The sequence below is a fragment of the Papio anubis genome, chromosome 1 (assembly GCF_008728515.1).
Source record: "Papio anubis isolate 15944 chromosome 1, Panubis1.0, whole genome shotgun sequence".
NCBI lineage: Eukaryota > Metazoa > Chordata > Mammalia > Primates > Cercopithecidae > Papio > Papio anubis.
Genome location: NC_044976.1, coordinates 128,550,375 through 128,622,463, shown reverse-complemented (window position 1 = coordinate 128,622,463; position 72,089 = coordinate 128,550,375). Strand labels below are relative to the sequence as shown.

The window sequence follows — 72,089 nt, the reverse complement described above, 5'->3', positions numbered from 1 at the left end:
AATTTTTATATTTTTAGTAGAGACGGGGTTTCCCCATGTTGGCCAGGCTGATCTTCAACTCCTGACTTCAGGTGATCCACCTGCCTCATCCTCCCAAAATGCTGGGATTACAGGCATGAGCCACTGCGCCTGGCCAATTTTGGTAATTTTGTTTCCTGGGAAGGACAATACATTTACATGGCTTTGCAATATGACTAAAGAGCCTTGAATTTAGAGTCAGGAATCTGGCTTATGGTCCAGTGTCTTGATCACTACCTGTATCACTACCTGGGCAAACTAGGACAAGTTGGTTACCCTGTCTCTAAGTCTCCTTTTCTCTAATACTCCATGTTTCAATCACTAGCCTACCCAATTTTACCTCTTGGAAATGCTTTCTGCTGCAAGAAATAGAATACTCAGCTAACATTAGCTTTTGACAAAAGAGTATTTATTGTTTATGTACAACCATTTTGGACACAGGCAGTCTATGTCATCTCAACAGCATCATCAAGGACCCAGGCTCCATCGTCATCTTTAGCATCTTAATCCTCATGACTGCCACCTGAGGTCACAAGATAGCTACTGCAACTCCAGTGTCACACAACTATTTAAGGCAGAAAGAAGGAAGGAGTCGGCATCAAATGCTCCTGTTACTTATGTCAGGAAAGCAAAAGATTTTCCAGAAAATCCCTAGCTGATATCTCCTTTGCTTTCATTGTCTAGAATTCTGTCATATGAGAACTTCCAGCTGCCAGAGAAGCTTTCTAATCTCTAAGTGGGAGGCAGCAAGGGAGATCCCACAGTTCTTTCATGTGCCACCCTGATGAGCATATATTCCCTAGTGTTGCTTTCCTGAGAGCGAGGATGAGCCAGTGAGTAGCTTTTGATAAAGAGGGAGGAAAAAGCCCTGAAAAAATTTAGGCCTTCCCCTCGGAGGTTAGACAGGGGTGGATATAATATGAATACGCTGGACACCATGAGTCTCAGGGCCCTGAGGTTTGGAGTACTGAACAGAGGAGTGTGAAGGTCTGGAAGGTTGCATTGTGTTTTGCCTAGCTTTATTATCCACAAAACTTAAGAGTGTATCTAAGGCAGACTCCCCACCTGGTCAGCTAGCTGAAGCATCAGGGGTTCTAATGTGTGTTTATCTCTATGGAGCCCCAGAAAGCCTGATAGTGATATCCTCTTCTTTCCTCCTTCTCCTGAGGGGCTCTGGAACCTCTAGGTGCCCAGACCTGTGCAATGTATAGATGTTGCTGAGTCCTGTAAATGACCTGATCGTACCTCCTCCCAGGAGCTTCACTACTTCCTGACCCTATTGAAGTGGCCATATAGATTCATCCCATTCCTGAACAACTGTGCCTGTGGAATCTTGATAAAGTAGGACATTTTTTTTCATAATAAGCATAGCTATCGTTTACTGACTTATAGCAAAACAGTTCAGAGATGACAAGCCCCGAGTTACACAGTGACAGAGCCAAGATTCCACCTAGGTCAGTCTGATTCCACTGGCCTTACCTTTCTCTTTTCCTTTTGTTTTATTTTCTTTCCTTTTTTTCTTTTCTTTTCTTTTCATTTCTTTTCTTTTCTATTCCCTTCTCTTCTCTTCTCTTCTCTTTTCTCCTCTCCTCTCCTCTCCCCTCCCCTCCTCTTTTCTTTCTTTCTCTCTTTCTTTCTTTCTTTCTCTTTTTCTTTCTCTTTCTTTATCTCTTCCTTTCCCCTTCCTTCTTTCCTTCCTTCCTTCCTTCCTTCCTTCCTTCCTTCCTTTCTTTCTCAGGGTCTCACTTAGTGCCTGGGCTGGAATGGAGTGGTGCAATCTCTGCTCATTATAGTCTCAACTGCCCAGGCTGAAGCGATCCTTCCACTGCAGCCTACCAAGCAGCTGGGACCACAGGCACACACCACCACACCAGGCTCATGTTGTTTATTTTTGGAGAGACAAGGTCTCACTATGCTGCCCAAACTGGTATTGAACCACTGGGTTCAAGCAATTCTGACTTGACTTCCCAAAGTGCTGGGATTATAGGTGTGAGCCATCGCACCCTGTCAACTTTATCTTTCTTGTTGCAGCAGTCTGACTTCTGAGTGGTTTTCCTAGACTTTGTGCAATATCCAGCATACAATATATGCATGGGATTGCTAATTTCCTCCACTGGTTTATTTCCATTTCCTGTTTCCTGAAGAACTCAACTTTTTGTACAAAAAGACTAATATCCCCAATACCTTTCAGAATAGTGGTTAGCACCTAGTAATGCACATTTGTGGAATGACTGTTACATAAAGAAGTTTCTGATTTCCCAGGCCTTCTAGATACTTGGATTAATAGAAAAAAATGGGCCTGTCTACTTGTGGGTCTGTCATTCTTAGAGATTACTAACTTAATTATCTATTTTTATAGTGAGAGGCTGAGACAAGGGGAGATGAAAGGTTATGTCCAAAGCTTATACAGCTGATTCAGGAAGGACCTCTACTCTAGCCCCTCAAGCAGGTACAGTCAGAACAAACACCTCTTTCCTACATGAAGCTAGGGAGGTGACAAGTAAACCTAAATGTTTTCAGGTCGGACCGTAACATCCACAGGTGGATCCCAGTTTCCTGTTGGGGGACTTTGCCTCACTTAGTGAAACTAAAGAAATCTAGCTTTCTTTTGGAATAAAACATCAGGTTGAATCACAGTTTTACGGGTAACTAGCTTGATGCTGTCAGCTAAGTTGTTTACCCTGATTAGGTCTCCGTGTTCTTTGTTGTAAAGTGGAAAAATGAAAGTGTTTATTTACCTTGTGCGATTGCTGTGAGGAGTAAACGAAGAGCTCCATGTGAAGTGTTTTAGCACAAACGCATACCCAGAGTGAGCATTCAGCACATTGTATGTAGTTGCAGTCATTACTGTCATAATTAGACTGCGGTGTGCTGAAGAATATTTGACTTTGTCACTTTCCCACGTTGTTTTACTTCTTGCTGTGGGAGGGTCTCTGCAGCTGTAGAAGGTCGCTGACGTCTGAGGTTTGGTTTTGCCCATCTCCTCTGTCTCTTCTGACACATTCTTCTGCCTGTTTCCATCCTTCCAACCCTCCCAGAACCTTCCACTTGGCCCAGATGAGCAGTTTGCTGGGTCGCAGGGCTGGCCTGCCGGAATGCCCTGTCATTCTGCTGTTGAAATGGGTGACCCTTCATTACTCCTGGGCAGAGGCTGGCCTGTCAGTCAGCTGGTAATTAACAGAGCCTGGAGATGAGTTGCCAGAGAAAGGGCTCTGGCCACTGCCTCCCCCACAATGCTTTTCTGGTGTGCTATGGCTGGGAAAGCCAATGGTTAAATATCCAGGAATTTGGCAAATCAGCTGTTAAGCTGGCTGCTGAATATCCAGGAATTTTGTGAGCCAGTTGTTAAACTGTTGGTAGCTTGAAATCAATCGTGGTGGGAGTCTTTATGCCATGGAATCATCAGCAGACACAACAAATCAGGACACTGTCTCACCCTGCAGCGCATTGACCTGCACATCATTGAGCAAATTGTCTTCTCCTAAAACTCACTAACTGAGGGAAAGACTACAGGATTCTGGGCTTGACGTGTGGTTAAAACCCACATTTTAAGAAAATTAATTCTTTTAGTTATAAAAGTAATGCAAGCTTGTTATGAAACGTTGAAATAATACAGGACAAAAAACCTGAAAAGTAAAAGTCTCTGTCCATTTATCTCTCCTCCTTGCAGAGATATCCACTCATTTTTGTTTGTTTCTCTCTTGAACTCTTTTGTAGAGATAGAAAAATAGCTATTTTATATGTCTACTGGTTTATTGGATGGGGCTGAACTTGAAAGAAGAAACCACTTTATTTTTTCTCTTGCCTCTACTCCTGCTATCCATCATGCTACATAGAATCCGTCTGACTTGCCCCTGAGGGCTGGCTTGAGCAGACTCAATAGCTTTCTGGCCATTTCTAGGCATTGGAAAAATAGTGCAGTCCAGTTCAATTTAAAACTCGAATCTCACATCCATTTCAAAGCTCCTCTTATCCCCCAATCTTAGGCCTGAATTGTGGCCCAGAGACCTGGGTGGGGGTCACTCATTCTCCTTCTATCTCCTCCCACTTAGGGCAGAGAAAGATACATAAAGCTCTTTTTATTTAGGGGCTGCCCTCTGTAGCTCTGTCTTTGCTTGGTGCTTGACCTACACACCCTCTAGCAAGGCAGCCAAGTTCTTCTAATTGCTGTTTCCTGCTGGCTGACCTCTTGTAACCCTTTCTCAAGTCCAGCCCCTACAGGTACAATCTATAGCCATTTACTGGTGGTGTCCCGTCTCCAAGCAGGCAGGCTTCTTGGGTAGAATCTCATCAAAACGGCTTTAGTGTCGCTACTTCCCACAACATCCACTTGGCTCTCAGGAAATTCAGGCATCTTTGCCCTACCAAATGGTAGGAATACAGCTTACCCATCGGCCAGCCCCTCTCTTCTCACCTTCTGTCATGTGTGGCTCCAGCCAAAGGTAAGTAGGCAGCTGTCACTTGCCCAGAACTCTCCCCTAGTTGTGCAGTGGTGCACCCAGGTGAGCTGTGAGTTGCTGCAGCTGAGGAGGAAGTAACCAGCCTCTATTCCTGTAGGCACCTCCTGTCTCAGCCAGTGATTCTTTTGAGACTTTCCTCTGTTGTGGTTTAAGATGGAGAGAAGCCCCCTCCTTCCCCTTCCCCTCACACGACTCTACTCACACGAGTAACCTAAACGTCCCTTTAAATGTATAGCCTCCCCTATAAGGTGGGGGTTGGAACTGGGTAAGGGCTGCAGGACAGGTTTTGTCCTCTTTTCATAAATTCAACAAGTTGTGTTTTGTACTTTTCTTTAGAATGTAGGAGGGTTTACTACCTAATCTTTACAGCTTTGGCATTCAAACTGAAATTTAAAGACCGTCTACATACATAATTGTATTAAGCAAATAAGATTATTATATGCATATTGTTCTACCATTTGCTTTTCTTTCTAAGCAAAACACTGTATTTCAGGCATATTTCTTTGTCATTGTATATAGATCTACCTCTACCTCTTTTTAAAAAAGTATCTTATTTTTCCTCACATACTATTTTTTTGTTATCTTGTATTCATGACCATTTCTTCTTCTTCCTCTTCTTCTTCTTCTTTTTTTTTTTGAGACAGAGTCTTACTCTGTCTCCCAGCCTGGAGTGCAATGGCATGATCTTGGCTCACTGCAACCTCCGCCTCCCACTGATTCTCCTGCCTCAACTTCCTGAGTAGCTGGGATTACAGGTATGTGCCACAGCGCCCTCTAATTTTTGTATTTTTAGTAGAGATGGGGTTTCACTATGTTGGCCAGCCTGGTCTCAAACTCCTGATCTCAGGTGATTGGTCCGCCTTGGCCTCCCAGAGTGCTGGGATTACAGGCGTGAGCCGCTGTCCCCGGCCCATGATCATTTCTTAAACTAGAGATTTTAGAACTGCCTAGAACAGCAAGCAATGCTTCCTCTTTATGATTTTGCATTTCCTTATTTTCACTGGGTGTCTTCAGAAAGGTTGGGGAACTTGAGTGTGCCTGTGTCCCTTGGCAGTGGGGTAGATCTTTTTACTCAAGCAGCACAAACTTTTCGAAATGGCTCAGTATTTCCACTATACATATATCACCATGTGCATGTATGATGATCTACTGAATTAACCCCCATTAATGGACATTTAACTGTTTCCAATTCATCCCAATTATAGATAACATTATACTGAACATCTATCTTATATTCTTGTGCACTAACTCATTGGTTTTTAAGTAAGCAAAACATTATAAGATGTGATCCTTTCCCCTAAGACACGTTTCCAGAAACCCCTTTTGTAATCAGAATGCAGAGAGAAAGGCTAGGATTAGGACAAATAGGTTCCCAGAAGGGACCTTTGAAGGATGGCGACTTTGTTAACCTTCCTTTCTACCAGGAATTCCTCTAGAGTTGGCACCTCATGGGCTCTGAGTGTGGCCATGGTCTATTGATCAGAGGCCTGAACAAGACCCAGTGTGGGGCATTCAGCAGGTACTCAATAAATGTTTGTTTAACCTGAAGCACATTAGCCATCCTTATATAATGGCAGGCAGCCCAGGAACAGTTGTGCACATAATTACAACTCAGTCAGATTGACTGGGTTGTAACTTGTAAATTGGGCTTGCTTTCTACATCTTCCTGTTCACTGAGTTAGGCCTTCACAGATCACTATGCCTGACAGTCGTATGACCTCATGAAGGACTGGTTTTCTGGGGGTTTTTCTTGAGACAGAGGCTCCCTCTGTCATCCAGGCTGGAGTGCAGTGGTGTGATCATGGCTCACTGCAGCCTCAACCTCCTGGGCTCAAGCAATCCTCCCACTTCAGCCTCCAGAGTAGCTGAGATTACAGGCATGTACTACCATGGCTGACTAATTTTTTTTTATTTTTTGTAGAGTCAGGGTCTTGCTATGTTGCCCAGACTGGTCTCAAACTTCTGGACTCCAGCGATCCTCCCATCTTGGCCTCTCAAAGTACTAGGATTACAAGTGTGAATCACTGCATGCAACCCCATGAAGTACTCTTGGCCCAGACTATAAATCTTTAGGGTACAAGGGTGGAGGCAGCCATACAAAATATGACCAGAATACTACTTTTTGAGGCTATACCTGCACGGAGTCACATTTAAAGAAATGGTAGGCTAGTAGAAAAATCTAACTGAAAGCATTTCAAACGTTTAATCAGAAGAGACTTGTTATTACAGTGCAGTCCACCTTAGATACTCATCTTAGTTTCAGTCTCTCTTCTTTGCCAGGCAGAAGGTCCAGAACAAATTCTTCCCTCTCCTCTAATTTTCACCAACTCTCCTTTCCCCTATCCACTGAGTTCTCCTATGTATGTCTCTCCCTTTTAGACATCTTCCTAGAGTGGGGCTCTCCCTTGCTGATCACACACACATACATACACACACACACACACACGCGCGCACGCGCGCCCCTCCACACCTATGGCTTTTTTTTTTTTTTGGCTATACTCTGTTCCCTGGGAGGTATAGGTCACCCTCCCTGTCCACACAAACTATTGCCATTCCTCTCACAACCTTCAGCGCCTTTGGCAATTTCAGGGAATAAAATTTCCTATCACTTTACACACGGAGTCTAATTAGTAAAGGCTCCATTCCCCGGGCTGCCACATGTTGCATTGCAGATCTTTCTCAGCGTCTCTGGCAGAGAGTCTCAATGGACTCTTTCTCCAAATCTGGCTGTAAAAGAATCAGAAACACACCCAAGGCAATGATTTTGAGCATTCCAAAGTCTGGCATTGGTGCCGTCATTTCTGAATTCTTGGGACTATCTCCCTCCCAGGAGAGGGAGGACCAACGGTATTCAAGTCTCTGGTTTTAGGTTTTGTGTTGTTGCACTGAATTTCTACTTCTGGTCAGTGTCGTCTCCGCATCTCTGCCTAGATAACTCAACTCATACTCAGTTCAGGTGCCATCTACCCAGGAAGTTAATCTTGAATATCCAGGTAGAACAATGACTGGTCTCTGGGATCTTGAAAGTACCGTGTTTACCTCCATCATAACACTTTTTTTTTTGGAGACACAGTTTCACTCTGTCACCCAGGCAGGAGTGCAGTGGTGCAATCTCAGCTCACCGCAACCTCCACCTTCCAGGTTCAAGCGATTCTCCTGCCTCAGCCTCCCGAGTAGCAGGGACTACAGGCATACACCACCATGCCTGGCTGTTTTTTTTTCAGTAGAGATGGGATTTTGCCATGTGGGCCAGGCTGGTCTCAAACTCCTGACCTCAGGTGATCTGCCTGCCTCGGCCTCCCAAAGTGCTGATTACAGGTGTGAGTCACTGCACCCGGCCCTAAAATAAAATTTTTCCCCTACTAGAAAAATAATAAATGCTAATTACAGAAATATTGGAAATACTGAAAAGCGGGGAAAACAGCACTCTTGTCTCAGCAGTTGAAAATAAGCAAAATTAATATTTCAGTGTATTTCTTACCAGTCTATTTACTGTACAAATTTTAATTTAATTTAATTGTGCTCATGTGGTAAACATAAAATTGTACATGTTGATATATATGAATACACTAACTAGTCAAGCATATTAGAGAAAACACCTATAAATACAGAACAAAATACAAAAAAAGAAAAAGTAGCATTTTATAATTCCACACCAAGAAACAACCTAGTTACATTTTAGTATATTTTCATAAAACCCCAAAAATTACCTGTTTGCATAATCTCACACTATGTGTCTTGAATTTTAATCACAGTTAACAAAGGAACACTTGTAAAATTTAGTTGGCAGATTTTACGTAAAGGTTTTAGTGACATGCATTTTCCACCTGGTGGTTTATTAGTCTTGTTTAATTAAAAAATGATTCAGGCTATACTGATTGGCTTTGAAGATACAGAAAGTCATTAATAATATTCTTTAGCAATGAAAATAGTAATTATGCTCTTTTGTGCACTTCTGCCTTGAGAAATGGAAGAAAGCGGGGGGCAGGGGGAACAAAGATTTTTAGTTTAATAACTATCTTGGCTTGGCATCCCAACCATACAAATTGTTTGGCCATGCTAATCAAAGTTGGAACAGACCCAGTTAGTGTTTTACGTAGTCTTTTATCAAATTGGCAAGAGATTATCTGTAAACTGCTTTTTTTTTTTTTTTCCGGTGGGAGGGGGAAGCACAATCAAAATAGAATCTGTAGGAAAGCAGAAGACAATCTTGGGAACTATACAGGGCCGGACTTTGACCTCAGGCTGGCAAAGCTACTTGATAGCACATTGTTCCATTGTTTCTCTTGGTTTTGAGTCTAATTTTAGTAAGGGAAGATCCGTCAGTCTTTCATTTCATGACATCTCCGTTCTCTACTTTTAAACTTTACTTTCTCTCTTTGTTGACTGGAGAATATGTTCAAGTGATTTGTTTCAAGATTAGCCCATGCATGACAGGTATATGTTCTGAACCCTTTCATTTCTGATGTTTGCTTTTTTCTTTCTTTCCCACATAAAGGGAGTAATTTGGTTGGGCACACATTCTCGGGGGGAAACTCTTTCCCCGCAGTACTCTAGATCCTTTCCATTGAAAACTAAGTGCAGAGAAATCTGAAGTCAGCCTTCAAGAGAGATCTTTTGGTGAAAAGATTGATGATTTGGGTGGTGGGTGGGCATCACTGTCACTTCTCAGAAGGCAGGTTCCACACAGTAGAAGTGGATGTCCAGGTCTCTGGTATAGATTTAGCATTTTGTAACTGGGTGAGGGGAGTGTGATGTGGAGGTAGGAAAATGACTTTTTCTATTCACTTTCAGATAAGCCACCTGATCTGTTTTTTCCAACATACCCAAGGTGTCCCTCTCTTCTGTTTTTTTTTTTTTTTTCTTTTTTCGGTTCAGTTCTAATGACCTTAAAGTTCATGGAAATTCCTTTTGCCTCTGACAATGGTTGATTTTTAAAAGTCCTCATTTTTAGTGTCATTATTAGGTTTGCCTTTTCCTGGAACTTTATAGATATTTCATGTGAAGCTTTAAGAGACAAGGCTAGGAGTGGTTAGCCAGATATTATTTTAATTCATAAGTTTAGCTATGACATTCAGTAGGTTTAATCAACCTACCATAAAGCTATCATTTGGTTTCAGAGGGAAGGCTGCTCAGAGCTGCAAAGAGAAATGAGTTTTGAGCCATGTAAAGGTCGGAGCAAGAACATGTGTTGGCTGTTAGATCCAGGGTTGCTAGACTCTGTTCTATCTCACTTTTTTTTCTATTGTATTCCATCTCACTGGATGGTCTGTTAGGAAGAAACATAAATAGCACCTCAGCTGACAGGGTGATGTCTCTCTGTTATTATCCTTAAGTAGAAGATGGTTCTATGTGGCTTACAGGTTCAGCACACAAACCATGTCAGTAATGATGTGAGTGCAACAGCGTTAAAGCCACAATAGAAAGAGGGCTTGTGTCAGTTCAGGTCCTCTGGGAAGCAGATACTAAAGACGGAATTGTAAGGTCAAGAGATTTTGAAAGATGGGAGATAGGGAACAAAAGGAGTCAGGGAAAGTCTTCCGATAGTGATACAGGTCTGATGCCTGTAAAATGAGATGGGGAGGCAAGACGGTTGGGAAAGAAGAGACTTTGACCCTGATGCAGCTCTGAGGAAGTCTCATTCAGCCCAGTGGGAAGCTCCAGGGAGGTTGCCAGTAGAGGAGTCTATGTTAGGAGAATGGCCATGTGGAGCAGAAAGTACCCCTGCTGTCCTGCTGTGCTCAGTGGCTGAGGCTGCCTGGGGAGATTTTAGCTTTGGTTCAAACATTGCAGCAGATCCTGAAGGTGGTGCAGCTGGAGGCTGATAGCTAAGTGCACTCCTGGAGCAGGGTCTTCCTTGAAGGGAGATCTGACTAGTGCACCTTTATGGCTGCCACAAAGCCCCTTCCACACTCTCCAGGAGGCACCAAGAATGTTACCCATCCTAAGCAGATGATGCACAAGGCAGCTTAGCTCCTGTGGCTGGATGAAAACAGAGCAGGTCCATTCATATGAGATCCCCAGCAACTGCTCTTTGGCAAAGCTGAATGGGCAACCCTGAGCAGATTGTCTCCAGGGGTTATGACCTTCAGTTTCAGGTGATTTTGAATGTGTACTTGAATGCGCCCCCAGAACAGCACGGAACCTAGCCTAAGAGTCAACTTAATTTGAGCAAACATTTCATCTCTCATGTATACATGGCACAAGTATACATATGTAACATCAATAGCTACAATGAGGCAGATCTTGTACTAGTTATAGGTAATATAGGAGAGAACAAGAGGAAACTTCTGCCCTCGGTTTGCCTGTAGTCTAGTGATGGAGAAATAATATTAAAAACTGAGAATGGTGATAAGCACAACTAGCCTTTGTGAACAATATTAGGGATCAGACAGGAAAGGGAAGTTAAAAGAGGAGAGAGGGCTCCTCCTACAAACTTCTTCCGTTCCCTCTTTGGAAATAAAGTATGAAAAACATGAGTCTTGGGTCTTGAAAGGTCCCAGAGACAAGTGGACTGGGATCTAGTCTCTGGTCCGTCTCACTGACTTCCATTAGAGTTCAGCATGGGGCATCATGATGAGCAGAGGGAGCAGAACAGACAGGCATCTGGGTCTCTCTCTACTCCACCCTGGTTGGGGATGGAGAAGAATGGGGTGAAATTAGTAGAGAGATTTACAGAACACAGCAGGTCTTTCTTTCTTTGTCTTTCTTTCTTTGCTTCTGCTTTCTTTGAACTATTCTCTCTTTTGCTTCTTTCTTTCTTCTGTCATGGATGATCTTGGTGGGACTTGTCTAGGTAAGGTAACTTGGTCTCTCTTTCGTTCTTGTCTTTGACTAGTTGTGCTGTATCTTTACTAGGGTTCTTTCTGAGACTCCTTCCTTCTTTCTTTCTTTCTCTTTCTTCCTTCCTTCCTTCCTCCCTCCCTTCCTTCCCTCCCTCCCTCCCTCCCTTCCTTCCTTCCTTCCTTCCTTCCTTCCTTCCTTCCTTCCTTCCTTCCTTCCTTCCTTCCTTCCTTCCTTCCTTCCCCCTCCCCTCCCCTCCCCCTCTCCACCCCATGCCTCTCCTCCATTCCCCAGCCCTCCCCTCCCCTTTCTTTTTTTGACTGAGTTTCACTCTTGTTGCCCAGGCTGGAGTGCCATGGTGCAATCTCGGCTTACTGCAACCTCCGCCTCCCAGGTTCAAGTGATTCTCCTGCCTCAGCTTTCCAAGTAACTGGGATTACACTGGGATTACAGGCATGCACCACCACGTCCAGCTAATTTTTTTATTTAGTAGAGATGGGGTTTCACCATGTTGGTCAGGCTGGTCTTGAATGCCTGACCTCAGGTAATCCAACTGCCTCTGCCTCCCAAAGTGCTGGAATTACAGGTGTGAGCCACTGCACCCAGCTGCTGTATTTTTCAATCATTTTCTCCTTTCACCATTAATTCCTTTTTTATAGCATTTTAAAAATTATTAGGCCTGGTGCGGTGGCTCACACCTGTAATCCCAGCACTTTGGGAGTCCGAGGAGGGTGGATCACGAGGTCAGGAGTTCAAGATCAGCCTGGCCAAGATGGTGAAACTCCGTCTCTACTTAAAATAAAAATAATTTTAAAAATTAGCTTGGCCATCAGAGAAATGCAAATCAAAACCACAATGAGATAGCATCTCACACCAGTTAGAATGGCGATCATTAAAAAGTCAGGAGACAACAGGTGCTGGAGAGGATGTGGAGAAATAAGAACACTTTTACACTGTTGGTGGGATTGTAAACTAGTTCAACCATTATGGAAAACAGTATGGCGATTCCTCAAGGATCTAGAACTAGAAGTACCATATGACCCAGCCATCCCATTACTGGGTATATACCCAAAGGATTATAAATCATGCTGCTATAAAGACACATGCACGTGTATGTTTATTGCGGCACTATTCACAATAGCAAAGACTTGGAATCAACCCAAATGTCCATCAGTGACAGACTGGATTAAGAAAATGTGGCACATACACACCATGGAATACTATGCAGCCATAAAAAAGGATGAGTTTGTGTCCTTTGTAGGGACATGGATGCAGCTGGAAACCATCATTCTTAGCAAACTATCACAAGAACAGAAAACCAAACACCGCATGTTCTCACTCATAGGTGGGAACTGAACAATGAGATCACTTGGACTCGGGAAGGGGAACATCACACACCGGGGCCTATCATGGGGAGGGGGGAGGGGGGAGGGATTGCATTGGGAGTTATACCTGATGTAAATGACGAGTTGATGGGTGCTGATGAGTTGATGGGTGCAGCACAGCAACATGGCACAAGTATACATATGTAACAAACCTGCACGTTATGCACATGTACCCTAGAACTTAAAGTATAATAATAATAAATAAATAAATAAATAAATAATTAGCTTGGTGTGGTAGTGGGCACCTGTAATCACAGCTACTTGGGAGGCTGAGGCAGAGAATTGCTTAAACTCAGGAGGCAGAGGATGCAGTGAGCTGAGATCATGCCACTGCACTCCAGCCTGGGTGACAGAGCAAAACTCCGTCTCAAAAAAAAAAAAAAAAAAAAAATCAACAGACATAAACTCTGATGAGTGACATCAATATCACTTGTCCTTATTCTTGTCCTGAGAACTTCAGCAGGGCCAGAGTTATTAGGAGGCCCCTTGAGTCCTCACTCGCATGGTGCCTTCCTCACATTTTCCTTCCTCCTTGGGTCCAGTTCTGGAATTTTAGCCCCAAAGGAACCATTATCATTATTGCACACTGGCTGCAGCTCCACTGGGGTGGATGAGAACTGGGAGCCATCTCAGGCTGAGAGGATGCCTTGACAACAACAAAAACAAGATTTTCACTGAGACAGTAAGTGAGACTGGAATAGAAGCTGGGAAGAAAAGGAGGTGGGAAAGAGGATCTCAGAAACTCAGTAGTCAGGAAAACAAAGGCCTTTCATGGATTCCTTAATGAGATGACACAATTTACATGGGACATTTGAACATGGATCTTACAGTGGGGAGGAAGAGGGCGGGAGTAATCTCAGCTTGGAAACTAGACAGGCAACTGGACACAGGGCTAAAGGGTTCTCATCACTCAGTGACCACAAATCTCCATCTCGTTTGACCTTAAAAGTAATCTGGATGCAGCAATAGGCGGTGAAGCCCTCTCAGCCAGAGGGCTCAGGCTGGGACTGGCTGAATTCTTACAGCTCACACTGCAACACTGATGGTCTCTCTCCATTTACTCCAGGGATCCAGACAGCAGGAATGTGTCTGTGTCAGCAGAGGGCACTCCTTACTAACAGGCTGGGCTTGCTCTGAAAGACTGGGCCAATGAAGGAAGGCTCAGGCTCAATCAGGAAGAATCAAATTAGCCCTTCTTCACAGCCAGAGGGGTCCCGGCTGCCTTACTCAGAGCTGGGACAACAGCCACCTGTGTGGTGCTACTGGCAGGACTGCCTGATGCTGGAAGAGCAGCAGACATGGGATCTTGTCTGTTGATGTGTCATTCATCCTCTGAATATTTATTGAGTGCTGAGTGTGTTAGCATTCCTCTAGGGCTGGGGACACAGAAGAGATGAATGAGGAGGCAGTATTTTGTGGTGATTAAGAGAGTGTGACCCAGAATATTCTGCCTGGGCTAGAGTCACAGATTTGCTGCTTCTTGTGTAAACCTGGGCAATTGACTGAAGTTCCCTGATCTGCACTGTCTTCATCTATAAGATGGCAAAGATGATAAAAACACTGTCTCAGGATTATTCTAAGGGTTAAATAAATTAATACAAATAAAGTGCCTTGAACACTTTCTGGCATATGTTAAGTTCTCATTAATGCTGGCTACTATTCTTTTCCCATGAAGGGCATATGAGAGCCAGTCAACAAATATCTGCTGGGATTCTGCTATATTCCAGGACCTCTGTCAGGTGCTGGGGATGGTGTGGTGAAGGCAGATGTGACAGTACCTATACGGAGCTTGTAATCCAGACGACTGATTAGAAAGTATCTTAAATGCTGGAAAGCACTTTGGGATGTTACAGGAGCTAGTGTTGGCTCTGTTCCTACAAAACAAGGTGAGCTTGGGACAGTCAGTTCATCTCTCTGGCCTTCACTTTCTTAGTCTAGAGAAGGAAGGATCCTTGATGGTGGTATTGCAAGCTGGTAGCCGTGGTGATAATAGGACCCTCAGATCCACCTGACAATTCAAAGGGTCCATCACGGGGAGGTTTCACTGATTCACAAACCCCTGAAACATCTTTCTTGTCCCCTCCGCCCATGTATCAGTAGGACTTACGGTCTATCATGATGCTTTTGGGGTTAGTGTTGTCTTTCTACCCACAAAGGTGGTGATCCTTGACCAAGTTAGTCTCTAAGATTCCTTCCAGCTTCCATATTCAGAGCCTATGAAAACTTCTTCCCTTTGGACCTGCTAGCAGATCTAGAATCCGTCTTGTTCCTTCTCTGTCAAAACACAATTGCTACTTGAATGGTGACTTCAGTTGAGCAGCTGTGAGTTGCTAGATCTTATGGTCATATGGGCCCTCCACAATGACAGGTGCTGGGGGAGGACAGTTTCACAATAGAGGACCCTTGGATTCTGGCTGTCAAAGCCCAGCTAAGGGTGAGACTGGCAGTCTGTTTCTGAATAACAAGTGAACAATCAGTTGCACACAGAAAGCCTTGAATGGGCAATGACAGCCTGGCTGCTGTTTTCAGAATTTCTGGTTGATTTGATCCTTGTCTGACTTGAAAACCATACTTCTCTGAATCATCCTCCTGAAGCAGAACAAATCTCTGCAATGACATTTGTGTAAAAAAACAAAGTGAGGTAGGAAAATGGTCTTGTTGAGTCTTGTTACGGAAAAGACACTGGTATCTGCCCTTCTCTTATGAAGGATGTATATGAACTTGTTGGAGAGGTCAATTCTTCCAAAGATTTGTCATACACCTGATAGATCAATTGCTTTGATTAAATACAGGATGTAAAAATTAATTCTCTGGGATTTCTGACTCTTCTTGGTTATGGATAGGGGACTGTGGTGCCCACTGTTCGCTGCCCTGTCCCAAAAGCTGCCCTGTCCCAAAACTGCACTGCTGTTTGAGTCCAATGCCTGACTGCCCAGCCAAGTCAGGGAATCTTCCAAGTGTGTGTTGTGCTAGTGCCTTTCTCCCACGGATGAAATATGGGTTAACATGGGTTATGAAGACTGTGACTGTGGCTCGTGGACTCTGCAGTGCCAGCCTGAGCATGGGAAAAGTATGGAGTGTGGGAAGGCTCTCTTCCATATTCCCAACCCCCTCATCAGTTTGTTTACCCTCAGATGCTCCTTCATACACCCACCAAGAGGATCGTCAGAAAATAAGATTAAGCACCCTCAGTGACTTTCTGACACTAACAAAATAACTCCGAAGCATTCAGTGCCCTTTACAGTCAAGGTCCAATGTTCCAGTGTCTCTTTCAAGCCATTCTAGTGTTTCTATATCAATTTACTCACTAATCTCTAAACACATTGTGATGTCTTATATGCCTGTGGCTTTTTTCCTCCCCTTCCAAAGTGGTAATATCCTGTTCCCGTCTGCCATAGACTGAACTTTTCTTAAGCTGCCCAATTAAAAATGTACCTTTTGGGGAGGCTAGAGAGAGCAGTGGTTATCAATGTGGAGAACAGGCCTGAGTGTGAACCCTAGCCCCATCATCTTGAGTTGGGAGACTTTGAATAGGTTTCCAGTTTCTGACTTTATAAAAGGGAGAGAACATTATCATCCTTAGAGGGTAGTTCTGAGGATTGAATATTAATACGATAATGCTTGTAAAGTTGCTCAGTTCACTGTGGGCACATAGCAAGCCCCAAGAGAGCTATTCTTAGTAATTTTGTAGAACCTTGTCTTAGTCAGTTCAGGCTGCTATAACAAACTCCCATTGAGCGGGTGGCTTATATACAACAAACATTTATATCTCACCATTCCAGAGACTGAGAAGGCCAAGATCAAGGGGCTAGGAGATTCTGTGTGAGAGCCTGCTTTCTGGTTCATAGACAACCATTTTCTTGCTGTGTCCTTACCTAGCGGACAGGAGAAGGGAGCTCTCTGGGATCTCTTTTATAAAGTTACTAATACCATTCATGAGGGCTCCCCACTCATGACCTAAACACTTTCCGAAGGCCCCATTCCCTGGTACTGTCACTCTGGGGGTTAGAATTTCAACATACAAATTCAGGGGAAACACAAGCATTCAATCGATAGCGAACTTCAGTAAAACTTACCATCTATAATGATAGACTGTACCTTCATCACAGCAGTAAATGTATTCTTCAAAGAGGACTCTACATATGTGTCTCATACCAGATTTCTGCAGTTTCCTCAGAGTAAAGGACTATGTCTGATTAATCTTTCTCCCACTATGCCTTATGTCAAGCTTATTATATAACAGAGGTTTAATAACAACTGCTGCAAGGGATTTATGGTTGATAGTTCTGAACATTCCAGCGGAAGTTTAGCACTGTTCCACCAGCACTGAAAATATTGCTTTCCCTTTGGGTGTCCATTCAGGTGCAGTTTGCTTGCAGAATTTTGAGGAGCAAAGATCTGTTTAAGAAAGCCTTTCTTTCTCTGTTTGCACAGGAAGAGGGCAGGTCTATTCAGGGGAGCGCTGAGGTGTCAGAGACCACAGTCGACTCGACTCTCTAATCTGCTGAGAGAGAGCTTCAACCTCTATGCTGGTGAGAACACTTTTCTAGGAGTGACAATGGTAAAGGAAAGTGAGGAGAAATGTGATGAAGGAAAATTACGAGAGCCTACAATAAGGAAGTAATATAGATGCTGTTCTTACTGACTGGCAGTAAAGAAGGGGAAGTGAGAGAATGTTGAAATCTATGACAGAAATAGGACATGAGGAAGGGAACTAGTTCTGTGGAAGAAGATATTTTTGATTTTAGATGGATTGAGTTGAAGTAACCATGGAACAGAAATCTCTAGTAGTGGAAAAGTTTTAAACCTGAAGCTCGGGATGGAGCTCTAATAAGCACCATGCATTGTGACTGTAGTTAACAATTGTATTGCATACTTGAAATTTGATAAAAGAGTAGCTCTTAAGTGTTCTAACCAAAAAAAAGAAGAAAAAAATGATAACTATGTAAGGTGACATAATATGTTAACTACTTTCATTTGATTACTGTTTGATGGTGATTATTTCACAATGTACATGTACATTAAAACATCAAGTTGCCCACCTTACATATATACAATTTTTATTTGTCAGTATACTTCGATAAAGCTCTTTTTAAAAAAACCAACCTGGAGCCCAGAAGAGGAGATACAGATTTTTGAATTATTTTCTTGGAAGCCATAGTTAAAGCTTTGTACTGATGTGATTCTTGGGAGTAGAAAAGTTAGAGGGAAGAATGAAGTCCTGAGAAACACTTAATGCAAAGGGACAAAGAAGCCCAAGGAGGACAGAGCAAATATGGGGTCAGAGTGAGATTGACCCCTGACTGTGGGAGCTGAGGAGAAAAGTCACTAGGAAAGTTGAGGATGCAAACTAAGTCAATCGCTGCAGAGAAGGAAATCATGGGGCCTGTATCAGACTCCTGTAGTCAGACATTAGGTGCTCATGAGTAAGCTTTAAATTGGCCAAAGAAGACATAATAGAAGAGGCCTGTTATGGGCTGAGTTTTATGCTCCCAGAATTCATGTGTTGAAGTCCTAATACCCCACTTTCTCAGAATGCGACTGTATTTGGGGATAAGGTCTTTAAAGAGGTGATTAAGTTAAAATGAAGTCATTGGGGCCGGGTGCGGTGGCTCACGCCTGTAATCCCAGCACTTTGGGAGGCCGAGGCGGGCGGATCACAAGGTCAGGAGATCGAGACCACAGTGAAACCCTGTCTCTACTAAAAATACAAAAAATTAGCCGGGCGCGGTGGCGGGCGCCTGTAGTCCCAGCTACTCAGGAGGCTGAGGCAGGAGAATGGCGTGAACCCAGGAGGCGGAGCTTGCAGTGAGCCGAGATCGCGCCACTGCACTCCAGCCTGGGCGACAGCGTGAGACTCCGTCTCAAAAAAAAAAAAAAAAAAAAAAAAAAAAATGAAGTCATTAAAGTGGGCCCTAATCCAATATGATTGATATCTTGATAAAAAGAGGAGATTAAGACACAGATACCCACAGAGGGAAGACCACGTAAAGACACTGGGAGAAGGTTACCATCAACAAGCCAAAAAGAGAGGCCTCTGAAGAAACTGTCAACCTAAATAACAAATAGAGAGAGATTTCTAAAAGTACTGAATTTAGTTGGGAATAAGCAGAAGGATTGCAATGTGGAACACGTGTGCCATAGTAAACTGGCGTATTTGAGGAGGTTGAGGCAAGGGGAGGCTTTTAAAGGCAAAAGGAGGAGTATATGTACATCACAGGAGCTGACACCAGTTCATTAGTGGAGACAGTGTGTCAGGCAAGTGTTCCTGTGGATCTTGCATGCTGTCCTTGTGACTCATGTAGCAAGCTGCAGTTTAGAAAGTCCTTCCCAAAAACTCTGTGACAGGTATGTGTGCATAAGAGCCCTCCAGAAAGCCTTTGTGCTAGTTCTTGTCACAGACGTGTGTGTGAAGGTCTTCCACTCCTAACCTCTTGACTTTTTGTTTGGGTGACCTAAGTGACTTCATTTTGATATTGACAACTTTCACAAAATCAACCCTGCCAACATCTTGATCTTGAACTTTCAGTCTCCAGAATTGTGAGAAAAAAAAATTATATTGTTTAAGCCAGCCTATCCCTAGTGCTTTGTTATGGTAGCTCTAGCAATTAGATAAAATACCAAACATAATTTACTCATCGTTTTTATTCTGGGATCCAAAGAAAATAGGAATATCAGTAGCAGAGAGGAAGATCATAATGAACATGGCCACCTTTCTTCACGGGGGCAACAATCAATGCAGGGGGCCTGTAAGACTAAGGCAGCAGTTTTCAGTTTGTCTGAATACTGTAATAACCTGAGGGTTAACTTGAAGGAAAAAATATTGATGCTCCAGCATCACCTCAGACTCCTAGAGAATTTGGAAGTAGAACCCCGACATCAGGACTTCAAAAAATTCCTCAGGTGATTCCAATGTGCAGCAAAATTGAGAACCAGCAATCTAAAGAAAAATGTATCCACCAAAGGCCAGAGGAAACAGTCTGTGGAAGTCCATCAGGCAGCAAAGGCCCAGCCACACTGGGAAGTCCACAAGGAACAGAAGCCTATGAGATGCAGACTTCTAAGGGCTCTTTGTGTGGGCTTGAGGACTGCACACAGAAGACCATGGCTTGGTCTTGCATGATACAGGATATGCACCTTTTGTTGTCTCCCAGAATGTGGTGAAGTCCTGAGAAGTTGTCAGGAGGAAAGGATATGATGTATGGATAGAGCAATAAAGATATTACTCAATCCTTGCTACCCTCTAGGAGAACCAAAAATTTGTGGAAAAGAAAGGGAACAAATACTTAGTAAGGGAAGTTTATGTGTTTACATTTAAGTCCATCTCTCATTCAACAAAATAGGAATTAATATGCTCAAGTCATAAAAGAGAAAGCTGAGGGGCTCTGCAAGATTTGTAAATTTTCCTAAAGACGTATATCTGGCAGAGTTGTATGTTGAACCCAAGTCTATCTGACTACTATATTTCATGATATTGCCATCACATCATGCTTTCTCCCCGTGAAAGTTGAGTAGCGGTAGGGTAGGATAGGAGGCATGCTGGACTCTGGACTTCTATTGTGTCAATTTAGCTAAACTGGAAATACATTTCCTAGAATTCCCTGCCCGGCATAGTTCCAAATTACTGTGGGTCACAAGAGACATTTTTGTGCAAGATTTGGAAGGTGGAAGTGATGTTAAAGCCATATTCTTGTTTTTCCTGGAGAGTCTTCAACACCGAAGGCCCTGTTGCAGTTCACTCTTATAGCTTATTTTCTGGCTCACTGTGCTGGCATGGGGTAGCAGCCTGCAGCGACTCAAGCTTCTGCAGGCTCTTCAGCTTCTCTGGCTCGTGGCCTCATTCATGTTTTGCTTAGTGATGAAAGGTGCCACCTTCATTCTCATCATTGATGAGGACATCCTCATTGTCCTCATTGATAAGCAGGACATCCTCATCATTGAGGCTGCCAGCTGGAGATGCTGAGAGACCAGTGCAGGTTCCGGCTCATCCTCATGGGTTGCACTAATTCTTGCAGGTTTCAGGTTATCCTTCCTTTTCCCAAATGCCTGTCATTTGGACTTCAGGCTGCCACACCAGACACAGAAGAAGCAGCCTTCTGTAGACTGTTTAACCATTTCTCACAATTATGTAATGCCAAATCCCTACAATAAATCCCTTATTATTTATATTGCCTAGTAAGTCTGTTTCTTTTATTGAGATCAGACTGACATAGGAAGCATGGTTAGGGAAACTTTTTTTTGTTGTTGTTTGTTTGTTTGTTTTTGAGACAGTCTTGCTTGGTCACCTGGGCTGGGGTGCAGTGGCACAATCAGGCCACTGCAGCTTCGACCTCCCAGGCTTAAGATCCTTATGGAAACTTTGTGAGAGCACGAAGTAGAACCACCATGCTGAGAAATTCTGTTCCTAGATATCCCACACCCAGGTACCTCATCAGAAACACTGTTACATATTCTGGAATCAGAAAGCCATTTTGAGCCACGAGGTTGGAGTGTATATTTCAGTTCAGTGGCTTATGGCCCATGGCAGGTGAACAGCAAATTAGTGACAAAGAGTGCCTTACTGTGCTGGGTCCTGGGGCCATTGTTGGCTTCACAGGAGTAGTTTTCAGAACGCTCTGTAGTCAGAAAGAGGTTGAAGGATGCTTCTCTTCCAGAGGGGGCTGAGCCCAAGGGCACTGCCCTGTGATAAAAGCAGTTCAGGGGCTCACGCCTATAATCCTAGCACTTTGGAAGGCCGAGGCAAGTGGACTGCCTGAGCTCAGGAGTTTGAGACCACCCTGGGCAACATAGTGAAACCCCATCTCTACTAAAATACAAAAAATTAGCCAAGCATGGTGGAAGGTGCCTGTAATCCCAGCTATTCGGGAGGCTGAGGCACGAGAATCGCTTCAGCCGGAGAGGTGGGGGTTGCAGTGAGCCAAGACCTTGCTGCTGCACTCCAGCCTGGGCAACAGGGTGAGACTCTGTCTCCAAAAGTAAAAACAAAATTTAAAAAAACATGGTTCGGGATTGGGAGATCCTCTATAGGCCTCACAGTGAAGCTCTACCATTTCCCCCATGTCAGCCTGGACCTCAGGAGCTCTGAGGGTGGGGGGTAGTCAGACACTGGAAATGACAGAGAAAAAGGGACTGTCAGAGAAGGCCCCTGCTGCTTCCACCGTCCTCCCATCTGTCCATCTACTCAAGGAGGCTAGAACAGGTAAACAGCCCATTCTCATATCTAACATCCCCACATTCCTGCTCTTATGTTCAGAGGAATCATCCCCAGAGCTGTTTTGAAGAATTTTGAGCAACATTCTGTACACCTGTCCTGAATCCTGAGTTCCCATAAATTCCTCATGGTTATCCTTCTAGGACCCTGTAGTACCTTCATCATCACCATCACCAAAAGCAATAGCAACACCATGGAGCTGGCAAGTTATCTCCCAGGCTCTGCCACAAAAAGTGGCTAATTGTGCTCCCTAGGGTTGGCTTCTGGGTCCTCTTGAAACATTCTCATGATGCCTCTGGGGATATTGACCATACTTTGAGATTTGCTGGTTGAGATGAATGAAGGTAAATATCCTTCTCATGTTGATATTTACCTGCCCACTAAACACACAGCCTTGGCTGTTCACAGCTGAAGAGCATCACCCCCACTCACAACACAGGTCATCTGTTTACTCTCTGGGAATTTGTTTGTTTGTTTGTTTGTTTTGTTTTGTTTTGTTTTGAGACGGGGTCTCGCTCTGTCGCCCAGGCTGGAGTGCAGTGGCGCGATTTCGGCTCACTGCAAGCTCCGCCTCCCGGGTTCACGCCATTCTCCTGCCTCAGACTCCCGAGTAGCTGGGACTACAGGCGCCGCCACCAAGCCCGGCTAGTTTTTTGTATTTTTTAGTAGAGACGGGGTTTCACCGTGTTAGCCAGGATGGTCTTGATCTCCTGACCTCGTGATCCGCCCGTCTCGGCCTCCCAAAGTGCTGGGATTACAGGGTTGAGCCACCGCGCCCGGCCTTCTCTGGGAATGTTTAGTGCTCTTTTCCAAACGTTCCCTGTGCCTTCTCTGTATCAGGAGAATGTGGTGTCCTCTGGGACCTCAGACACCAAGGAGACAAAGAAGAGCATTATTCAATCACTCACCCTATTCTAGGGAGGGAAAAGGGCTGGGACTCAGGGTCAATGTAAATATGGGAACCCCTGAGTGAACACAAGATATCACAGGCTGTGTTTCCAGGAAGGCAGATGCTGAGATAGAAATGAACATGTAGGAAATCTATTATGGAGTGATCTCTGTATCACAAACTGTAGAAAGGAAGGAAACAACTTTGTGTAGAAGGAGAAGCTGGGCTTTGATGCAGTCTCCACAAAAGTCTCAGCCAACCCCTAGACAGCCTGAGTCTAGGATTATCTTTCAAAGCAGTCCTGAGTTGAGATTTAGGAACCCTGCCTTTATACCCTAGTGTGGACAGCCACTGGATACAATGCTCTGGAAAGGGAGGATGACTCTGGATGGAGTGGCCAAAGCCTTTGCTAAGAGGCTAATAACAGGATTATCTGCTGGCAGCAATTCTAGCAGCTGGGGGAGTAAGTCCATTCCTGACAGGAGATCTGGGTGGTGCATCACAGAATCCACTACATAAAATGGGAGTCAATTTTGAGCATATTTCTGTGGAGGAGGGCAAAATCCCTGCCTCCTCATGCAGGAACATGTGGCCTCCAGATGCAGATCACTTTGGGAACTCAGAAAGGTTAGGGTGGGCGAATCCTGAGACATCACAGGGCATGTGTCTGAGGGCTCACTGGGTAGCTCTGAGGGAGGATACTGGAGGATATTAACCCTGACTTGAAGGTCACTATTGAAGATCATAAATCAGCTTTTCTTCTAATGTTTACAGACTTATCTCAAGTTTAATAGTTTCCCTGACACTGTCTTCTCTCTGCTCCAGCCCATACTAATCTCTCTCTTTTGCACTGTTCCAGGTTTGTAGACCATGTTTCCCAGTTGTTTATCAGTTCCGTGTCAGAAGAGATCAGTTCACTTACCCTGCTGACTTCCCCTACAACCTTTACAGCTAGCTGATGGGCGCCCCATAATTACCTAGTGTAAATATTTGGTGGTTTTACCAACTGAAAGAACAAGGATACAGAGACGTAGAGGCCTTATACAGCTTGGGATTTATGGAATATCATGATAACCGTCCCAGTTGTTTGCACCATTGGGAAATAGGGGAGACCAGGATGACTGATGGACCTAGCTGCTTTCAAGAGGAACCCTGTTTCTAGGAACAAAAGAGAAAAGCAGAGACAAACATCTGTCCCCTTCCTTTCTGCTTAGTCTTCAAACTGGCAGACAGGTCCCTCTGACACTCACTATTTACTTGAATCTGGGGTTGTTGACTTTCTTCCTATACCCTGTGACCTTCGTATTCAGTACACACAGAACCTTTACTTTTTTCCTGTCTCCAGAGTGTGAAGCTCTTGGGCTTGTATTAGCTTTGCTCTAGAGCTCTGCCATTTCTAAAAAAGCAGAAATGAAGCTGAGTCTCTCATATTTGGAAGAATTTGGTCCCTGAGCTCTCCTCCATGGGATACTAGTATCTGGCTTTTGGGACAGAAGGTTGAATAAGCTCTAGAGAAGATTCAAATACATTTCCCAGGGTAATGAGCTCAAATTTCTGGTAAGAAGTGCATTGTGTTCTCAGCACTAGAACATGGGACATACAGCCCATGGGACATGAAGACCCATGGCCCACATATCTCTTTAGGAGACTAGTCTGGCAGAGTGCTAATCAAAGGGCTTTCTCTCGTCAGCACTTTCTCTTTCTCCATAAACCAATCCACTCCCTCTTCCAGCTCAGGCCCATAAAGAGAGTTAACCTTGCCCTAAGCTTTAAGCCTCATTGTTTAGAAGGTGTTGAGATTCTGAGATGTCCTGCAGTGGTACTTGAGTATGTTACTGGAGTCTGTGATTGACTTGTCAAAGCCTGAGTATTTTTTTTTTTTTTTACTAAAATAAAAACTCTTTCTTTCATCTTAAGGAAGTCAGAGTAGTTCATAACTTTTCCTCACTCAAGCATCCAGGTATCACAGAGCTGCGGTGTCTCCATCAGAGATAGACTGTGTGGTCCTGAGATCAATCTGTTCACTTTTTTCAAGTTCTTCTCATTTGAGTCTATAGGAGAAGAAGCCACACCCTAAACATGCCTGAAGATGTTCTGCTTCCACATTAGCCACAGGAACCATCTGCCTGACCACTTCTCTGTCTGGAGACCCATCTGCCTGACCACTTCTCTGTCTGGAGACCCATCTGCCTGACCACTTTTCATGGGATGCCACAACTCCCATGGACACTTATACTTTTCCTCTCCAAGTTCATTCTTTATTCAGAAGTGAGTTTTATCTTGAGTTTCCTCTTTTACTTGGAGGAACTGGCAAATATGCAGGGTTCTTCAAGGATTAATCTGCATTCTCTAGTAAGACTCACTTGAATTCTATTTGAAAGAGATTCTTTATTCCATCATCCCTCCCTATCCTCACTGTCCCAACATATTCTCTTTTATTCAGGGGAGAGAAATTCTTTGCATGTTGTATTGACCCTGGGCTTCTTTGCCCTCAGATCCATTTTCTACCTTCCCCTTGCACTGCTCTTTGTTATAGGGGATAATAATGGAGTGCTTCTGTGCATGCCAACAGTTTGGTTTACTAAGTCAGATAATACCACTTCATTTAGAATGAATTTAGAATTTAGACAGCTAAGGTCACATGCGACTTTGTGGCCCATGGCCAAGGGTTCAGTCTCTATTAGGACTTAGTAGCAAGTCAGAAGCTAGTTTTCAAAAGGAGACCAGTTATCTACAAAGGTGGACATGGCTGTGCTACAAAACATGTCCTTCACTCTGGGAAATATGCTTTGATATGTCTAAGAACACTGGACAACCAGAAATTTCACCAAAATTGGATTTATTTACCACTCCCTGGTGTGTATATGTCCTACCAAGATGTCTAGAGTTGCTGCTTTGTGCTCAGTTGGTCTAATCCATATGATGCCATTGATATAGTGGATGAGTGTGCAATGTCCTATGAAGAGGAGAAACTCATCAAGGTCTTTGTGATTCTATGACAGAGGGCTGAAAAGCTGATATAGCTCAAAGTTAGGACAATAAAGTGTATCGTAAATGCTTCTGGTGGTCTCAATTAACAGGAATTGAGGTGAAAAAAAAAAAGGCATTTTCCAGGTCAAAAGCTGCATGGTGAGTGCTAGTAGCAAGACGATTTGCTCTGTCAAACAAAAGCACATCTGGAGCAGCCACCACAATTGTTGTTCTTCAAAATATACCTGTCATTTGCACAAACCAAATAAGTGAGTTGAATGGAGGATGTGATAGGAATCAATCCCTGTGTATCTTTCAAATTAATCTATAAATGTAATAAAATCACAATAAAAAGTTCACCTGGATCTTTTTTAGCCATTTAATATACTTACCCTAAAATTTTACAGAATAATACAAATCTATGAAAGGCCAGGTTAACTTTGATAAAAAAGAACAAAGAGTGGTTTTATATTATCAGATACTAAGGTAGATCAGAAGTCCAGGGCAATTAAATCAGTACAATGTATGTGTAAGATCAAATAAATAAATCAATGGAACAGAGTAATCATAAATAGACCTTGGGTGCTCACACACAGACACACATAAACTTAAGGCTGACATCACAAAATAATGCGGAGTGCATGGCCTATTTAGTACATGGTGCTAGATTACTCTAAGGAGAAAACAATTTGGACTTACACCTAATATCAAATGTAAAGTTGGACTCCAAAAGATCCAAAGCATAAAAAGTAAAACTATAAAATTAAGAGAAGAAAATTGAAGATATCATTGCGATTTTGGAGTCAAGGACTAAACAAAACTCTAAAAATAAATGTTAAAAGCAAAAATTGGACGAGTTTTATAGCATATATATATATATATATGTTTGTTATAGCATAAACATATATATATATATTTTTTTTTTTTTTTTTTTTTTTTTTTTTTTTTGAGATGGAGTCTCACTCTGTTACCAGGCTGGAGTGTGGTGGCATGATCTCGGCTCGCTGCAACCTCCGCCTCCTGGGTTCAAGTGATTCTCCCGCCTCAGCCTTCTGAGTAGCTGAGACTACAGGCGTGCGCCACCACACCTGGCTAATTTTTGTATTTTTAGTAGAGACGGGGTTTCATCAGATTGGCCAGGATGGTCTTGAACTCCTGACCTCGTGATCCACCCACCTTGGCCTCCCAAAGTGCTGGGATTACAGGCGTGAGCCACCGCACCAGGCTTATAGCTTAATTTTAAAAAAATCTGCTCAATAAAAGACACTATGGACAAAGTTGACTGATGGTAGAGTAGGAGGTAATGTTTGCAAAGTCTAAAACAAGCAAGAAACTTATATAGAAAAAGCAGTAGCTCCTATATGCCAAATAGGAAAAACCAGAAATTATATTAACAAAATGAGCAAAGGACACAACATGGTTATTTCATAGAGGAGGAAACTCAAGAGGCTAACAAACACATGCAAAGATGCTTATGCTTATTGATAATTAGAAAAATGGAAACAAAACACCAATTAGATCTCTGAGATCTCTCTTTATCCTCATCTGATTGGCAAAGTTAGAATGCTAAACGGTTGAGTGGGATGTGGGGTTAGGGAATGTTCTTGCCCTGTTGGGGTCACTAGTAACTTTGGGGACCACTCAGCATTACTTGTTCCATCAATCACTCTCTTCAGTATATATCCAGAGATATTCTCACACAGGTCTATGATGGGACATTAAAAAGCAAGTGTCAGTGTTGGTAGTAGTAACAAGTTGGAGACAATCTACGTATCTATCACTGGGATTAGATAAGGGTAGCATGGTGGAATAACCTGCAAAAGTTAGGAGCAATGGGCTAGATGTACACATAACAACATGGATGGGTCAAAACATAGTGCCAAGAGAAAAATGCCCAGTAACATATGTAAATTAAAAAGGCTCAAGGAAAATGACACATGTATGTGGAGGAAATACACCAACACATGAAAATGATTGGGAGGCTGGGAAATGGAAATAGTAAGTAAAGACACAAGGAAATAAATAAACCAGAGAAAAAATTCATATGGACCAACAAAGTGAGTGAGCCATGAATTGAGGGATTAACTCTGTGTCTGAGGTTACAAAATGAAGAGTAAGAAAAACAAAACAAACAAAAAACAAAGGAAGCATTAAGAAGAGAACAGATAACACAGAATATAAAGGCAAGCACACTTAATCAAATAAAATAATTTTATATTCAGTACAAAAACAAAACTCAACTCCACATTATGTATAAGGGGCATATCTCAAAGAAAGTGGCTCAGGAAAGTTAAAAGTAAAAGAATGGAAGGCTGGGCATGGTGGCTCACACCTGTAATCCTAGCACTTTGGAAGGTCGAGGTGGGCGAATCATTTGAGGTCAGGAGTTTGAGACCAGCTTGGCCAACGTGGTGAAACCCCATCTCTACTAAAAATACAATAAAATAAAATAAAATAAAAATCAGCCAGATGTGGTGGTGCACACCTGCAATCCTAGCTACGTGGGAGGCTGAAGTGGGAGGATTTCTTGAATCCGGGAGGCAGAGGTTTCAGTAAGCCGAGTTCACATCACTGCACACTCCAGCCGGGGTGACAGAGCAAGACTCTGTCTCTAAAGAAAAAAAAAAAAAAAAGAATGGACAAAGCCATATCAAGGCAAAAAGCACCAAATGAAAGTGGAGGAGGTTAAAATATATGAGAAGTCTCTAAGCCCCATAAATCTTTGGAACTGAATATCTTGGCATCAAAATGCCTGACACACAGACTAGAGGAAACAAAAAAGAAACAAACTCAAGCACAATGATAATAACAAATGACACCTGTAGACCTAGAAGATCCAGTGGATAAAAAATAAGGAAGCATATGATTTGAGTGATATGATTAATAAGTTCCTAATACATACATATTGAACAATAGATCCTAGCAACAGAGAATTCACTTTCTTTTTTTTTTTTTTTTTTGAGACGGAGTCTTGCTCTATCACCCAGGCCGGAGTGCAGTGGCACAATCTGGGCTCACTGCAAGCTCTGCCTCCCAGGTTCACACCATTCTCCTGCCTCAGCCTCCCCAGTAGCTGGGACTACAGGCGCCCGCCAGCACACCCGGCTAATTTTTTGTATTTTTAGTAGAGACGGTTTTCACCGTGTTAACCAGGATGGTCTCGATCTCCTGACCTCATGATTTGCCCACCTCGGCGTCCACCTCGGCCTCCCAAAGTGCTGGGATTATAGGCGTGAGCCACCACACCTGGCTGAATTCACTTTCTTTTAAGTACTCATGGACCACCTACAAAAACTAGCCATATTTTAGGTCACAAAGAAAATGTTTAAAAATTACAAATGCAATGAATTTTTTTAAATCACAAAATTAGGGAAAAGGTTATCACCAGGTAATTAAAAAAAAATCCCTTTTTAAGGATCAAGAAAAATAACTACTGGGTACTAGACTTAATACCTGGGTAACAACATAATCTGTACAACAAACACGCATGACACGCTCTTACCTATATAACAAACCTGCACATATACCCCTGAACTTAAAATAAAAGTTAAGAAAAAAACAAATAAAATAAAAAATAAAAAATACTTCTTTAAATCAACTTTGAGATCAAAGAAGAACATAAAATTGATGTCGCAGACTGAAAATAATAGTAACCAAAACACTACATATCCAAACCTGAAGGATATGACTAAAATATGTTCTCAGGAAAATTAATGAAACAGTTGGAATGAGTACCAAGGAAAAATGGAAATAAATGAACCCAGCATTAATCTTAAGAACTTATAAAAATGCCAACAAAACAATTCAGATGAAGGCACAGACATTAATGAGTAAAATAAAAAAACTCTCACAATGAAGAATATGAATAAACTCAAAAGCTTTTCCATGAAAAGCAAATTGATCAAGAAAGGAGCAGCAATGAATAAATATACATCTGAGCACCCACATTGAATGGATAATTTTCTAGAAAAATATAAATTACTAAATTTTATGTAAGAAGAGACAGTTAAGTAAAAGAGTAGTAGTCATGAAAAAATTGAAACACTGTTAGAGAGCCACACCTCTAAACATATCAGGGCAACTGGTTTCACGCTAACTTTTCTTTTTTTTTTTTTGAGACAGTCTTACTCTGTCGCCCAGGCTGGAGTGCAGTGGCGCAATCTTGGCTTACTGCAACCTCCGCCTCCTGGGTTCAAGCAATTCTCCTGCCTCAGCCTCCCAAGTTGCTGGGATTATAGGCACCTACCACCATGCTCAGCTAATTTTTATATTTGTAGTAGAGACAGGATTTCACCATGTTGGCGAGGCTGGTCTCAAACGCCTGATCTGAAGTGGTCTGCCTACCTCGGCTTCCCAATATGCTGGGATTACAGGTGTGAGCCACCGCTCCTGGCTTCATGGTAACTTTTTAAAAATCTTCAAGGGAAATGATAAAATTTAGTAGCATTCAAATTGTTTTTAAGCATAAAGAAACCTTTTAACATAATAAGAAACCAATATGGCATTGATATCAAAGTTTTTCAAAGAAAGAATGAAAGGCTACAGACAAATCCTCATTATAAATATCTGTGTTAAAGTCTTATATAAGATACTACCAAAGATAATTCAACAGGATGTTAATATACATCACAGCCAGGTAGGGTTGAAATAATTATTTATTATTAGGAGATGTTAATGTAATCCACCATATTGTTAAAAGGAAACAAAAATAACACTGGGAAGATGTTTTAAAAATTCAACATGTACCTCTGATTAAACAGTAAATGAGTTTTGATGACTCATAGAGTGTGTTGCATCATGAAGCATGTGGCTTCTACCTTCCCTTAAGTCTGCACTCCCAAATCTAGTAAAGGGCCTTTTTGAATCAATATTTATCTTCTTGAGAGGGAAGTGTTATATACATACATACATACATACATATATACATATATGTGCAGGTGGTATGTATTTTCTGTATCTATGGAATGTCTGTTAATGTTGCCTTGTTAAATTGAATAAACACTATAAAATAATATATATATAGATTATGGTACAATAAATTCAAATATATGCATTAATATATGTTTATATATTGTTTTACTGAAGAATATATAAATGATATTTTCATTCCTTATATGACTTTCAGAAAGTTTCAGTATATTAACAGCAGTTACTTCTCAGTGTTAGAATTTTGACCGACTTTTATTTTCTTTCTTGTATACCACTTCTTTTCCAACGTGTTTTACCAATGTAATTTTTTTAAAATTGAAAAAATAACTTTTTTCAAACCTAGTTTCTTTCCAAGTCGTTAAGAAAGGAGATTAAATGCCCATATTTTCTTTAATTTTGTCTGTTTTATATGTCCACATTTCTACCAGATGTAGGGCCCATTTCAAGTTATTTCTTGCTTGTTCCATCTCAGGCTGCCAAGGAGACAGTAACTGAGATTCCCAGCCAGGCACTTCTGGAAAAGACTAGAAAAGCCTGCTTGGCCAAGATGCCAATGTGTGGGACAATTTCACCAAACTCAGCTCCTCTGGGAGTTGGATTTTTCCCTTAATGCAGGTGGGGCTGAGACTTTGGCTCAGGAGAATGGTGTTTACAGTCCTGCAGAGGGGATGAGAGAGCCACAGGTAAAGTCTTAAAAGTCCATCAGGGGTTGTGGGACTCTCCAGGCCTGAGAGGTCAATGAGGATATGGGCCTGTTGATCCCCAGTCTCCAGATCTTCAAAAAGTATTAGGCAAGAATGCTATAGAGAAAAGGGGGAGAGGTGGTAAGGTAGGGAGATCCAGTAAAGTACTCTTCAGAGAAACTCATTATATCTCCCAGGAGAAGAGAGGCCCAGATTAAGGATGGAGCCCAGCCCCAAGCCTCAGACTGGCTCCCCTCATCCAGACCATCCCAAAGCAGCTCAGAGACTTCTTCCCAGACTTTGTTCCACAAGAGGTCTTTATGAGTGTGTTTTGCTTGATCTTGTCCTACTCTATGAGGAAGTTTGGCTAGATGCTATCCCACTTTTCTAACAAAGATAACAAGCTTTGGAGAAGTTTGCTACCTACATGGCTGGCAAGTCAGGGAGGTAAACCTCTAGCTCTGCACAGTTGACTCCAAATCTTGGATCCTTGCTAGTGCCCAATACTGAGTCCATTTCCTTGAACAAATCACAGGTTCTTACTAGGTCCTAAAGCTTAGCCTTGGCCTAGTGTTTTAAAGACTTTTCTTCTCACCAAGGACCTCTGAAAGGCCACTGCACTCCAACCTGGATGACAGAGCGACTCCGTCAAAAAAAAAAAGAAGAAGAAGAGGAAGGAGAAGGAGAAGGAAAGAAGAAAGAAGAAGAAGAAAATACTACGGTCAACATTACATGGCAAATTTGAAAATCTAGAGAAAATGCCCAACTTTTTGAGTGAAAGGATTCCAACTGTGTTTTAAAAGGGTGAAAAATTTGGAAAAAGTGAATAAAAAATGATTTGACAATGGTAAGAGAAATATACCAGGCTCAGAAAGTTTTCTGGGCTAGTTCCAAAGACTAAGTAGCAGATAATTCCAATATTGTTTCAGTTGTTGCAAAGCACAGAAACTATGGAAACTTCTGAAATTATTCTTATGAGGCTAACCTATCCCTGAAACCTAAACTAGATGAGTATAATTTAGAAAACTCACTTATAAACAAAATGCTAAAATTTAAAATAAAACATTAGCAAGTTTTATGTACTTACTACCTGCAATGACTAAGAAGAGTTTATAGGGGAAATTCAAGGATTGTTCCATATTAGAACACCTATTAATGCAGTTCTCCACAATAATGGATTAAAGAAAAAAAATGTATAGAACGGTCGTAATATATTAACATGGTGGTTAAGAGCACAGGTTCTTGATTTTGGCATCCCTGACCTAAAGTTCCATCTTTGTACCTATTTGCTATGTAAACTTGGGCAAGTTACTTAATCTAAATTTATTTCATTTGTAAAACAAGAGTTGCTATGGAGATTAAGTGAGATAATTCTAGTAAAATTTAAAATCCCAGAATCTGGTCTGTTCACGGTTTTTCTACCTGTACTTACGAAGATTAGTTGTATCTCCTCACTCCCTGGAGCTCTGCATGTGCAAGATACTTCCTCATTTTTCTCAGGGAAGTCTTCCTCCTTTCTTCTTGCCTTACCGACCTGACTCCCAACGCTGACTTGACCCTAGCACAGTGCCCAACACCCAGTATCTATTTCACACGTTTTACTGGTTAAGTGAAAGGGAACAGGAGAGACCAGGGGTTGGCCAGTGATGCTGCTGTTAAGACCAGTTACAGGAGGCTGGGTACGGTGGCTCATGCCTGTAATCCCAGCACTTTTGGGAGGCCGAGGTTGGTGGATCACCTGAGATCAGGAGTTTGAGACCAGCCTGGGCAACATGACGAAACCCTGTTTCTACTAAAAATACAAAAATTAGCCGGGAATAGTGGTGGGTGCCTGTAATCCCAGCTACTCAGGAGGCTGAGGCAGGAGAATAGCTTGAACCCGGGAGGCGGAGGTTGCAGTGGGCCGAGATTGCCCCATTGAACTCCAGCCTGGGAGACAGAGCGAGTCTCAGTCTCAAAACAAACAAACAAAAACCAAACAAGCAACCCCCGCCCCCCAAAAAAACAAAAACAAAAACAAAAAACAATTACAGGGAGAGCCCTGGAGCATTGAGGTGCTTACTAGAGGAACTGATTCCTCCAGAGGCAGAAATGTCGGAAGGAAAGGAAGCACCAGCCATTGCTTGGTATAATTGCAACCGGCTCTCTGGAAGGAGCTGTTTGCCATGTCCCACCTGTGACCGTGAGTGTCACCACCTCACTGCGCCCCGGGTCCCCAGCCATTGTCGGCCTCACAGGAGTAGTTCCCAGAATGCTCTGCGGCGACGGAGAGGTTGAAGGACGCTCCTCCTCCAGAAGGTGCTGAGGCGTTTCCCAGAGTCACGTTTTCATGGTAAAACCAAAACAGAATGGGTGCAGACGCTCTCCTGTCTTCACAGTGAAGCTCCACCACATCGCCAATGAAGGCCAGGGCGCCAGGAGCACTGAAGCTGAGAAGACGCGGCACTGGAACTGAGAGGCGGTAGGGTCCCTCAGCGAGGCTGGTCCCAGCTCACAACCCACCCTGTCCTCGGCTCAGGGCGTCTTCGCCTCACAGCACCCTGCCGGCCCTGCACTCTTTCCCACGTCTCACCTCCTGGTCTAACACTGCAGGGATGCTTCCTGCAGAGCTGTGCTGGGCTCTGGTGAAGAGCTCGGGATACATGGCCCCGCGTCCACCTTCTCACCCTCCTCTAGCTCCTTTGCCACCCTGCTGCTGCCACCACCTCCCCCATCACAAGCCTACGGTTCCCATAGGGCCTCTTACTGTCCTCACGCCCTGTTCCTTGTCGTCACCTTGGAGCATCCTCGCTGCTACAGAAGGAAACTGACCCCAGCAAGGAGCCGTCGGTTCGCCTATTCAGACCGCACCGCTCACCTCTCACAGTGATATTCAGCAGCGCGCTCTGGACGGGGCCGTAGCTGTTGTCCGCTGTACAGTAGTATCCCCCTGCATGGCTCTCTCTGATGGCAGGGAGCTCCAGCTCTGCTCTTGGGGAACGCTGAGTTTTCCTCCCCAGACTCTCCTGCGTGTCCTCTCGGTGCCAGGAGAACGTAGTGTCCCCTGTGCCTTCAGCCACAGAGCAGAAAAGGACCAGCGTCTCCCCTTAACCGCCTGGCCCCTGAGGGCTGGGTCTCCAGGAGCACCCCAGACACAGGGATCCCTATGTAAAAATGAGACCACAGGCGGGGGCCAGGTATGAAGGAGGGCAGGGCTGGGTGGAAGCCGGTATCACCTGCTGGGCATTAAGGCAAGTGGGGTTGGTGGAACTAAATGTTTGGGTAGAGGGTCCACCTCACTTGCCTGAGTGTTTTTAATAGCTAGACAGCACCCTGAGGAGCATTACGCAGGACTACCTTGCTGTTTGATGCTCCATAACAATCCTACCCCGCACCTCCTCCACATTCTTTTGTCCTCTGGAATGACAGCAGCCCACCGAAATCTCATCCTCTCCTGATTTCCAGATGTACATGGGCAGCAGGGGTGGGAGGAAGAGCACACGCTAGGGGGATGGACTCCATTACTATCTCTATCTCTGGGTCTCAATCTTGGTAAGTCAATTACTGTTTCTGGTTCTCAGTTTTCTCAAATATAAAATGTGAATAATCATGCCAACCTTACAGAGTTCTCATGGAGATGAAATGTGATACAGGTACCCCTCGCTTTGGATAAATCCAGCAAATGGTAGCTATTATTGGTACCACTCTTCACTGGCATGGTTGAGATAGGCAGTATAGCAAGGTAGTTAAAAGCACATACCTGAGTGACCAGGTTCATATTCCAGCTCTATGTGTAGAGTTACCTTGGGCAAGCCACTTAACAGCTCAGTGCTTTCTCTTTCCTCATCTGTAAAATGGAGATAATAATACTACCTACTTTACAGGTGCTATTTGTAATACTCATAGTGTTGTAGAATATCATAGGGTTGCTACTAGGACTAAATGTTAAACTGCTCTGAACAGTGCCATGTACAGCTGTAAACTTTCCTTAAATCTTCTCTCTAGATATGTATGAATGTCAAAGGGGTTATTCCAGAACTGAGAATAACAGCTTGGGTTCAGACCTGGCATTTAAGCCTTTTATAAAGGCTGGAATTGTTAATTGTAATTTCTATTATTATTATTATGTCATTCCTTCATTGCTCTACTTAGGTCAAGTGTGCCTCCTGGTTGGGCATCACTCCTTGCAGACAGAGACCATGATTTATTTATCTTTTGGTCCACTGAGATATCTCAGTGCCAGTTGCACAGTAAATGCTCCAGAGATTATTATTGTTTTTCTGACAGGGAGAGCAAAGCTATTGGGAAATGATGCCACTGTAGAAATAAATAGAAAAGGGTGCAGATCAGACATTGTAGCCCCCACACCCACAGGGATAGGGGAAGCACACTGGAAAGAAGAGTCCAAAGTCTGGCCAGGTGCCACGGTTCTTCCCTGCCCAACCCAGGCCTAGCGACCCAGTCCACTCTTACTAACTCTGTACTTGTATATAGGATTCCAGATACTGTGAGATGCTTCCAGACACTGTGAGATGCTGTCATTGCCTCACACCAGTAATATCCTGAGTCTTCTTTCCATATTGCTGAGATCAAAAGGGAGCCGAATATCACAGGACAGGGTCACTGAGCTCCTTTCTGAGAGCTAGAGCAGAGTGGAGGGTCTGGCTGTTAGTATAGGTGCTGGAAACAACTCTAGAGGGAAGAATTAAACAGAGACCACCTGTCAGTGCGATGGGGAGTTCTTGTTGAGAAAAGACTTGTTTTCTTAGCCCAGACGAGCAGGACACAGAACCCACCTCTCACTTCCCCCTCTTGCGTTGTCTCCTCTGTCCTGTACCCTCAGGGCCTACACAGGCCCTACTCCTTTCCAGTCTCATCCATTTGAAAAGTGAGCCCTCACCTTGGACAGTGAGCCATATTGATCTTGTTTCTTCTGTCATATCTACAAATAAGAAAAGTTTCCTATCTTCCTTACAATAATAAGAGCCACTGTCACTGGGTCTTGCATTTGAAATGGTATAGCTTGAGGCACTATGGTAGGTAGATATCTGAGATCCATCCTTGTAGTACATTAGTCTTTTTATGTCTTTATTTTTCCCAAGCACCTCACAACCACACGGTCTTCTTCATAGGCATTGTGTGGCATGTAAATGATCAGCCAATCTACAAAAGATACAAAGATACCTGTAGTGATGATGCTGCTCCCTGACCCAGCACTTTAACTTCTGTTCATAAGGGAAGGGGATAGTGCTGTACATGAGTCAGGAATCTGGGTATCCACAGTTGTCCTGGGACCTACTGGCCCTGTTAGCTTCCCTGCTCTGCAAAGGTGACTTTATTCCACTTAGTTTCCCTCTAAACATCCTGTTCATTTTATGTCTGTTAATGGTTTTGATGTCATTTTTCCAGGTGCCAATAGTTTTCTGGACTAAGTATGGATTTTAAAACAATCCCACTTACATCTCCTTACATCCATTTGAGGTTACTTTAAGTCCTCATGGGACCATGATTAACTTTCTCTGCATCTCTCCTTCCTTAGAGGCTCTGACCAGTGTAAAATTCAAGGACCTGCCCTTTGTCATTTACCCTAGGAGAAACAAACTGGGCCACTGAGACATCAGCCCTGAATCTACGTCTTCAAACTCTAGAGTTGCCCACTTGAAGGCTTTTATCAGAGGCTTCTGGGAATTGTTTTTGGGCCTGGATGATCCCTGTGAGAAAGGATGTGGGCTCCTCTGCTTGTTCAGGTCATTGCCTCCTCTTGGAAGATACTGGTCGCTAGAAAGCTAATGAGCAGTTGGGTGTTTTGGATCTGCCCCTAGTAGGGGAAAAACCCACAATAGAATAGGAAAAAGCTTGTAGACTGTTCTCTAAAAGATTGTGCAGAAGGAAAGGAGAGCCAGCCGCCATGCTGCTCTATGACCGAGGCTGCAGGGCTGGGCTTGGGGAAATTTTTCATTTGGAAATACAGCTAGGAATTCAAGTTTGGGTCTTAATTTGGAATTGTACTATATTGGGCTAGATTTCAGGAAAAAAATGTTTGTCGTTCTGATTAAAACCCTGACCCCAGGCCTGAACCTTCGATCATTACCTTCAGTGTAATGAAAGACAGTGTCATACATGGAAGAATGGAATACAGAAAAAGGGCATGAGAGTTGTTTAGATTGTCTTCCCAGCCTATCCCTGTGGCCATGAGACCATGGAGGAGGGGCGGTTCCCAGGGTCCTGTTTCAGAAGAGAGGCCATCCTCTCACCAGATCTACATCCACAGTCCTCAAAATGGGATCCATAAGGAAGTGGGGAGAAAACATTGAGAATTTCTGGATTATATTAAACACTTCTTAATCTTAAAAGTTTCCTATTTTTGTGTATATTTTGCCACATTCACAACATTTCAATATAGGATTTATATCAGTGTATGTATAATACATTGGAGGTACATGTTCAGAATTTTTGTTCCCAATAGCACAAATGTTCAAGTAAGTTTAAAGACAACTGTTCTACACCTTTTAACCACTTTGAAAGTTCTACCATTAGAATAGAAAGTAGGTGTGGACAGTAGGAGCCATAAGTATTGATGACGAGAAAGCCTCTTGGAGGCCAAATGTTCTCTCCCTTTATATTGAGACTGGGCAAGATTGTCAGTGAAGATGAGGAAGATGCAATCAGTTTGATTCAAGAAATATTTGAGGAATAAGATTTTTGTGACCAAGTTGATAATAACAACAGGACTAGAGATAGAGAAGAAATGCTGGCACCAGGCATTACTGAGTCTGGAGCAAGGATTTGATTATAATTGCCTGGATAAGTGGCCCTTAACTTTTGACATTTACTTATAGGCTCATTCCCTAGTGGAAGGCACAATTGTGCATATACACACATTTCGTCATAATTTCAGGGAGTTTGCTGGAACTCATGACACTGCTCCAGAGACCACTCTCCCCCAGCCACTTTAAAAACACTCTTGCTTAAAATTACAAGCTAGGTACACAAGCTTCACCTCCCTTCCCTAGTATAGATTGATTAAATATGTTATTAAAGAAGAAAATATAACATTCCAATCTAATATAAAACCAAGCTTTCTGTATTATATTAGAATTCCAATAAAAAAGCAAAACAAGTTAGGCATTTGATAGTTTATAATCCAAGTAAAAGATCCAGGGGCATTCTTATTTAATGCAGAGCATCTCCTTCGCTCTCTAGTTGCCACTCTAGTATAAATATGTTTCCCATCATTGCCTCCAGTAGTTCCATTGGGGGCCTATGAGCACCTGCGGCCGGAACCAGGAGAATGGTTTACTTTCCCTTCATACTTATCTTCTCCTTTTCTGTCCCAGGGCTCAATAGCAAAGGGATGATTCATTGCCTTGAGAGAGTCAGGGCATGGTCTTCTTGCCCATCAAGCAGGGAGGTGGCAAAGCGGAGATGAATGTGATACTGGAGTGTCCCTGCCATGGCCAGGACTAGAGGGACGTGAGTAAGGCACTGGACTCCAACTCTTTTCACCCTAGTTCTGGCCCAAATCCCCGCAGCCCTCAGCCAAGAGGCTGGAACTGGAAGTACCTCTCATACCTAGCAGAGTGAGTGTGATTCCTAGAGATCTAAAAGAACAAAGAGAAGAGCCACTCACCTGACTGGACGGTGACAGGAGCGATGAGGGAACACAGTCAGAGAGATTACCACAGGACCAGGATTCTTACTCTCTTTAAAAAGTTGTAGCCCTTTGAGAATTTTCCAACAATTATCACTGCCCAACTTTGTTTCTGTTTCTTCTCCCCTCCTCCCACTATTTGTTCCCTCGTATCCTACTTCCCTTATTTCCTCTATTCTTTCCCCCTCCTTCTCTTCCTTCTTCCTTCCTTCTTTTCTTTCTTCCTTCCATCAATAACAAACAACACTCCTGCGGACCTCACTGCAACCTCCACCTCCTGGGTTCAAGCAATTCTCCTGCCTCAGCCTCCCATGTAGCTGGGACTATAGGCACATGCCACTGTGCCTGGCTAATTTTTGTATTTTTAGTAGAGATGGGGATTCACCATGTTGGCTAGGATGATCTCAATTTCTTGACCTTGTGATCTGCCCGCCTCGGCCTCCCAAAGTGCTGGGATTACAGGCATGAGCTACTGTGCCCGGCCTCATCTTCTCTTTTTAAAGTTTCCCATTTTGTCTGAGATACATTGCCTGCCTGGGGGCAACGTGAAGCCCAGAAGGCCCATGAAGGAAATGAAGGTGTCCTCTCATATTTCATTGACACCATTTATCCCTCCATTCCTATTCTAGGCCTAATATTATGTTTGAGTCCATATAAGAGAGACATATTTATCAGCAGAAGCCATGATCTCATCTATGGTTAGCAAGACTTGAAGCCTCTCTAAAATCTAAGTATAGGGAGGTAAGAGTTCAGCCAGAAATGTAGTAGCTTAGAGTGGAAAGGGGGGTTAGGGCAGAGTAGAATTTATGTGGGATGGACCTAGAATTCACCCTAACTGAAAATTTCTTTCATGTCCTTTTAATAAATTTTCCAGTTTTCTGAGAGATCAAAGCAGAAATGGATGTTAAACAAAAGAAAAGTAGTCAATATTTAGTAAAGAGATTCAGAGTGCTTTGTTTTTCCTAGGAACCCTGCTCTGCTTAATACCCATTTGCATAGTATCTGTTGATACTGAGTTAGGAGCTGAAGCCCACCCTACTGATCCCAGCAGAAAGAATGCGCTCAAGAATAGCTTCCAGGATGCCCAGGGACAGGTAATTCTGCCCACCTCAGTCCTGCTCTAGCATTCTACCCACCAACGACCAGAAGTAGTGTCCAGAGCAGCATGAGGGCTAAGGCAAGAAGTTCTACCAGCAACTGTCAGGTGCAGCTCAGGTCCTTAGGGCAGCTGTCTGTCTGCATGGACCGTGAAGCCAGGATTTGGCCCTGTGGTTTAGTAGGGATTATATAAAATAGAAAAATGGAAGTAGAAAAGCTCTGTGTCAGTCAGCATTGTCTCCACCCCCATGGATAAAGAGAAAGTAATTTGTTTCTCCTTTACAGACTTGCTCAGATGTTTGTGTATTGATCAGAAATGCTCCATAAAGCGTCAAGTGTCTTTATCCTATTTTTAAGCTTTCCAACTCATTTTGACTTTGTGGAGAATGCTGAGTTTTGGGCCTTCTGAGATTCGAGTCACTTACTTGATCTGCTTTAAAGGGAAAACCCCTTTACTACTCAAGATACATGATTTGTTACACAGTTCCTAATATTGTGACACCATGTCAACACCATATCAATGCTGCTCTTCAGAGGTCTACTCAGACTACATCAAGAGACAAGCAGGCATTTGTCAGAAACGATGATGGGATTGGTATGATATTAGAGGTGTGTATGGTTCGGGGACTCAGGAAGACACAAATCTTGCCCAACTCAAGTCACCTCTGCCCATGAGATGCTCTAGCCAGATACATTCAGAAAGGAAGAGGTAATATGCACACCCTATGGCTACCTGAAGCTTTAGCTCCAAACTACAGTGCAGTGATTTAAAGGGCCTTAACATGCTCAGGAGAGATCAGGTCCAAAGTTCAAGAATAAATTTTGGAAGAGACCCCTTGTAACAGGCTGGAAATAGAATCCACCCTAGTGAATAAAAAATGACTTTAATGAAAGAACTACCTAGAATGATGTGGATAGGACTTAAATAATAGACTACAGACAGTGAGCCATCCAGAGACCAGCCACAGTGGAAAGCTGTCACCACCTTCACAGCTGAAGGAGCAAGGAGAGGAAGGACTGCTACAAAAGCCCAGTGAGAATTGGAGGGGCCACCGGGTGGAATTGTGATTGTGGAGGGCATTGCTCCTGCCAGAGAAAAGGCACCAAGCTAAGCCAACAGGTGGTGGGAGAGTGGGAAGGGGGGAAATACCTTGACCTCTTTCCTTCATGGTCCCTCATCGGTGCCTCCTATTGATAGAGCCAAACTGTAAGCCAGAGAGGCTGACTGATGCAGTCCACAGGGCATAGCCTCCTAGAGCACAGAGCAGCAGAGGATGACAGAGAATGGATGTGGTGGGGGAGTAGAATGGGGTGGCTCTAATGGAGAATATCCAGTATAGTCCTCAATGGGGTAAAAGACATTACACCAGTTTAGGAGCTCCTTCCCATCAAAAGCTTTTATTTCCTCATGTTGGAATCTGCCCATTTCCACCCAGTGCTGCCAGTGTGTGGGGTGCTCAGGTGAGAATAAGATATTTAGGTGTGCTCAGGTGAGAATAAGATATTTAGGTCAGGCAAAATGTAATACCTTGATTATCTTCAGTCAGTCACTCTAGAAAGGAATACTGACCAAAGAATAAACAATGCAAATTAACACTTTTTCACTAGCAATTTCAGACCCAGATTTTACAGGTAGCTTTTTAGTCTAGTCTGCAGACCTTCATGACTTGACGAACTTCTTCTCCCTCAGTCATTCTACCGCTGGAATAAAGATGAGAGCATAAGAGGTGAAGCAAACCAGAACTTGCCTAGGCTACTAGGTAAAACCTTTCTCTGCTGATGTGTTTATGTTTGGAGTCTGTGGGGAAGCAGAAGCAGGAAGGACAGCATGTGAGGGTACACACTCCAGGCTGGCCTTGCTGCATGAGTGCAAGAAGAGAGGGTACTGAAGAAATCATATCCATATGCATTTTATCTTGTAATACTTTTGTTGTTTCACCCTCTAGAACTGTGGGCAAGTAAATGTTCCCAGAAAGCTTTCAATCAGAAGTAAAGATGAAAATGGTTTAAGTCAAAGGAATGTTTGAGAAATAACAAGATTCTGTGACCAAGAATCTTCTAGTCCTGCAATTTATTCCCTTTAAATTGCAGGACTAGAAGAAGAGAATACATGATTTTACTGGAATATTTCAAACAAGAACCAAGGCTTAAACTATAAGACATGGGTCTAGCCAGCAGCAGATGGACTCCAAATTTGGTACTATCTGGAAACATGGCTCATGATTCTGAACATGTTCCTTTGAGATTGTGTTATAATATATGGACACTTTATCCTCTCAAATACTACAAACACAAAGGTGAAAGGTTTTTTTTTTGTTTTTTTTTTTTCAGGCAATTTTGGAGGTTCAAACACTTTCAGATGTGATCCAGGGAAATCAGATAAGAGCCACTAGCCTATTTCTGTACAGCAGCAAAGACAAGGCAGGATAGAGATGGTCAATTATATTTTCAAAGGACAGGTTCCAGAAAAATATTACTTTTGTAGTGGATGGTAAAAGCTGGCTCTTTTCTTTGTTAATTATGTTAGAATTTTAAGCCATGAGGGGAAACATGGTGAGCTTTTGCCAGTTTATTAACCAAGCTGAGAACATAGGATTTCTCAGATTTCAGAGCTGCTGTGGCTTCTGTTCTCCAGACCGTTCTGCATGCTTTGGAGAGGACATCCCGCTGGGGAAATCAGAAATCTTGGGGTATCTTTCAGTTTGCAGTAAAGGGATTCTTCCAACATCTTTCAACTCCACAGATACCCTTTCCTCCATAGGTGTCTTGTATCCCTCCCAGCTTCGAGCTTTCCCAGGTTGAGTGAGGCTTTTTTCACCCAGAAGAATGGGCAGGTGTCAGGGCAGGGACTGATATATCCTCAGAGCAGGGAGATCTCACACCTGGGAAAGCAGGAGAGCTCATCTGTGAAGCCTTTGGCAAAAGGGGAAGGGCGGGCACTGGTCACTGAAGTGGGCATCTGATAGTTTTCTATCCTCTGGTACCATAGGACCCAGAGGTTCGAAAGAATAAAAAGAAGGGGAACCCATGTAACTAACTACATACACACTAGTGGGTGAAGATTCTGACATTAGCTTAGGCAGGACTTCTCATACTTTAAATTTTGCAGTCCTCTGAGAAATTTTATGCATTCCCTGCTGTGTTTCCTTCATGTCTCCAGTCTGGAGGAAATTGCCTGCAGAATGGGAAGAGTCCTGAGGTAACGTCCCTTGGCAGTGAGCCATGTTCAACAGATCTGTCATGCCTACCGGAGCGGGGAGACTGGACCTTCAGGCAGCAAATCCAATCAAATGTGAAACAACGCTTTTCTCAGGCCCTTGGGGACCTTTGATTGGAAAAGTAATCTTTCCTAGGACCTCCAGCAGTACTGCAGGTGGCAGACTTTCTGTCTAATGTGTCTGGCCTCCAATGGTGCATCTCACTGTTGTCCTGTACCCCATATGACTGATCACTGATACTGACATAGAAAGGTTGCTAATACTGACATAGAATGATTTTCAAAGAGCGAAGTGGGCTGGTATCTCTAGTTCTAGCACAGCCTGTGAAGGATCAGCCTAGAATCTGTGGTACATTTGGCAGGTGGGTGATGGTCATGCTGGACATCTCCCAGCTGTATGCTAGGTCTGGCCATCAGCCTACAGTGCATATGGAGAGAGCCAGGGTGCAGTTAGTGACTATAACTGGATCATATTCATGACCACAATTTAGTAATATCCTAAATCATCAATGTTCTAATGTTCCTTTGCACTAACAGGAACTTGTGTCTTGCCCCAGGACTGAGAATGATCAGGAAAATGTGCAAGTATAAGCACAAAGACTCTGATTCAGGCTGCAGAAGCAGGTGCATATATTGATTACCCAGGGAGTTGAGGTCGTTTTGGAACAGGGAGTACCCAAGCACCACTCCCAAGAGTAGAGATACCCAACACAAAGTTAAAGTATTTAAACTGGCATTCATGGCTATCTTTCTGCTGCCAGGGAGGGTAAATGGGAACATGTCAGCATGTTGCAGCTGTCTGGGAAACCACCCCAGAACATGTCAGCAAGTTGCAGCTGTCTAGGAAATGACCCCTTAGTTCTTAAAAAACCCCTAACATCTATATGGGGAATGCCCCATTCTAGCATTTCATTATGCTGATTTAGACCCCCATCAAATAAAAAAGTCAACTCAGGCAATACAAAAGTTCTACCAGGACTGGTAGAGCCATAGGGAAATATGGAAGTCAAGATTTCAGGAAGCTATGTCATGTGATACTAGACACGCGGCTACTGTAATTTTCAGTGTTCTTTGTTATTAAAATCTGGTCTGATTCCATCACAAGGCCTGAGGTTATGGCCTCTGGGGATTAAATACTGAGTCTTACACAGACCCAGGCTCAATTCTGGTGAGTTTTAAATGTGAGGAGATTTTGAAAGCAAAGGAAGACTTTGGCTCAAGGGAATGAGTCAATGACAAGCTCCAGGTGACTGGGTGGAGTAAGCAGGGCCTCCCCCAGGTGGATCTAAATTTTGCTTTGGCAGTGGCAAAAACTTGAACTGCTTAACTGATATGCTGCTAAAAGATACAGGGCCCAGTTTAAACAATAAATGATTCTGTTCCAAATGCAATATTTCCCAGCTCAGAGAGAATTACCTGGATATTATGGGGAGAAGGGAACCCTAAAACTTAAAACCCCCATATTTACCAGTCCAAGATTTTTATAAGGACATCAGAAATCTAAATGTGAGATGGGCTTCTGCTTCTGGGAAGACAGAGTAGATATACTTCCTTCTATTCTTACAAAATGCAACTAAAAACCCTGGATACGATAATCACAAGCAGACTGAAATGTGGAGAAAAGAAGGAAGACCAGATAGGAATCTCCATATCTAAAAAACAACATGGTGCTGAGTTCCCTGGGTTGTTTTGTTGTTGTTCTTGTATATTCTACACTTGGAACGGAAAACTCCATGCAACCTGTAACACCCATGGGTGCAGATAAAAAGGCCTCAATAATAGCCTGTGCTCTCGCCAAAGGGTGAGAAAAAGGACAGCCAACCAAGACAGAAAACTTTCAAACAATAACAACTCTACTCCAACCAAACACTACAGAAAAAACTGTGGGCCCATTCCCACCTATGCTAACATGACAGGAGTGGAGAGCCTATACTTCCACCCTTGTGAGCCAGTATCATCGAAGTGACTCTACCCCTCCCAGGAGTGGTGTCAGAGAAGCCTGAGTAGGGCGCAGAAACTTTCATCACTGGTGGTTCTTAGGTGTCAGTGGAGACCTTGTGATGAGCCTGGACTTCCACCCCTGCCTGGCAGTAAGGAGGTGCCTCCCTTTCTTTTTTGTGTGTGTTCATTTACTATATAGTGACTTAATTTAGTCACCCTTTATAAAATCTCTCTGTTTTCATTGTGGCAAAAATAAACATAACAAAACCTATTTTACCATTTTTAACTGTACAGTTCAGTGGCATTTAGCACCTTGACCTTGTGCAACCATCACCATCCATCTCCCAAACTTTTTCATCTTCGCCAACTGAACCTCTGAGCTCATTAAACAGCTTCTCACTTTCCCCTCTCCCAGCCCCTGGCAACCGCCATTCTACCTTCCGTCTCTATGAATTTGACTACTTTAGGTACCTCATATAAGCAGATCATACAAAATTTGTCTTTTGTGTCTGGCTTATTTCACTTGGCATAATGTCAAGATTCGTCCATCTTGTGGAATTTCCTTCCCTCCCTATCTCAAGATGTTGCATTCCCAGCACACATTCTACAGTTATTCTGAGAACAAGAAGAGGGAAAAAGCTTGGTTGGCCAAGGCTGTCTGAGGACCGTCTTGTAATATCCAGAAGTGGAACTACTGGATCACAAGGTAATTCTATGTTCAGTTTTTGGAGAACTTTCCATATTATTTTCAGTAGCTGCTGTGCCATTTTACATTCCCACCAACAATGCAAAAGGGTTCTAGTTTCTTCTCATTCTTGCCAATGCTTGTTAATTTCTGTTTTGTTTTCTTTTTTTTTTATAATAGCCATTCTCATTAATGAAGTGGTCTTATTGAGGTTTTAATTTGCATTTCCCTAATTATTAGTGATATTGAGCATCTTTTCATGTACTAACTGGTCATATGTATACCTTCTTGGGAGAAATGCCTATTTAAATTATTTGCTCATTTTTAAATTGCATTGTTCATTTTATGTTAAATTGTAAGAGTTATATATATATATTCTGGATATTAATCCCTTATCAGATATACAATTTGCAAATATCTTCTCTCATTCCATGAGTTGTCTTTTCACTGTTGATTGTGACCTTTGAGGTATAGAAATTTTAAACTTCAATGTACTGTAATTTATCTTTATTCTTTTGTTGCCTGTGCTTTTGGTGTCATATCCAAGAATTATTGACACATCCAATGTAATTAAACTTTTTTCCTATATACTAGGATTTTTGGTAATTTTAGTTCTTATGTTTAAGTCTTTGATCAATTTTGAATTATTTTTTGTATATGTTGTAATGATCTAACTTCATTATTTATGTATGGATATCTAGTTTTTCAATATCATTTGTTAAACAGACTATCTTTTCCCCACTGAATATTCTTGGCACCCTGTTGAAAGTCATTTGACTGTATATGCGAGAGTTTATTTCTGGGGTATCTATTCTATTCCATGTGTCAGTATGTCTGTGTTTATGCTCATACCATACTGTTATGGTTGCTGATAGCTTTGTAGTAAGTTTTAAAACCAGGATATTTAAGACCTACAACTTTGTTCTTTTTCATTGTTGTTTTGCTTATTTGGGATCTCTTGAGATTCCATACAAATTTAGGATGGATTTTTCTGTATCTCCAAAAAATATATCTAGGATTTTATTGTATTTTATTTATTTTAAGACAGAGTCTTGCTCTGTCACCCAGGCTGGAGTGCAGTGGCACAATCACGGCTCATTGCAGCCTCAACTTCATGGGCTCAAGCAGTTCTCCCATCTCAGCCTCCCGAGTAGCTGGGATACCAGGTGCATGCCACCAACTCAGCTATTTGTTTGTTTGTAGAAACACATTATCTCTATATTGCCTAGGCTAGTCTTGAACTCCTGGGCTCAAGTGATCCTCCCATCTCAGCCTCCCAAAATGCTGAGAATACAAGTATGTGCCACTGCATCCAGCCTCACTGGAATTTTGATAGGGATTGTATTGAGTCTGTAGATTGCTTTGGGTTGTATTGACATCTTAACAATACTAAGTCTTCCATTTATAAAAATGGAATGTCTCTCCATTTATTTGTGTTTTCTTTAATTTCTTTCAACAATGTTTTCTAATTTTAGCGTACAATTTTTTTGCCTCCTAGGTTTTTTATTCTTAAGTATTTTATTATTTTTGATGTTGTTGGAGTTGTGTCTTAATTTCCTTTTTGGATTGTTTATTGTTAGTATATAAAAATGCAGCTGAGGTCAGGCACAGTGGTTCATGCCTGTAATCTCAGCACTTTTAGAGGCCGAGGCAGGAGGATTGTGTGAAGGCAGGAGTTTGAGACAAGCGTGGGCAACAGAATGAGACCCTGTCTCTACAAAAAATTTTAACAATGGGCTAGGCGTGGTTGTGTGTGCCTGTTGTTCCAGCTACCAAGGAGGCTGATGTGGGAGGATTGCTTGAGCCTGGGAGTTCAAGGCTGCAGTCAACTGTGCTCACACCACTGCGCTCCAGTCTGACTGACAGAGCAAGAGCCTAGCTCCTCCCACAAAAAAAGAAAACAAAAAAAGCAACCGGTATTTGCATATTGATTTTGTATCCTGTAACTTTGTTAAATTCATTTATTAGTTCTAACTTTTTTTTTTTTGGTAAAATCCTTAGGATTTTGTATACATATAACGTCAGAGAACAGAGATAATTTTACTTCTTCCTTTCTGATTTAGATGCCCTTTATGTCTTTCTAGTGCTTAATTACTCTGGCTATGATTTTCAATACTATGTTAAATAGAAGTGGTAAAAATGGACATCTTTGCCTTGTTCCTGATCTTAGAGGAAAAGCTGTCAGTTATTTACCGTTGAGTGTGATGTTAGTTGTGGGCTTTTAACACACGGCCTTTATTATATTGTGGTAGGTTTTTTCTATTTCTAGTTTGTTAAGTGTTTGTTTTCATCATAAAAGTATGTTAAATTTCACTAATGCTTTTTCTGCATCATTTGAGATGATCATGAGGTGTTTTTCCCTGCTTTATTCTGTTAATGTGGCATATTATATGGATGGTTTTCATTTGTTGAACTATCCTTCCAGGAATAAATCCCACTTGGAAGTGGTGTATAATTCTTGTAGTGTGCTGTTGAATTCGATCTGCTAGTGTTTTGTTGAAAATTTTTGCATCAATATTGATAAGAGATATTGGTCTGTAGTTTTCTTTTCTTGCAGTGTCTTTGTTTGGCTTTGATATTAGAGTAATACTGGCCTTAGAATGAGTTAAGAAGCTTTCCTTCCTCTTCAACTATTTGGAATATTTTGAGAAGTCTTTCTTCTTTTTCAATGTAGACATTTACAGCTATAAATTTCTCTCTGAAGACTGTGTTCACTGCATCCCATGCATTTTGGTATGTTACATTGTTCTTTTTATTCATCTCAAAGTATTTTCTAATTCCTTTGTGATTTCTTCTTTAATCCTTTAGTTGTTTAATAGTGTGTTGTTTAACTTGTTCATATATTTTCCATTTTTCTTGTTATCGATGCCTAACTTCATCCTGAGGTAGTTGGAGGAGATACTTCATATGGTATTTATATTTTAAAATCTATAGAGACTTGGCATATGGTTTATTCTAGATAATGTTCATGGGCATTTGAGGAGAATGTGTATTCTGCTTTTGTTGTTTGCTCTGTATATGTCTGTATATGTCTGTTAGCTGTAGTTGGTTTATTGTGTTGTTCAATCACTCTGTTTCCTTATCTATCTCTTGTCTGTTTTATCCATCATAGAAAATGCATTATTGCAGTTTACAACTATTAAGTAGAACAATTTATATCTTCCTTCATTTCTGTCAATTTTGGCTTCATATGTTTTCACAGTCTATTATTAGGTGCACAAAATGTTTAACATGGTTATATCTTCTTGCTTTATCATACAATGTCCTCATTTTTCTCTTGTAAACCTTAAAAATTTAACATCTATGTTTTGTGATATTAGTGTAGCTGCCCTAGCTCTCTTTTGATAACTATTTTCATGGAGTATCTTTTCTCATCCTTTTGCTTTCAAACTATTTACATCTTCAGTTTTAAAGTGAGTCTTTTGTAGACAGCATATAGTTGGATTATTTTTTATTCCATTCTGCCATTTTTTGTCTTTTGATTGGAGATTGTCTTAGTCTATTTAGTGTTGCTACAACAGAATACCTGAGGTTGAATGATTTATAAAGAAAAGAGATTTGTTTGGCTTATAACTGTGGTGGCTGAAAAGTCCAAGTACATCGTGCCAGAATTTGTTTGACTTCTGGTGAGGGCCTTGTGCGGCATAATAACATGGTAGAGAAGCAGAAGGATAGACAGGCATGTGCGAAGAAGGTAAACATAAGAGGCAGCCTCACCTTATAACAATCCCCTGTCGTGGTAACTAATTCAGTCACACAAGAGTGAGAACTCATTCCTGCAAGACAGCATTCACCCATTAATGAGTGATCTGCACCCCTGACCCAAACACTACCTGCTATTCCTCACCTCCCAGCACTGCTGCATTGATATGAATATGGAACATATCATATTTAAACCAATGCATTTGCCCTCACCCCCAAAAAACTTACATTCTTCTTAAAATGCAAAACACATTCATCCCATCCCAATAGTACCCAAAGTTTTAACTCATTCAAGGACCAACTTAAGCCTGTAATCCCAGCACTTTGGGAGGCCGAGACGGGCGGATCACGAGTTCAGGAGATCGAGACCATCCTGGCTAACTCGGTGAAACCCCGTCTCTACTAAAATACAAAAAAAAACCCCGGAGGGCGAGGGTGGGCAGGCGCCTGTACTCCAGCTACTCCAGGGAGGCTAGAGAAGCCAGGGAAAAGATAAGCGTGAACCCAGGAGGCAGGGCCCGCAGTGAGCTGAGATCGTACTGCACTCCAGCCTAGGCAACAGAGCCAGATTCCCGTCTCAAAAAAAAAAAAAAAAAAAAAAAAGTCCAAAGTCAAAGTCTCATCACGGACTTTCCGGGCTTCGATTCTTCTGTGACTATAGAAATAGAAATAAATTTTTCAAAGGTCTGGCATGGTGGGTCATGTTTCGCTTCAAAGGGTGAGACTGAGAGAACATTTGAAACATTTGAAACACTTGGAGTAGATGTTAAATCTTAAAGCTCTAAAATAAGTTTTCACTTCATGTGCCACCTGATGGACATACTGAGATGAGTTGGGCCCCCAGTGCCTCAGGCAGCCCTACCCCTATGGCTTTGCTGGGTGCAGCTTATGTGGCTGCTGCCTTGAGTCCAGTGCTGTAGCTTTTCCGGCCAGGCATTGAGGCCTGCTGCTGGTGGCATTCCTGCAGGAGGTCTTGAGGGCAGTGGCCCCACTCCCACATTTCCACTAGGCGTTGCCTTGGTAAGGACTTTCTGTGGCAGCTTTATCCCTGGTGGGAAGCTTCTGCCTGGGCACCCAGGCTTTCTGCAGCATCCTTTGAAATATTGGTGGAGGCAGCCATGCCTCCACTGCTCTTGCATTATGCACACCTGTGAAATTAGCACCACACGGATGTAGATGTTTCCAAGGCTTTATGCACCCTTTAGAGTGGTGGCCTAAGCCATATCTGGGGCTGCTTGTGCCATCGCTGGAGTAGCCAGAATGGCCAAGATATGGGGAGCAGCATCCCAAGGCAACCCTGGGCAGCAAATCTATAGAAGGTGCCTCAGGCCCATCTCCCAAAGCCATTCTGTCCTCTTATGCCTCTGGGTCTGTGGTGGGAGGGGCAACCTCTAAGATTTCTGAAATACTTTTGGGGCCTTTTTCCCATTGTCTTCACAATTAGCAATTGGCTTTTTTTCTATCGGTAGTAATCCCTTTAACAACCAGTTGCTCAGCTGCACTGTTGGATTCTTCTCCTAAATATGCTCTTTCATTCTCTACCACATGTCCAGGCTGAGAATTTTCCAAATTTTTATGTTGTTTCCCTTTTAAGTGTACATTTTGCCTGTAGATTATCCTTTGCTCCTGTAACTCATTGTAAGCAGTTAAAAATAACCATGCAGCTTCTTGCATGCTTTGCTGCTTAGATATTCCTTCCTCCAGATATACTAGCTCATCACTCTTAAATTCTGCCTTCTGTAAAGCCCTAGGGGATGGAGACAAAGCATCCAAGGTTTTTTTGTTTTGTTTGTTTGTTTTTGTTTTTGTTTTGTTTTGTGTTTTTTTTTTTTTTTTTTTACAAATGTATAACAAGAGTGCCTTTCACTGCAGTTTCCAATAAGATATTTCCATTTCCATCTGAGATCTCATAAGAATGGACTTTACTTTCCATTATTTCTATCAGCATTTTGGTCACAACCACTTAACCAATCTCTAAGAAGTTCCAGACTTTCTCTACCCTTCTTGTCTTCTAAGCCTTCATTAGAATCTAAGCTTTTTCTAGCCTGTTCCTCTTTCAACCTCTACTAATTATCAATTCTAAAGCTACTCCACATTTTTAGATATCTGAATAGCAACACCTCACTCCTTAGTACCAATTTTCTGTCTTTTTTTAGTGTTGCTATAACTAAACACCTGTGGCTAGGTAGCCTATAAAGAAAAGAGATTTATTTGGCTCACGATTCTGATGGCTGGAAAGTCCAAAAGCGTGGAACTGGCTGGCATCTGCTGGGCTTCTGGTGAAGGCCACAAGTTGTGTCACAATATGATGGTGAAGCAGAAAGTAGGCAGACATGTGCGAAAAGTGCAAATATGAGAGGCAGCCTTGCTTTACGGCAACCCACTCTCATGGTAACTGATCCAGTCCCATGAGAGTGAGAGCTCATTTCCAAGACATGGTATGCTATTTATGAGGGATCCACTCCCATGAACCAAACATTTCCTAGTAGGCTTCACCTCCCAACAATATTGCATTGAAGATCAAGCCTCACCATGAGTTTTGGTGGGGGAGAAAACTATATTCAAACCATAGCAGAGAGTTTAATCTACTTACACTAGAAGTTATTACTTATAAGGAGAGACCTCTGCTCTTTTGCAATTTGTTTCCTATGTGCCTGTAGCTTTTTTGTTCCTTAGTTTCTCCATTACTGCCTTCTTCTTCATTTAGTTATTTTTTTGTATTGAACATTTGCTTCTTTCTTATTTTCTTTTCTCTATGTTCTATAGTTTTTTTTGTGGTTGTGTTTCATGTGGTCATGTTTAACATGCAAAGTTATAAGGCTAACTTGAATTTATATCAATTTAATTTCAATAGCATACAACAATTCTGCTTCAATACAAGTCTGCTCCCCTTTTCTGTTATTGATGCCACAGATTACATCTTTATATATTGTACACCCAGAAACATAGATTAGTGATTTTTTTGCATCTGTATTTTAAATTATGTGGAAGATGAAAAGTAAAATTACAAACCAAAATTACAAGAATACTAGCTTTTATAAATGCCCATGTATTTACAATTACCAAAGACCTTTTTTTCTTTAAACTGTCAAGTTACTGTGTAGTATCCTTTCATATCAACCTGAAGGACTCCCTTCAGCATTTCTTACAGGGCAGGTATTTTAGTAACAAATTCCCCCAGCTTTTCTTCATCTGGATATGTCTTCATTTCTCCATCATTTCTGAAGGACAATTTTGCTGAAAATAGAATTCTGACTTGACTTTTTTTTTTTCTTCAAGCACTTTGAATATATCTATCTACTTTCTTCTGCTCTCTAATATTTCTGATAAAAAATTGGCTGGTAATCTTATTTAAGATTCTTGTACATTATGAGTTGCTTCCCCCTTGGTGCATTCAAGGTTCTGTCCTTTTGAGGAAAGAAACTGAATAGACATTTTCCCAAAGAAGACACACAAATGGCCAACAGGCACATGAAAAAAATTTCGGTATAACCAAACATCAGGAAAATGCAAATTAAAAAAAAATGAGATATCACCTCATATCTGTTAGGATAGCTATTCCCAAAAAGACAAAAAATAACAAGTGTTGGTGAGGACAGAGAAAAGGGAACCCTTGTACTGTTTGTGAAAATGTAAATTGGTTATAGCTGTTATTGAAAACAGTATGGAAATTCCTCAAAAAATTAAAAGTAGAGCTACCATATGATCGAACAATTCCACTTCTGGGTACATATCCAAAGGAAATGAAATGATAACTATATAAAGTGAAGGATATGTTAATTAGTTTGATTGTAGTAATTATTTTACAATGTATGTATAAAACATCAAATTATATTTCAGTAAAGCTGTTACTTAAAAATTAAAAAATAAAATTATTCTCTCCATGTTAGCCAGGATGATCTTGATCTCCTGACCTCGTGATTCGCCCACCTTAGCCTCCCAAAGTGCTGGAATTACAGGTGTGAGCCACCGTGGCTGGCTATTCTCTCATTGTCTTTGGTTTTTGATAGTTTGATTATAGTATTTCCTGTTGTGGGTCTTTTTAAGTTTATCCTGCTTGGAGTTTGTTGAGCTTCTTGGACTTATAGATTCATATATTTCATCAGATTTGGGAATTTCTCAGTCATTACTTTAAAATCTATTCTTTCTGACTCCTTTTTTCTCTCTTCTCTTTTTGGAACTCACACAGTAGACATATTGGTTTATTTCATGATGTCTCACATGTTCCTTAGGCTCTACTTATATTTCTTTTTTCTTTCTATTTTTCAGACTCAACAATTTTAATTGTCTCATCTTAAAGTATTCTCATTCTTTCTTTTGCCTATTCAAATCTGCTTTTTAGCTCCTCTAGTAAATTTTTCATTTCCGTTATCTTACTTTTCAGCTCCAGGATTTCTTTTTCATTTTGGTTATTATATCTTTCAGCTTCAGAATTTCTTTTTAGCTATTTAAAAGAATAATTTCTATTATTATTAACATTCTCATTTTGTTCATACCTTGTTTTCCTGTCTTTTAAAATGTTTTTTTCTTTTTTACATCTTTGAGCATCTTTAAAACAGTTGTTTTAAAATTATTGTCTAGTAAGTCTAGTGTCTTTTGATTTGTTTTGTTCCTTTGAATGAACCATACTTTTCTGATTTTTTGTTTGTCTTGTGATTTTTTTGTTGAAAGCTGAATATTTAAATTATATAATGTGGTAACTCTGGAAAGCAGATTGTCCCCTTTTCATAGGGTTTGTTGTTTTATTAAAAAAATTATTGCAGGGTATCTCTGTGCCAGGCCTCAGTTTGAGGTGAGGACTTAAGGTATTCTCAGGTATTTTCTGAGATCATATCTTCCTCTGGGCATGTGTGATGGCTTTCTAAATTCTTTCATACATGTGATTGCACTTGAATATCCCAACTTGCATGTCAACAATCAAAAGCCATAATCTGCAATCAGAACACAGAACTCAATATTTGTAGGGAAAGGTCTTTGTTGCCCACTCAGGCTCCAGAAAGCTATACTAAGAATATGGGCTTTCATACTCACAGCTACCTGGTACAGAATTGGAGACTGGGAGGTAGTAGACACCACTGAAGGAAAGCTAAGAGTGATAGAAATTAACTGCAATTTAGCAGCTGATCTTTCTTCTGGAAGCTGCAAGCATTCAAATTCACGTCAGCATTCAGAAATAGTTACTTCAGACAGTTTCTGCTAGTAGAATTGTTGCCTAGGTGGACAGACAGATTCCTGGTGCTTCCTGCTTCACCATTTCCTTGATATCCCCAACTGTTTTTGACAAAGTGCAAAAGCAATTTGGTTGAGAAAAGGAAGCCTTTTAAACCAATGGTAGTGGGATAATTGGACATCCATAGGAAAAATAATAAATCTCAATCTAAGTCTGACACCTTATACAAAAATTAACTTAAAATGGATCATGGCTGTTATTGTAAAGTGTAAAACTATAAAACCTATAGAAAAAAACTAGGAGAAAATTTTCAGAATCTAGGGCTAGGCAAAGAGTTCTTAGACTTGTTACCAAAAACACAATCTCTATGAAAACAAAATGATAAATTGAACATCAGAATTTAAAAATTTAGCTCTGCAAAATACTTTACTTAAATGATGCAAAGATGAACTATAGACTGAGAGAAAATATTTGAAAAGCAAATATCTAACAAAAGCCAGTATCTAGAGTATATAAATGACTCTCAAATTCAAGAGTTAAAAAAAACTGAAACAATCCAACTTAAAATTGGCAAAAGATATGAAGAGATATTTCAGCAAAGAGGATATAAGATGGCAAATTAGCAATGAAAAGATGTTCAACATTATTACCCATTAGTGAAATTCAAATTAAAATCATCGTGACATATCATTACATACCTATTGAAATGGCTACAATATAAAACAGTGACAGTATCAAATGTACCAATTTACATTCATAAATTGGTGGTAGAAATGTAAAATGATACAGTCACTCTGGAAACCAGCTTGGCAGTTTCTTAAAATCTAAATATGTTACTTATATATGACCCAGAAATTGCACTATTGGTCACTTATCCCAGACAAATACTTAAGTTTACATAAAAAACTTTACAGGAATGTTTATAGCAACCTAATTTGTAACAGCCTTAAATTGGAAATAACCTAGATGTCCTTCAACAAATGAATGGTTAGTGGTACATAGTAAAGTACTTAGTCCATATGGTTTGGCTGTGTCCCCACCCAAATCTCAACTTGAACTGTGTCTTCCAGAATTCGCACAGGTTGTGGGAGGGACCCAGCTGGAGGTAACTGAAGCATGGGAGCTGGTCTTTCCCGTGCTATTCTCATAATAGTGAATAAGTGTCATGAGATCTGATGGGTTTATCAAAGGCTTTCACTTTTGATTCTTCCTCATTTTTCTCTTGCTGCCGCCATGTAAGAAGTGTCTTTTGCTTCCCACCATGACTCTGAGGCCTTCCCAGCCATGTGGAACTGTAAGTCCAATTAAACCTCTTTTTGTTCCCAGTTTTGGGTATGTCTTTATCAGCAGCATGAAAAAGAACTAATTCAGTAAATTGGTACCAGTGCAGTGGGGTGTCACTGAAAAGATACCCAAAAATGTGGAAACAACCTTGGAAGTGGGTAACAGGCAGAGGTTGGAACAGTTTGGAGGGCTCAGGAAGACAGGAAAATGTGGGAAAGTTTGGAACTTCTTAGAGACTTATTGAATGGCTCTGACAAAAATGCTGATAGTGACATGAACAATAAGGTCCAGGCTGAGGTGGTCTCAGATGAAGATAAGAAACTTGTTGGGAACTGGAGCAAAGATGATTTTTGTTGTTTTAGCAAAGAGACTGGTGGCGTTTTGCCCCTGCACTAGAGATTTGTGGAACTTTGAACTTGAGAGAGATGATTTAGGGTATCTGGTGGAAGAAATTTCTAAGCAGCAAAGCATTCAAAAGGTGACTTATGTGCTGTTAAAAGCATTCCATTTTAAAAGGGAAACAGAGCATAAAAGTTCAGAAAATTTGCAGCCCGATGCTGCAGTAGAGAAGAAACACCCATTTTTTTGAGGAGAAATTCAAGCCAGCTGCAGAAATTTGCATAAGTAGCAAGGACCCTAATGTTAATCCCCAAGACCATGGGGAAAATGTATCCAGGTGATGTCAGAGACCTTCACAGCAGCTCCTCCCATCACAGGACTAGAGGACCAGGAGGAAAAAGTGGTTTCATGGGCTGCGCTCAGGGTCCCTGTACTGTGTGCAGCTAAGGGACTTGGTGCCCTATGTCTCAGTTGCTCCAGCCATGGCTGAAAGAGGCAAACATAGAGCTTGAGCTGTGACTTCAGAGAGTGGAAGCCCAAAGCCTTGGCAGTTTCCACGTGGTGTTGAAACTGCAGGTTCACAGAAGTAGAGAATTGAGGTTTGGGAACTTCCACCTAGATTTCAGAAGATGTATGGAAATGCCTGGATGCCCAGGCAAAAGTTTGCTGCAGTGGTAGGGCACTCATGGAGAACTTTGGCTAGGGCAGTGTGGAAGGGAAATGTGGGATCAGAGCCCCCACACAGAGTCCCTACTGGGGCACTGCCTAGTGGAGCTGTGAGAGGAGGGCCACCATCCTCCAGACCCCAGAATGGTAAATCCACCAACAGCTTGCACCATGAACCTGGAAAAGCCACAGGCACTCAATGCCAGCCTATGAAATCAGCCAAGAGGGAGGCTGTACCCTGCAAAGCCACAGGGGTGGAGCTGCCCAAGACCATGGGAACCCACCTCTCACATCAGTGTGACCTGGCTGTGAGACCTGGGGTCAAAGGAGATCATTCTGGAACTTTAAAATTTGACTGTCCCACTCAATTTTGGACTTGCATAGGCCCTGTAATGCCTTTGTTTTGGCCAATTTCTCCCATTTGAAATGGCTGTATTTACCCAATACCTGTACCTCCATTGTATCTAGGAAGTAACTAGCTTGCTTTTCATTTTACAGGCTCATAGGCAGAAGGGACTTGCCTAGTCTCAGATAAGACTTTGAGTGGAATTTTGGGTTAATGCTGAAATTAGTTAAGACTTTGGGGGACTGTTGGGAAGGCATGATTGGTTTTGAAAAGTGAGGACATGAAATTTGGAGTTTGGTTTGGCTGTGTCCCCAACCAAATTTCAACTTGAACTGTATTTCCCAGAATTCCCACATGTTGTGGGAGGGACCCAGGGGGAGTTAATTAAATCAGGTGGGCCAGTGTTTCCCAGGCTATTCTCATGATAGTGAATAAGTCTCAGGAGATCTGATGGGTTTATCAGGGGTTTCCACTTTTGCTTCTTCCTTATTTTTCTCTTGTGGCCGCCATGTAGGATGTGCCTTTTGCCTTCTGCTGTGATTCTGAGGCTTCCCCAGCCAGGTGAAACTGTAAGTCCAGTTAAACCTCCTTTTGTTCTGGTTTTGGGTATGTCTTTATCAGCAGCATGAAAATGAACTCATACATTAGTAATAAAAAAAAACCTATTCATGCAAGTGCAACATGGATGAATTGCCAGACAATTATGTTGAATAAGAGAAAACATCCAAATAATTACAAAATACATGATTCTATTTATGTAACATTTTTGAAATGACAGAACTATAGAAATGGAAAATACATTTGTATTACCAAGCATTAAAGAGGAGGTTTACAAGAGGGAGGTGAGTGTGGCTATAAAAGAACAACTTGAGGGATCCTTGTGGTGAAGGATATATTGTGGTTTTTGACTGTATCTATGTCAGTATCTTGGCTGTATATTGTACTGTAGTTTAGCAAGATGTTACAATTGAGGAAAACTGGGTAAAAAGGAGATGGGATTGATGCAGGGCACACGAGCACCAAAATTGGAGCTTAGCCTAGGAGAGTTCTTGGCTTTGCCCAGGAAAGAATTCAAGGGTGAGCTGGAGGTGTTAAACAGCAGCTTTCACTGAAGTGGCAGTGTACAGCAGCACCACAGGTACTGCTCCTTATGGAGAAGGGCTACCCCATAGGCAGTTTACCTGGAGTAGCAGCTCAAAGTCAGTTGTGCAGTCATATTTATACTGACTTTTAATTACATGCAAATTAAGGGGATGGTTTATGCAGCAATTCCTAGGAAAAAGGCAGTGACTTCCAGGTCATCTGGTCATTGCCATGGAAAGGGTGGTACCTTCTGGGTGTTGCCATGGCAATGGCAAATTGACGTGGCACACTGGTGGCCATGTCCTATGGAAAGTTGCTCCCCCCCAGTGTCTATTTTAGCTAGTCCTCAATTTGATTCCATGTCCAAGCCCTGACTCTGGAGTCAAGTCTCTGTTCCTGTCTCAGGATCTCTCTATATTATTATTTTTGACTGCATGAGAATCTACAGCTATCTCAAAATAAAGTTTAATTAAAAAGTACAAATGTGAGAATTTTGCCTATTTCTAAAAAGGTAGCCTACGTGGACGTACTTCCTAGAGCTGGTGTTTATAATATTCTCTTGGATACTAAATAGCAGAATCATTAACAGCATATTTGTGTTGGCTAATCAATTTACTTATGAATTCCAAGTTTATTCTTACAGGGAACAAAGGCATCTAGAGTTACAGGAAAAAAATCCCATACTTTCCATTCTAAAAGTTTCCAATTTGAATTAACTCAAATATAGGGAGATATTTTTAGACTTGGCCAGAATATGCAGTTTTACAATAGCTGAGGCATGGAAGCCTCTATGATCCCTAGGGAGACAGACAGCCTCAGGAATTTATACAGCATATTGAGGAAATTGAAGCTTGAAAAATAGATCAGAAGTGTCAGCAGCTAGCATTCAGTGGTAAAGAGCAATGATTTTGAAGCTGAAATGTGAATCTTGCCTTTGCTGCTTAACAGCTGTGTGACTTAAGGCAAATTGCTTAACCTCTCTGGGCCCAGAGGTTAAGCTCTAGGAAGTGCTTCCATGTAGGCTTCCTTGAGGTAGGAACAGGGATTTTTAATTATATGCAAACTAAGGGGTGGTTTATGCAGAAATTCCTAGGAAGAAGGCAGTAACTTCCAGGTCATCCGGTCATTGCCATGGAAAGCAAAACTCAGGCAAAGATGCCACTGGCTACAGAGTTTCTGGCTGGTGAAGCCACACTCCAAGGATCCTGTAACATGATCTCCCTCCGATATCTGGTCAGGGGTCATGAAGCCCTGGTGCCAACCTGAACTGTCTGGTTTCTTTAAGCAGCTGAGCCTGTAAATGAGGGACTAAAGAGAAACAATAAGAAAAAATAATTTTTCCAGCTATTTTGTCAGGGTTGTCCTGGTAACATTTTAATATTAAAAAATGCTTAAAATAGTGTTTCACATATCATAAGCCACTATGTGAATATTTATTAACTTACTAAATAATAGAATAACATACTATCAGAAATAATGTTACTGGCTTTACCCTCAATTTTGAAGTGTTGAGAAGGATCTTGACTGTCCACTGATATCTGTTTTTAGGGAGTTGTTGGAATGGGAATTTGAGGGACTGCACCAAGTATGCTGCTACTCTGATAAGAACCCTAACCTTCGAACACTTTTGAATAATAGGGAGAGACAAAAGGAGCAGAAAGAATGGGACTGCAGTCAAGAGTGTTGTTTGATTGCCAAAATTCATCTCCCTTTCCCCTCTGTAGCATAGACTCAATTCTTTTGGCACATTCGTGCCCCTCCACAATGCCAGGCACACAGAAAAGTAATCCACTCAATCCCTCACCAGGAAGGTAGGTTTGATTTAACATTAGCCAGTCAGTCAGTCAAAGCAGTTCCATTTCTCTTGCTTCAATGCTATTGATCACACAGGCCAATCCTGCTACAGTATGTGGGAGGTGACTACAAAAGGGTATGAATACCAAATGTCAAGAGTTATCAAGGATCATCTTGGAGACTGACTACTCCACCAGCATTTAAAAAAAATTGTTTTTGTCATTAAATATATGTCTCTGCATTCATAGCTTAAAATTTTTGAATTTTACTTAGAAAGACAGATTCCATCTTAGATTATTAAAAAAAATCTGTCATACTTTTTTCTAGTACTTGTATAGTTTCTGTTCGTATGTTAATTTTTCATCCACTTGGAGTTCATTTCTGTTAACTATTGAGTAGGAATCTAGATTTATTTTTGTAAATGACTAGTCATTTGTCCCAAGACCTTTAGAGAGCAGTCAATTTTCTTTCCACCAAGTTGAGTTGCTGCTTTTTAAATTATTAACATATATTACTTCATCATTTGTATGTTAAAATGTGTTTCTGGAATTTCTATTTCGTTTCATTGATGTGTCTACTCATGTTCTAACACCAAAGTTAATTGCCATCATTTTATATTTTGCTTTTACTTTTTATTTAGAAATAATTATAGATTTCTACAAAATTGCAAAGAAAGCACAGGAAGGTCCCATGCATCCTTTGTCCAACTTTCACCAATGTTAACATAATTATAGTACCCATTAATACCAGAAAATTGGCACTGGTATAAATCTGGTATTCAGATTTCACCAGTTAAACATGCAACTATTTGTGTGTGTGTGTGTGTGTGTGTAGGTGTGTGTGTGTAGCTCTATGCAATTGTATCTCCTGTACAGATTTTTGTAATTACTACCAAGTGTTACTTCATTCTCTTACCGCTAAAAGGAAATACGTGAAATTGGGCAATTTATAAAGGAAAGGCGTTTAATTTGCTCCTGGTTCCATAGGCTGTACAGGAAGCATAATGCTGGCATCTGCTCAGGGAGGCCTCAGGAACTTACAATCATGACAGAAGGGAAAGGGGAAGCAGGCATGTCTTACATGGCTGGAAGAAAAGGAAGTGGGGGGTGGTGCCACACATTTTTAAACAACCAGATATTGTGAGAGCTGTATCTCAAGACAACACTAGGGGGGTGGTGCTAAACCATTAGAAACCCCCTCCACGAGCGAATCACCTCCCACCAGGCCCCACTTCCAACACTGGGGATTATAATTTAACATGAGGTTTGGATGGGGACACAGATCCAAACCATATCATACCATAATCAAGATACCTCCAGTACCGTCACCACGGGATCCCTGGTACAATTCATTTCTAGTTGCCAACTCCGCATCCATTCCCTTGCCACTGGCAAAAACTAGCTTGTTTTCTATCTGTAGATTTCTGTCATTTCACAAATACTGTATAAATGAAATTGTGTAGTGTGTATCCTTTTGAGATTGGATTTTTTTTATTCAGCATAATTTCTTTGAAGTTCATCAAAGTTTTTGCCTATATGAATTGTCTATTCCTTTTTAATCACAGAATGCAGCACTGTTTAACCATTCACCCATTAAAGGATATTTGCATAGTTTATAGGTTTGGCTGTTATGAATAAAGCTGCTTTAAACATTTTTGTGTGAGTTTCTGCTTGAAAATAAGTTTTTTCCTCTGTGCAAGAGTCCAAGTGCTGTATTATATGGTAAGCCTATTTTTAAATATATATACTTTTTAAAAAACTACCAAACTGTTTCCCACAGTGGATGTACCATTTTACATTCCCATTTGCAATGATACTGTAAGTAATACTATTTCTCCACATTTTTACCAGCATTTTATTACCACTATTTTTGTGTTTTTTTAAAACATAGCCATTTTGATTGGTGTGTGATGATAGCTCACTGTGGTTTTGATATTTCTCTAGTAGCTAACTGTGTTGTGTGCATTTTCATGGGCTTAATTTCTATTTGTATAGCCTCTTCAAAGAAATATCTTTTCATGTTTTTTGCCTGTTTAAAAAATTGTGAGCATTTATGTGTTTTAATTAACAAATAAAAATTGTATATATTTATTGCATACAACTTGTTTTGAAATATGTGTACACTGAAGGATGACTAAATCAAGGTAATTAACATATGCATTATCTCACCTGCTTTTTGTGGTGAGAACACTTAAAATCTATTCTCTTAGCAATTTTCAAAAACATAATATGTTGTTATTAACTATAGTCATCATGCTGTGCAATAGAACTCTTGAACTTATTCCTTCTATCTAACCGAAGTTTTGTATACCTTTACCAGCATCTCCCCAACTTTCTCCTCCTCCACACCCAGTCCCTGGTAATCATCATTATGCTCTCCAATTCTACAAGTTTAACTCTTTTAGAGTTCACATATAAGTAGATCATGCAGTACTTGTCTTTCTGTGCCTGGCTTATTTTACTTAATAAATGTCTTCCAGGTTCATCTTGTTGCGAATGATAGTAATTCCTTCTTTCTAAAGGCTGAATGGTATTCCATTGTATATTTATACCACATTTTAAAATCTGTTCATCCATTGGTAGACACTTAGGTTAATTTCATATCTTGGATATTATAAATAAAGCTGCAAAGAGCATGGGAGTGCAGGTAACACCTCAATGTGCCGATTTTATTTTCTTTGGATATATACCCAGTAGTGGAATTGCCGGATAATATGGTAGTTCTATTTTTAATTTTCTGAGGAACTTCCACACTGTTTTCTATAATGGCTGTACTAATTCATTTTCCCACCAACAGTGTAGAGGGCTTCTTTTGTCTCCACGTGCTCACCAACACTTGTTATCTTTCATCTTTTTGATAACAGCCATTCTAACAGGTATGAAATGATATCTCATTATAGTTTTAATTTGCGTTTTTGTGATGATTAATGATTTTGAGCACTTGTAATATACCTCTTGGCCATTTGTATATCTTCTTTTGAGAAATGTCTATTCAGATTATTTGTTCATTGTTTTAATTGAGTTACTTGTTTTCTTACTATTTCGTTGTTTGAGTTCCTTATATATGTTAGATATTAATCCCTTATCAGATGAATGATTCACAGATATTTTTGTCATACCATATGTTGTTTTTCACTCTGTTGTTTCTTTGGGTGTGCCGAAGTTTTAGTGTGATGTAATCTCATTCATCTACGTTTGCTTTTGTTGCCTGTGCTTGTTGTTTATATCATGTCTTTTGCCCATTTTTAAATTGGATTTTTCATTTTTCTCATATTGAGTTTTGGAGTTTTAAAAATATATTCTAGATGCTTGTATTTTGTTGGATATGTGATTCACAAATATTCTTTCCCAGTCTGGAGCTTGTATTTTTATTCTTTTAACAATATCCTTTGCAAAACAAAAGTTTTAAATTTTTATGAGGTCTAAGTTGTCAAATTTTTCTTTTGTAAATTGTGTTTTTAGTATCAACTTTAAGATTTCTTTCCTAGCTGTAGGTCCTTAACGTTTTACTCTACCTTTTCTTCTAGAAGTTTTATGGTTTTACTTTTATATTTAACTCCATAATTCATTTTGAGTTACTTTTTGTGTAAGTTGTATGACTTAGGTTGAGGGTCATTTTTTTTTGGCCTATGAATGTCATTTTAAAGACTGTTCCTTGTCATTCAATTTTCTGTTCCTTTATCAAATATTAATTGGACATATTGGTTTGGGTCTATTTCTGGGTTCTGTGTTCTGTTCCACCTCTTTATGTGTCCATTCCTCTGCAATTTCATGCTGTCGTATTTACTATAGCTATATAACAACCCTTAACACTGGGAGGAGTGATTCCTTCCACCTTATTCTTCAAAACTGTGTTTGGCTCTTCTAAAGCCTTTCCCTTTTCACACAAAGTTTAGAACAGTCTTGTCTATGTCTGCCAAAAACCCTTTCAGAGATATTGATAGCAATTTTGTTAAACCTATAGATCAATGTCGGAAGAAATGAAATTTTTCTTATGCTGAGTCTTCTAGTCCATAAACATAATAGGTCTTGCCAAGTAGGTAGGTTTTCTTGAATTTATTTCATCAGCATTTTGTATCTTTTAGTGTATATATTATGTATATATTTTGTTAGATTAATACCTATTTTCTTTGAAGCAATTATTAATAGCTTTGTGTTTTAAAATCTGATTTCCACTTGTTTGTTGCCAACATACATAAATGAAACTAATTTTTTTGTGGCTAATCTTGTATTTTTTTGACCTTACTGAATTCATTTAGTAACACCAAGAGGTTTTTTTTTTTTTTTTTTTTTTGGTAGATTCTTAGAATTTTCTATGTAGTCAATCATGTCATTTGCAAATGACGCTGTTTTATTTTTTCCTTTCTAACTTCCACGTCTTTTTGATTCTTGCCTTATTGCAGTAGTTAAAATTTCCAGTATTATTGAATAAGAATGATTAGGGCGGATAACCTTGTTTTGTTCCCAATCTTAAGGGAGAAACAGTTTTTCACCATTATGTATGATGTTAGTTGAAAGTTTTTATAAACGTCCTTTGTGACATTGAGGCTAGTATGTTGTTTAAGTTTCACTTCTTTGAAGATGTTACTCTTCTGTTATTTATTCTAGTTTTTTTCTGTTCTGATCAGAGAACATATTCTGCATGATTTCAATTATTTAAAATTTGTTAAGGCTTGTTTCATAACTCAAAAATAGTGTATCTTGGTGTATGTTGCATAATTACTTGAAAAGAATGCCTATTCTGCAGTCGTTTAGTGTTGTAAGTGTTGTGTTCTACAAATGTCAGTTAGATCCTGTTGATTGACAGTGTTTATCAGTTCTTCTGTATGTTATTTTCTGTTTAGCAGTTCTGTCAACTGATGACAGTGGGGTATTGAAGTCTTCAACTTTAATTGTGAGTTAATTCTCATGAGTTTAAATACACTGTTATATATCGCAGGGTTTGTACTCCTAAGTGCTCTTTCAGATTTTCTCTCATCACCATTATAAGTTTGTTTCTTCATATGAAGTTTAGAATGGGGCTTGTCAAGTACAAAATAGCAAAATTATTGTTACGTTTTTGCTGGAATCAGAGTGAATCTGTAGATGTAAATAATTAATACATAATAAATAAAATAAATTACTATATAAATAATATGCATGAAAATAAATGCATATTTAACATACATATAATATTGAGACTAAGAATATAGTTTGCATTATTATTTGAATCTTAGTTTGTTCATGAGAGTATAAATTTTTTTTATGTTTATTCTTCAATGTTTTGCTAGCCTTATTCCTGGATATATTATCATTATATTTTTCTATTTTATTTGTAGGATATTTTTTCTATTACAATTTCTTATTAGTGGTTGGTCTTGGACATTGTAAGGCTCTTAATCTATTTTGTCAAATTGCTTAATTAAACAATTTTACAATTACACATTACCTTACTTTAAGACTCTACTCAGGTAGTTGAACATGGATTGAAAAAGATTTTGTTAGCTTTGTCTTCAACACCTGTATCAGTCAGGGTTCTCTAGAGGGACAGAACTAAGAGGATATACACATCAAGGGGAGTTCATTAAGTAATATTAACTCACATGATCACAAGGTCCTACAATAGGCCATCTGGAAGTTGAGCAGCAAGGAAGCCAGTCTGAGTCCCAAAGCTGAAGAACTTGGAGTCTGATGTTCGAGGACAGGAAGCATCCTGCATGGGAGAAAGTTGTAGGCTGGGATGCTAAGCCAGCCTAGCCTTTTCACATTTTATTTTTTCTGCCTGCTTTATATCCTGGCTGCACTGGTAGCTGGTTATAAGGTGCCTACCCAGATTAAGGGTGGGTCTGGCTTTCCCAGCCCACTGACTGAAATTTAATCTACGTTAGCAACACTCTCACAGACACACCCAGGATCAGTACTTTGCATCCTTCAATCCAATCAAGTTGACACTCAGAATTCAACTCCTTAACAACTTGAACCCATACACATCTCCTCAGATCATACATAATCTTCAAATAAAGAAAATAATAAAGTCATAATTACACGTAATATAATACAGCTCTCCTTCATACAACTGGAAATGCACCAATCCCTAAATGCTATTACATAAAGTTAACAATATTTAAATACTGATATGAAGTCAATAAATATCTCACATGATAAAGGAAAGAGGAAATAAAATCAAGATATTTTCTTAGTTCAAATGTATACATGCATAAACATACTTTTAACAAAAGAGGGAGGAAATACTCATGATAATTACAGTCCTCATTTCTGCAGCTGGTCATGTGGTCATAGCTGGTATTGATGACTACCTTCCTCTGCCACCCTTTCTGTATTTCCTTTGCCTTCAGCATGCACCTCAGCAGGTTGTGGGTTTTTTTTTTTCCTGGTGGAGTGACCCAAATCTTCATTCCTGAAGGGTCTGGGCCATTTGTATTCCTGCCTGGATTGGGCTGTTGTAGTTTCCCATTGGCCTTAATCACAGGGCATGGGAATACTAACAGGTGCCCTGATGGATCTCCTGTATTCCATGCATACTCTTTCTTACCTTCCTTGGGGAGTAGTAAACTGATTTCATTTTGATAGTCTGGGTCTATAACCCCCACCAACACTGTAACTCCTTTCTTAGCCTGTTGACTTAAAGGTAGGAGAAGCCCCAAATGTCCAGGTGGCAATCTCAGCTTCCAGTTTAATGGAATCATTGTTGTGTCTCCTGGTGGCAGTGTTCCTCCCTCTGGAACTAAGACCTCTAGACCAGCAGAATGTAATGTCACAGGAACAGGAAGCAAAAATTTTGCTAGTGGATCACTAGGGGTGATGATGAGTGGTGCCACTTTCACTTTCACCCCTTGATTTCTGGACCCATGAATCCTGGCTATGAGAGAAACCATACCATATACTGGATGCTGATTCAGAGCATACAAGGCCTTCTGGAGAAATTTTCCCCAGCTCTGCAAAGCATTGTCACCTAATTGGCGTTGTAATTGTGATTTCAAAAGGCCATTTCACCATTCTATCAAGCCAGCTGCTTCAGAATGCTGGGGAACATGGTAAGACCAGTGAATTTCATGAACATGAGCCCACTGCCACACTTTTTTAGCAATAAAGTGAGTGGCTCTGTCAGAGGCAATGCTGTGTGAAATACCATGATGGTGCATAAGGCATTCTATGAGTTCATGAATGGTTGTCTTGGCAGATGCATTGCATGCAGGATAGGCAAACCCATATCTGGAGTGTCTATTCCAGTGAAGACAAACCTCTGCTTTTTCCATGATGGAAGAGGTCCAATATAATTGACCTGACACCGAGTAGCTGACTGATCACCCCAAGGAATGGTGCCGTATTGAGGGCTCATTGTTGATCTCTGTTGCTGGTGAATTGACCACTCAGCAGTGGCCACAGCCAGGTCAGCTTTAGTGAATGGAAGTCTAGGTTGCTGAGCCCATGTATAACATCCATCCTTTTCACCACGGCCACTTTGTTAATGCACCCATTGGGCAATGACAGGGATGTCTGGGGAAAGAGGTTGAGTGATGTCCACAGAATGGATCATCCTATCCACTTGATTACTAAAATCCTCCTTTGCTGAGGTTACCCGTTGGTGAGCACTCACATGGGATACAAATGTCTTCACAGTTTTTGACCACTCAGAGAGGTTCATCCACACACCTCTTCCCCAAATTTCTTTGTCACCAGTTTTCCAATAATGCTTCTACCAAGTCCCTGACCATCCAGTCAAACCATTGGCTACAGCACATGGATCAGTATATAATTGCACATCTGATCATTTCTCCTTCCATGCCAAGTGCACAGTCAGGTGCACTGCTCAAAGTTCTGCCCACTGGGAAGATTTCTCTTCACTGCTGTCCTTCAGGGATGTCCTAGAAAGGGGCTGTAGTGCTGCGTTGTCCACATTTGGGTGGTGCCTGCATATCATGCAGAACCATCTGTGAACCAGGCCCTAGTCTTGTCTTTCTCTGTCTACTGATCATAGAGAATGCTCCATAAGGCTATTGGTGCAGATGGGGAAAGAGAATGCAGAGTGGCAGGAGTGTAGACCATGGGCATTTGAGCCACTTCCTCATGTAACTTACTTGTACTTTCAGGACCCACTCAAGCCCAATCATATACATACCACTTTCAGGCCTCCGCTGTTTCACCTATGGGGTGAAATACCCCTGACTGAAATGTTAATCTACTTTGGCAACACCCTTGAAGACACACCTAGGATTGATACTTTGCATCCTTCATTCCAATCAAGTTGACACTCAGTATTAACCATCACAACACTCCATCTCAATGATTTTCCGTCTCATATTAGAGTGAAAGCCTAAATTGTTTCACAGTAGTCTCCCAGGTCCTACTTACATTATTTGGCTACCCAGGCTACTTTTTGGACCTCATTCCTTACTGCTTTTTTTTCTGCTTTCAGCTATAGCCACAGTAGCCTTCCTGGTATTCCTTGAAAACGCTTAGTGCACTTTTGCATCAGGGCCTTTGCATTAGCTATTCTCTTTGTCTGAAATAAGTTCCCTCCAGAGAACGATATGGCTCATCCCTTCATTTCTTCACATTTCTACTCAACTCTTACCTTATTAGTAAGGTCTTGCCTGATGAACTCATATAGGAAGTAATCCTCTCCTCCACCTACTTTATTTCTTAAAATAGCATTTATCAATATATGAAACACTATATATTTTATTTATCTTTTCTTTCCCCTTTAGAATTTAAGCTACACAAGTGCAAAGACTTGCTCTTTTTCTTACTATTATGTCACCCATGCTTCATGTTGCCTGGTACATGTAAGCAGTAACTATGAGTGCAAATAATGAATACTATCAGGGCATGAGAGTGCCATCTTACTGTACTCTCACTTCAGTCACTTACAAAGGGATCACACTTCAGCTTATATCAGGCTCCATGTTACTTTAGATCCACTGAGAAAGGGCTGTGTGTCTAGAAAGGAGAGAAGACAGTACAAATGAATTACTAGCAAAGAATAGCATGTGCAGAGGAGACCAGACTAGATTTGCAGATATCAGTTGGCTCTGTTGAAATCATTTCCTTTTCTCTACCCCTAGGAAATAAATGTGTGGATGCAGAACGAGTGAACAACTTCTGTGTTTCTGAATAAAACTGCTGTGGCTTCCCAGAAGAAGGAAGGAGATTTCTGAGTTGCGAGAGGCCATCTATGAAGGTGGAAGCCCAGGGGCCCTACAGTTCCTTTATTCTTCCCTTTTCACTGGTATAGAAACTATTCATGATGATCTTAGAGCCAGGGTCATTGTTGGTTGAGATTGATAAATTTATTTTTAGACTGCCATCCTGGGATGGAAACCATGCCTTAGGGGAGGCATTAGTAATCAGGTGGATGGTGTTTCCAGGATGAGGTATCATTTCTTAAAGAGATACTTCTTGGGCAATTATTGCAGCTTTCCCTTCATAGAAAAACACTGATTAAATGCTTGATGCTATATATAGTGTTTCTGTGTTTATAAATCCCTAACTTAAAAGTCTAAGCTACCTGTGTGTCCTACATTCAACCCCAAATCAAAATGCCCAAAATTTACCATCAAAGATGGTTGCAAAAGAATGTTCATTGTTGGGATATTAATTATACTGAAAACAATAACACTGTCAATGTTAGGGAGTTGGTTCGATTAATTATTGTATGTTTACAAAATGGAATAGTATGTAGTTATATATGAAGTAAATAAATATTTTTTGATGTAGAGAGATATACGTGATAGATAGCTAAGTAAACAAAATGAGGTTATACAGTAGCATTACAGTATGATCCACTTACATGTCTATGAAGAAATTACTGTTCAAAAACGAATATCAGAAACAAAATTTATTGTAGGAAGAGAATTGCTCTTTTATTAGAAAAAAATACTTTAGTTTGTCCTATGTTAAAGAAGGTATCACCTTCCCTACCCCATGCTACCACTATATCTAGGTAGTACCTGGTAAGATGAAGAATGGCTAAAGTTCTTCCTAGTAATAAAATAAATGAAGTCGGAAACAACATGGGAAAATAATTTTCAAAAATATTACAAGTCACTTTTTTATTGCTGTGTCTGTCAGGCTTGAACTTCCTTATATGGTGTCTGCCTGTTGGAATCATTCTCATGACATCACAGCATCCACCCAGTACTTCACAGGTACAAAGAACATTCACACCATTTGAAGTGTTGATTCTCAAAACTTCCAATAAGATGGGTGGAAGAAAACACTCTTATTGTTATCATTTGGTAAATGAAAACATCAAATCAGAGAGTTACAATGACATACTCCAAATCTCAGAGATAATAGCTTCTGAAGATTATTTGTGTATGTCTTAGATTTAACAACTCAGTTGTATTGGTGCCAGGGCTGATCCGACATGAATGAATTAGTTTTCATTATCCAGACTCACAGAAGACTCATTTATAAACCTAAAGATCAATTTTCAAAAGTTTTATGTATTGGATATATCTTTCAAGATTCAGAACACTTGGTTGACCTATGCACAATAACACTTTTTTAGTACCAAGATAATTGACAAATAGAATTAGTTCATTTATTTACTCATTCAAAAATTTATTTATCAACTACCTACTTTATGCTGAATTCTATTATAGAGGCTGACTCTTGAGTGATGTACAAAAATATATAATCTTTATTTCCATGGAGCTTATGATTTAATACAGGAAGATAGATATTAAAAATTGTGTTAAGTGCCTCAAATAAAATTTATAGGGTGTATAAGCAAATAAAATAGGGTAAATACTTATACTGGACTTGTAGTGGTTAGAATTCTTTATTGCAAGTGACAGAAACTCAAATTAGCTTAAGTTAAAAAAAGAGAAAATGTAAGAGAATGTAATGACTCTTTTGGTCTGAGTTTTCTAGAAATCAGAGTCTGAGACAGGGATTAAATTGTTGACACTTTATTTGGAATGCAAATACTCAAGTCAACACAGGCAAAAAAGAGGGGAAGTGAGAAAAGTGGAGATGTGGAGCATTGTCATGCTGGTCTTGATCATATCAAGTCATGAAGAAACACAGCAAGGGCACAAAAACAGGTGCACCACTTATCTGGAAAGTCTTCTCTGTAGAGGTTGCAATGAAGTCATGCCACAGAGCATTCCATGAGAATGAGGAAGAACAGAGAATCTGTCTGCTCCCCCAACAGCCTGTGTTGTGGTGTTTAATCCAAACACTAGAATGTTTAATGAACATAGAATCAGAGTAAAGGGCTTATAATAAGTCACTGGGGCTGTGGTAGGTCTTTGTCCCTTCTCCCCTATACAGGCATTCTTAACTGTCGTTACACTGTGGCACACTGAACCATGTGAGATATTGATTCCCTGGGCCTTCAGTTCATTGAGATGTTGCCTGAGACTGCTGAAATCCCTGGACCATTAATCTTATACTACAGAATCCTCCCCTGGGCCTTTGGATGCCCCCCACTTTATACCAGATTGCCCCAAAATTATTATTGTGATACGAAAAACTTTGGAAAACACTGACTGGAGGTACATACTTTTGGTACTTTGTCCTTTGTGAGCTAAGAGGGGTGTTTCTCCTCCACAGATTGTGTTGGAGACACATGGACACATGTTTGACTTCTGATTCCAGTGCAGGCAGATTCTCTAAGGCTGAAGCAGGGTGGAGTTAAGTGACCTGAGGGTGTGTATCAATGCTGGTCATCAGAATCTGGAGGCAGCAGATTTTTAAAAATGTGTTGGAATGTGTTGGTCTTCTTGGAAGCTCAGGGAGACTAATTTGCTCTCTTCTTTTTTTTCATCTTCTACCTGCTATATTCCTTTGCCCATCCC

The 72,089-nt window shown here is 41.1% G+C and overlaps 1 long non-coding RNA gene across 1 annotated transcript; it reads left to right on the top strand.

The window, feature by feature from the left end:
- The first annotated feature begins 33,588 nt into the window (after positions 1–33,588).
- On the top strand, positions 33,589–70,828 carry LOC116270001. The gene is made up of 3 exons (XR_004177834.1): positions 33,589–33,626; positions 33,707–33,789; positions 69,348–70,828. It is a non-coding gene; the product is annotated as an uncharacterized LOC116270001 (long non-coding RNA).
- The last annotated feature ends 1,261 nt before the right edge of the window (positions 70,829–72,089 follow it).